The 72,089-nt window shown below is 40.6% G+C and overlaps 2 protein-coding genes across 3 annotated transcripts in view; both read left to right on the top strand.

Annotated features, from left to right (window-relative positions):
• LOC117516597 (coiled-coil domain-containing protein 61-like) overlaps nt 1–11,214 on the top strand; it is a 20,480-nt gene extending 9,266 nt beyond the window's left edge. The window contains exons 2-4 of the mRNA XM_034177455.1: nt 9,347–9,504; nt 9,590–9,672; nt 10,970–11,214. Coding sequence (XP_034033346.1) covers nt 9,357–9,504; nt 9,590–9,672; nt 10,970–11,170 — 432 coding nt within the window. The 5' untranslated portion in view covers nt 9,347–9,356 and the 3' untranslated portion in view covers nt 11,171–11,214. The remainder of the gene's footprint in view (nt 1–9,346; nt 9,505–9,589; nt 9,673–10,969) is intronic.
• Nucleotides 11,215–19,687: 8,473 nt separating this feature from the next.
• Nucleotides 19,688–70,510, top strand: LOC117517624 (coiled-coil domain-containing protein 61-like). 2 transcript variants are annotated; one of them, XM_034178718.1, is made up of 13 exons: nt 19,688–19,875; nt 38,357–38,514; nt 38,600–38,682; nt 39,968–40,128; nt 44,551–44,703; nt 44,783–44,990; nt 45,104–45,204; nt 45,311–45,531; nt 46,293–46,371; nt 46,455–46,649; nt 46,754–46,784; nt 69,174–69,237; nt 69,357–70,510. In XM_034178718.1, the coding sequence occupies exons 2-13, from the start codon at nt 38,367–38,369 to the stop codon at nt 69,449–69,451; spliced, it is 1,539 nt and encodes a 512-aa protein (XP_034034609.1). In that variant the 5' UTR covers nt 19,688–19,875; nt 38,357–38,366; the 3' UTR covers nt 69,452–70,510. The 2 variants fall into 2 exon arrangements, with proteins under 2 accessions (XP_034034609.1, XP_034034608.1); XM_034178717.1 differs by having other exon boundaries at nt 69,174–69,240; nt 69,357–70,508.
• The last annotated feature ends 1,579 nt before the right edge of the window (nt 70,511–72,089 follow it).

The raw sequence follows: 72,089 nt of genomic DNA, 5'->3' as shown, positions 1-72,089 counted from the left end.
GTCTCGACCTGACTCCAGTTCGTCGTCGTAACCGATTGAGTGGGCAAATGCTCACATTCGCTGCTGTTTGGCACTTTGGAGAGGTGTTCTCTTCACAGATGATGCGAAGGAGATGTGTTTGCACTGCATGAGGCAAATGGTGGTCACACCAGATACTGACTGGTATCCCCCCCCCAATAAAACAAAACTGCACCTTTCAGAGTGGCCTTTTATTGTGGGCAGTCTAAGGCACACCTGTGCACTAATCATGGTGTCTAATCAGCATCTTGATATGGCACACCTGTGAGGTGGGATGGATTATCTCAGCAAAGGAGAAGTGCTCACTATCACAGATTTAGACTGGTTTGTGCACAGTATTTGAGGAATGGTGATATTGTGTATGTGGAAAAAGTTTTAGATCGTTGAGTTAATCTCATACAAAATGGGAGCAAAACCAAAAGTGTTGCGTTTATATTTTTGTTGAGTGTATATATAAATCAGCGTGGCTCCAAAATTCCAGCTTCAAAACCCAAACAAGTCCTGTAGAATAAATCTTGTAACTGGTTTACCTGGAATTATATACACACACACAATAATAATACTTTCATGAAAATTCAGTAAGGTATGCATGGTATGCATAAGGTATCATGCATGAAGTGAAAAGAGTCACATGTGATTTTCTTTTCTCCTTTTTTTTTTTGTTACAACAATACAATGAAATTTTCTTTTAAACGTGGTTACATTTTTAAGTCTGCAGGAGTCGGTCACCTACTCTTCCCCAAATCGTCCAACAGGGGTCACTCTTGTTCCATAGCTGGATTTTGTATTTATCTGGCAGAAATGTGAAAAGCGTAATACTGAGTCGATTTCAACCAGAAAAACGTTGCAATGATCAGTGGGCTGATGGTAATCCTTCAGTGAGTTGTTTTCTTTTGAGTCTAGTGTGAAAAACCTCTTTTTAGGACTTTTGGTGAAGAAAGTGTCTTTCTGTGGACGTTTTTATGTTAGAGGTCGAGTTGAGTTGCATCTGGTTTGGGGTACTGATAAGAATTCACAGCTCTGTGAGGAATGCACTTTGGGGAGTCTTAAATCCTGATTAGTGGTGGTGGTTTGACAGAGCGCCAAGCTGTGCCTGGCTTGGAGCGTCTCCTCTTTGACACCTGGAGATATACCAGGCCTTGCTGTATGGAGTTTAAACTTCATGGCCTCTTCTAATGCAAGCTTAAGATGTTGGTTGTTTGATCACAGCTTTCTGCTACACTATCTTCCCAGCTTATTTTATCCGTGGGTTTCTTTTCCGTTAATATTTGGTACAGAAGTCTTGTTTGCTATTACAGAGGTCAGACGTTTGGTGTAGGTCTTGACCAGTTTGCACACTGCAGCAGAGATTTTGGTCCAGTCCTCCACACAGATCTTCTCCAGATCTTTCAGGTTTTGAGTTTCAACTCCCTCCAAAGATTTTCTATTGAGTTCAGGTCTGGAGACTGGCCAGGCCACTCCATGACCTTGAAATGCTTCTTACTGAGTCACTCCATTGTTGCCCTGGTTGGTTTGGGGTCATTGTCATGCTGGAAGACCCAGTCATGACCCATCTTCAATGCTTTTACTGAGAGAAGGAGATTGTTTGCCAAAATCTCACAATATATGACCCCATCCATCCTCTCTTCAATACAGTGCAGTTGTCCTATCTCCTTTGCAGAAAAGCACCCCCAAAAATGATGTTTCCACCCCCATGCTTCGCAGTTGGGACGGTGTTCTTGGGGTTGTTCTCATCCTCCAAACACGGCAAGTGGAGTTGATACCAAAAAGATCTATTTTGGTCTCATCTGACCACATGACCTTCTCCCATGCCTTCTCTGGATCATCCAGATGGTCACTGGTGAACTTCAAATGGGCCTTGACATGTGCTGGCTTGAGCAGGGGGACCTTGCGTGCCCTGCAGAATTTTGAACTATGAAGGCGTAGTGTTACCAATGTAATCTTTGTGACTGTGGTCCCAGCTGTCTTCAGATCATTGACCAGGTCTTCCTGTGTACTTCTAGGCTTTCTCAAAATCATCCTTACCTTAATAATCATCCACGAGGTGAGCTCTTGCTTGGAGCCCCAGACTGAGGAAGACAGACAGACTGACAGTCATCTTGTGTTTATTCCATTTTCTAATAATTGCGTCAACAGTTGCTGCCTTCTCACCAAGCTGCTTGCCTCTTGTCCTGTAGCCCATCCCAGCCTTGTGTAGGTCTACAATTTTGTTCCGTGTCCTTAGACAACTCAGAGGTTTAATGGCGAACGGCAGTAATTCACAGAACCCTTCCAGACGACCAGTGAATCTGAATGTTTCAACCTCTTAACAGTAAATGAAAATTTTTCATGCTAGAAATAAGGTCTACACAACGTGGGTTTAATAAAAAGTGTGACCGACGCAATGAAGCACATTTGACACATTACTACATAAACTGAATCAAACTGAGTTGAAGTGAAACGGGAGAAATGTGGGGTGAATGTAGGGCTGCTCGATTATGGAAAAAATCTGTATCACGATTATTTAGGTAAATACTGAAATCATGATTATTCAAACGATTTTTTTTTTAGTTATACAATGCATTTATTCAGCATTTATCTCACTCTAAAAAAAAAAAAAAATGTTAGACGTGTCACAGGACTGCTCATTTATGGAGCAGTTTTCTGAAGAAAAATCCTTGGAAATGTTTTTTGCTGTTGTTTGTTTACCTCAGAATTTCTGATTACTGTTTAAAAAGTTTAGAACACTTGTAATTAAAATAGCTAAATAAATCAATAAATGGTTCTTTAGAAACCTTTCATCTGTAAATTAAAACCACCTGTTATTTCAGATTAGATCATTTCTTGTTTAACATAAGGAACCTCGGACATTTATTTTTAGACAAAATAACATGGAAATTTGTACATTTTTTTTAAGTCTGGTAGATTATTTATATCTCATTTCAACCAGAAAGCAGACACTGTACATAAATACAAATGTTTATTATAAATGCAACAGGAAATGATTTAACAATGACGGCAGTGTGATTGTAAAGTAGGATTTCTGTGACATAAACCTCATGAATCATGATGAATTTTTTTAATGGTCATTTCAACTTGTAATTTCGCCAAAATATGTAATTGCCTTTAATGTTGTTATCAGGACAGAGTCATTTCTAAAATATGAATTTGAGCACAATAAGTGGAGAGCTTCTACTTGTGCAAATGTCTTTGGACTTTGATTTGTGGACATTTTTAATGATCCGTTCATTTATTGTTAAAATATAAATGAAACAGCTTTTTTTAAAAATAATAAATAGTTGCTGTTGAAAGAGCCTTTTATTTAGAAGCAGGTGATGTTCTGCTGGATTCTCGGGACCAGATGAAGGTCTCTTCTGCAGCTTTGAACTCTGGTGGTTTTGCTGAAAGACACTTTTGTCCTATTTTGAAAAGCAGAGATGTTTTCTTTTGACTGGACTTCGCGGTGTTCAGCTCATCAGTGGAAGTTTGGTTGTCTGCACAGCAAATGTTCCTGATTAGGACAAATAAAAATATTTCTTTAAATATAAAGAAACACTAAACAGTTTAAAAAGGAAAAAAACAGGGTAAAACGCCTGAAAAAATAAGTTATTTAAAGTTAAGCTTTTGTGGTGTCTGAAAAAAGCTGTAGCTTTATTTGGTAAAATTAAAGACTGAACCATTTACAAATTAAAGCGTTCACTCAGATCAACTGTGCTAAAAGGCTACACTAACGTTAGCCGATCATTAAACCTTCAGAGCAGTTCAGTAAACATCACGTTTTATTTTTACATTATTCTCACCTCGATAAAGCTGCAGAACTAAACTCCGTTGGGCAAACTGGGACTTTGCATATATATCCAAAAAGTGGGAGATTTCGGACTGAGTGGGTTTGCTTCATCACCCTGGCTGCCTGCCTCGCTCTGCCCAGGAATGATGCCTGAAGGCCGGCTTCTCCGTGCAGGTTGGCCCGCTGTCGCGGTTCGATCGATATCCCACCAAGTCATCAGTCCTCCCTCGGTCGGCGTCACTCAGAAAAGTAGCTGGAAAAAAAGCTTCTCCCAGCAGGGTGATGGGAGAATCGTTCTACTGCTTTTTTTTAAAGCTTTTTTTGTGGTGACGCAAATTCAAGAAGGCGATCGCTGAACTTTTTTCAGGTTGTGAAACAGCCGTAGTGTGACATAGCCGCAATCTCTGCCCCCTTGCCGCTTCCGAAGGGGAGAGCCCTGGACTATTGATATTGTTTAAAAACGCAAAAGTACTTTTTATCCGATTACTCGATTAATCGCCAGAATAATCGATAGAATACTCGATTACAAAAATAATTGATAGCTGCAGTCCTAGAATACATTTTACCACATTGCAGTTGTTTTTTAATGAAAACTCAACCTATCATTCTTTTTGAGTTCTACACGTGGTGATACCTTATTTACACCAGGATGTTAATAAAATCAGTGCTGGCTATTCTCAGAATAAAGTACTTATACCCACAGTTTCAAATTGCACAAGTCAAATGGTGTCCACTTTATGGTCTTCCCAAAACATTAAAATTATTGTTCTGGATGCTCAGAATGCATCTGAGCTTATCTAGAAACTGATGGCTTCTGGGGGCCGCTTTAGACCCCCAGAAGACCCGGCCTATGGGCTTCGGCCCGGCGGGCCTCGCACTTTGCCCCCCCCCCAATTTCTAGTTCTAAATTGCGCCCTTGAATGATACCTCTGACCAGATCCATTTCTAATGGGAAATGTATTACACTGTCTAATGGCTTGTTGACTAATAGCCAACATTTATGTGTCAAGACAATACTGAGTGCACGTTTTACAAATTGTGGCCAAGTTTAAGTAGATTGTGCCATTGTTTCACTCAAATGATGCTTTAAACATCAAATCAAATCAATTTTATTTTTATAGCGCCAAATCACAACAAACAGTTGCCCCAAGGCGCTTTATATTGTAAGGCAAAGCCATACAATAATTACGGAAAAACCCCAACGGTCAAAACGACCCCCTGTGAGCAAGCACTTGGCGACAGTGGGAAGGAAAAACTCCCTTTTAACAGGAAGAAACCTCCAGCAGAACCAGGCTCAGGGAGGGGCAGTCTTCTGCTGGGACTGGTTGGGGCTGAGGGAGAGAACCAGGAAAAAGACATGCTGTGGAGGGGAGCAGAGATCAGTCGCTAACGATTAAATGCAGAGTGGTGCATACAGAGCAAACACAGAAAGAAACACTCAGTGCGTCATGGGAACCCCCAGCAGTCTAAGTCTATGGCAGCAAACTAAGGGATGCTTCAGTCACCTGATCCAGCCCTAACTATAAGCTTTAGCAAAAAGGAAAGTTTTAAGCCTAATCTTAAAAGTAGAGAGGGTGTCTGTCTCCCTGATCCGAATTGGGAGCTGGTTTCAGAGGAGAGGAGCCTGAAAGCTGAAGGCTCTGCCTCCCATTCTACTCTTACAAACCTGCAGTCTGAGAGCGAAGCGCTCTATTGGGGTGATATGGTACTATGAGGTCCCTAAGATAAGATGGGACCTGATTATTCAAAACCTTATAAGTAAGAAGAAGAATTTTAAATTCTATTCTAGAATTAACAGGAAGCCAATGAAGAGAGGCCAATATGGGTGAGCTATGCTCTCTCCTTCTAGTCCCTGTCAGTACTCTAGCTGCAGCATTTTGAATTAAGTGAAGGCTTTTCAGGGAACTTTTAGGACAACCTGATAATAATGATTACAATAGTCCAGCCTAGAGGAAATAAATGCATGAATTAGTTTTTCAGCATCACTCTGAGACAAGACCTTTCTAATTTTAGAGATATTGCGCAAATGCAAAAAAGCAGTCCTACATATTGTTTAATATGCGCATTGAATGACATATCTGATCAAAAATGACTCCAGATTTCTCACAGTATTACTAGAGGTCAGGGTAATGCCATCCAGAGTAAGGATCTGGTTAGACACCATGTTTCTAAGATTTGTGGGGCCAAGTACCCCCTAGCAGTCGGGGTTCCAGACTGGGGGGTTCCCATGATGCACTGAGTGTTTCTTTCTCTTTTGTTCTGTATGCACCACTCTGCATTTAATCATTAGTGATTGATCTCTGCTCCCCTCCACAGCATGTCTTTTTCCTGGTTCTCTCCCTCAGCCCCAACCAGTCCCAGCAGAAGACTGCCCCTCCCTGAGCCTGGTTCTGCTGGAGGTTTCTTCCTGTTAAAAGGGAGTTTTTCCTTCCCACTGTCGCCATGCTTGCTCACAGGGGGACGTTTTGACCGTTGGGGTTTTTCCGTAATTATTGTATGGCTTTGCCTTACAATATAAAGCGCCTTGGGGCAACTGTTTGTTGTGATTTGGCGCTATATAAATAAACTTGATTTGATTTGAAGTACAATAACTTCAGTTTTATCTGAGTTTAAAAGCAGGAAGTTAGAGGTCATCCATGTCTTTATGTCTGTAAGACAATCCTACAGTTTAGCTAATTGGTGTGTGTACTCTGGCTTCATGGATAGATAAAGCTGGGTATCATCTGCGTAACAATGAAAATTTAAGCAATGCTGTCTAATAATACTGCCTAAGGGAAGCATGTATAAAGTGAATAAAATTGGTCCTAGCACAGAACCTTGTGGAACTCCATAATTAACCTTAGTTGTGAAGAAGATTCCCCATTTACATGAACAAATTGTAATCTATTAGATAAATATGATTCAAACCACCGCAGCGCAGTGCCTTTAATACCTATGGCATGCTCTAATCTCTGTAATAAAATTTTATGGTCAACAGTATCAAAAGCAGCACTGAGGTCTAACAGAACAAGCACAGAGATGAGTCCACTGTCTGAGGCCATAAGAAGATCATTTGTAACCTTCACTAATGCTGTTTCTGTACTATGATGAATTCTAAAACCTGACTGAAACTCTTCAAATAGACCATTCCTCTGCAGATGATCAGTTAGCTGTTTTACAACTACCCTTTCAAGAATTTTTGAGAGAATAGGAAGGTTGGAGATTGGTCTATAATTACAATTATAATAAACATGCGCACAATAATAAAATGAGCGCACATTCTCTCCACATGCAAAAGATTTTGCGATGACACTTCCATGACACTTTACGTTGACTCCATGGGTGCTGCTACATTCAGTGGTACCAGAGCAACAGTTCTGGATGCCTTTGGTCCAAGTTTCCCAGTCAAAATACTTTTTCAATTAGGGGGTCAGCAGTGGCTGTTTTTGATATGGGCCATGCGGGCTGTCGCCTTGAGTGGCATTTACGGAGGGGCGGCACTGTGGGGTCGAGCACTTAAAAAAAAAAAAAATCATCTCCACCGCAAAATGGTTTTCTTGTCACTGTGTGCAGAATTGGCAAAGTGAAAGAAAGGGGAGGAGCGCGCAGCGCGCAGAGGACATTTCACCTCCGGGTCTCTCTAATGGGAGGGACAAGTGGCGGGGGGGGGGTTCGTGGGCTAAAGTCAGTTACACCTCGACTTTCTTCCAAATAACGCACATCTCATTCATAAAATTATAAATACAGGTCTATAATTCCTGCACGTTTTTCTGAATTGTGTGACGCGTCCTACTGCACACAGAGAGGATTCAGCTTTATCCCGAGCTGGGCGCAGCCGAATTCTCTCCATGTGTGGCAGGAAACCACAGACAGGCGCTCTCCTCCTGTGCGGTCTGCTCCACTTTGGCTCCGTCCACTTAGGACACAGCACGGAACTCTGTGCCACATTTCTCTGGGGATCACACATGGCAGCCAGTTTATGAAATAGAAGGCATTTCAAAGCAGACGGTGTAAGAACGGGTTGAATTTGCCCACTTGTGGGAAAAAAAAAAGTTTGTAAAAAGGAGAACCTGCCTATTTGTAAAGATGGCTTGCTGTGTTCACATTACAAGCTGAAGTGACTGAGTCTGACCCTTTATTCTGTGCCTGCAAGAGTGTGTTTTTACTGTAATTTTCCAGCAGCTGGCGACTCTTTTGTTGTCATGTACACTGATAAAATAATAATAATAATAACAATGATAATGAAATTTAAAATTAGGCTCATCATCATAATTAACTGGTTTATTTAATGGAGAAAATTTCATAGGTATGGGAACACTAGTAACATTTTAGTTTAGATTTTTGTTTGATCCACAGATGAAGACCGAAAAGTGGGAGGAAAAAAAGGCAAACACGACATGATCAAATTTCTGTCAAACCTAAAACTTTTGCAGATTACTTAATGCTAAGTATTTGCACTTTTAGCCTAATATGTACAAACATCAAGCTAAATATTTAGCTAAATGTTGAGACAAATGCACCTTATAAACGAGAGAGTTGTTCCACCCTGAAAGTCAGATTAATAAAGTGTCTAATGTTAAGGCATGTTTATTCAAACTTGCAGTTCATGGATGTTTTGTTTTGGAGTAATTGTAGCCTGCGGGCTTTTGATGTCAATTTCAATTTCAGGGGCACTTCTAAAATTATAATATAATAATAAAAAATGGCTGTTTGTGCAAAGGTTTGTTTGTTTTTTTTTGGGTGCTTGGACAGAGTGTCGCCGGCGGCTAATTCAGTGTAGATCCACCACTGGGGGTGAGAAAAATTGGATTTTCAAGACATCTGTATCATGATTCATTACAAGCATTGCAATGCCATTTTGTTTTTGACATCAATGTGTTTTTATGTATGTTAGTGATCTGTGTGAAAAGCTTCCAGAATATAAGTTGCATGACCTTCCAAACCACGAAAAAAAAGCTGTGACTTACACCGGTACTCTGGAAATAACGGAAGGTGGATAAAAGTGGTCTTTCTATGCTCATCTGTTGATGAGCATAGAAAGATGTCTAATTATTCCCAGAGAGGACATGATTCTGTACTACTTAGTTTAGTCTTGAGTAGTGTAGCTTTTATTTTATTTCTGCTTTACTCAAGAATCACTTCTTTTATTAATAATAACATTGTGATAATTGACATAACTTCCTCAGCATTCCTGAGGAATGTGCTGTTGCTAGTGTGCTTGCTGTTGACCATCTGCGCACCTGTTCCACGTGACCTGGGTGCAGCAGATAGGCAGTTACGTTCAAAAGGTGGGCAAGTGCCTGTTGTCTGCTTGGGTGGTTGCCATCCAGCACCCAAGAGGGTTTTGGAGTGCAGTGTATGCGGCAAAGCATGGCACGAGCGCACGCTGCCAGACCTGATGATTATGCTAAAAAGTGATGGCCATACCACCACCCCAAAATATAAATCCAATAACAATTCTGGTGACTTTTTATTTTATTTTGTAAGACAGTTAACATCAGTTTGTAGGACCAGATGACCTGGATTTAAATTGTGTTTCTGATGCAGATTTCTGCATGACATAATTCTATTTCTCCTGCACAGACCTGTCAGGATGGCAGCAGATTCTGAGGTGACAGAGGACATTGTGTTCAGAGGTGTGGAGTTTGCTGTGAAAATCGAAGTGGAGAAAAGTTTGCTGATAGTCGAAATATCCGACTCTGTAACAGCAGATCAGTGGAGGGGAGAGTTTGATCCACCGTGTAAGTCACAGATTTCATACCCACATAATATACCCTCTGTCTAAGGCACAAAAAATCCCACTCACAGTATGTAATTTTCTTGCAGACATTGAAGACCTCACTCGTAAAACTGGAAACTTCAAGCAGTTTCCCATTTTTTGTAGCATGTTGGAATCAGCTGTTAGAAAGGTATGTCAACATGTAACACTTTTTTTTTTTTTTTAATTGTTTAAGTAAATTTCGAGTGGAGGCTTAAAATATATGAAATTTGCTGTTCTGATGTGACACATTTCCAACAACTGAAACAAGTTTTTGCACGGTCCGTTGTGGTGGCACTGAGTGTGATAGTGGGCGGGACGTAGAGACTACAAATGGAAGTTTTGAGCTGAATAATAATAATATAATAATATAATAATAAAATAATAATACTCTGTTTTGGACTGTAGTAGGGTTGCAACTAATGATTGTGAGCTGTTAATCAACTTTGATACCATCGTCAATGCTGATCTGTCACATTCTTTTTCGATTCCCTTAATTCCTGATCAGTGTGGATAAATAAAGGTTTATTGAGGTTTTCTAAACCCATAGTTGTTCTCCTTGTTGCTCGGCACGAAGTTGAAAGAATGTTACGTATAGCTAAAATTATGATACATGATCTTGCAATGTGGAACTGTCAGAAAAACAGGCTGGCATTGATGCAAGGAATTGATGACGTCTGATGCGTATGATTCCAATGGAATTAAATTTCTGTAACTGATTCTGAAGTGGAACCAGTTCTTGATTCCTAGTCCTAGTAGTTGTTTGGTCCATAAAATGGTGAACAGTGTCAATGAGTCTTTTCTCGAGCCCTAGATGACGTCAAATTTCCTGTTTTATCCACAACTCAGAGATATTCAGTTTCATGTCAGAGATGAGAAAAGACACTAGTAAAGATACCACGAAATATTCACATTTAAGAAGCTGAAATCAGAAAATGTGAACATTAAAAAATGACTCTAAACAATATTGTTAATCGATTATCAAAATGGTTGATTAATGGGCAGCGTGGTGACGGAGTGCTCTTGCTTCCAAAACAGATGGTTCCCAGTTCAAGACCATCTGTGCCTGTGTTGTGTCAGGAAGGGTCATCCAGCATAAAGCCTGTCCCAAATCAAAAACAGATGATTAATAATCATTAATCCTTCCATCTCTAAACTGTAGCGGGTGACCAGCGGAGGCGTTCTGTCTTTGTACGGAGTTTGTTCTCATGGCAGTGTGGCTTTCCTCCCACCATCAAAATGGGTTTGTTAACATGCATGCACCTCAGAACCACGTGAGGCTGGAGACTGGCGTGGAGCTGAGGTGTCGTCCTCGTCTAGATGTAGGAACACGTGCACATTCTTCAGTCTGATCTAAATTGAAAAACCATTTCGGTGTGCACGTTGATCTCTGTGACATCTGTTTTATTTCTGATGTGTTGCTGTCACCGTGTGCTTTTTCGTTGCAGACAAGTGATTCTGTTACACTTGACCTGTTGACCTATGCTGACCTGGAGTTGCTACGCAACAGAAAAGTAGGTGTGGTTAGTCGTCCTCGCAGCCATCAGCAGCCATCTGCTCTCACTGCCAAGAGATATCTTATCCTCATATACTGTGGAGTTCGACAGGTTGGTTTTATCTTCTTAAACAGCACGTTATTGTTTCTCTGATTTAGTTCTGTGATTAGAGATGGAAATGGATAAGGTTGTATTGATAGCAACATGTTATTGATTTTTCCCTATCTGTCCTGTTCTGTTTTTTAAATTCCCTTTTTGATTTGTGCTCAGTTTTCTGTGTAAAAATGAATGCCTCCAGCTGTTTTCCTGGTTGTAAGCTGCAATGTTTTACATCATGACATTGCATTTGAAATTATGGCAGATGCGTTTGCAGCGAGACGCTGTCAGGGAAAAAAAAACATGGCTGCATTGATAAAAGAAATTAATGACATCTGACACATGCCATTCTGAGGGATTGAGAATGTGGAACTGATTCACATCCCCATCTGTGATGGGATCTAATGTTTCTTTCATTTCATTGTTTATGAATCTTTAATCAGTTACTTGGCTTAAAAATGTCAGATGTGGTTAAAAAGTGTCTCCCACAGTTTTCCTGAGTCCAAAAACAACTTTCACATGTGTACAAAAGTCAGATACAGCAATGATTTTCCACACTGCAAAAACTGATTTCTTAGAAAATTAAAAAATACTTGTTTAAAGAAATTGTGACTTAATTTTTGTCTAAATAGAAAAAATAATCTTGTCAAGCATTTTTACATAAGAAAAAAAAAAGTCTTATTTTGGGAAAATGTATCTCATTTTTTTCTTAATACGTTTTTCCAGCTAATATCAAACTGTATTTAACCAGTAACAAGGAAAGCCAATGGATTTCAAATCATCCAAGCAAAGGAACAAGATTTTTTCCTTATTTTAAGACAGAGGCTAATAAGAATTCTGTCTAGTTTTAAGACACATTTTGATTATTTAGTGCCTAGACATTTTGCTAGTTTTGAGAATTTTAACCAAGTAATTTTTTCTTAACCCATTGGCAGATTTTTTTTTATTAAAATTTTTTATTTTTATTTTATTTATTTATTTTTGCTTAATACAAGACAGTTTGGCTAGATTTTGAATTATTTTGAGAGGGACAGTTTTTGCAATGCATTCATTTAGAACAGTTTGAAACCAGGTCATTTCTATATAATCACAGTATATCCAGTTTGAACCATTTTAGCATTAATTTGCAACTGTTTAACCCATATAGGGTCTTTGTTTTTTTTGTTTTTTTTGTTGTTACATAGGGAGGGAGTCCTGTTGGGTCTCGTGGATCCATTGCATTTTGGGGCTCTTAATTCAACATAATCACAGTTTTTTTTTTTTTTTGTTAAAATACTCATCAGATGTTTTCATCCCAATTACAAGTAATATCAACAACACATGTTAAGTTTGTTCCTTTTATCTTTGTTAAATCACATCTATGAATAGAGATGCAACTGGTTTTTGTTTATTTTTAATTAAAATTTAAGAAAATAAGGAAATGCATCATTAAACAGGCATAACTGGAAAATGATTAACAAATGTATAAATGAAGCAAGTTTTTCCAGAACTATAGTGTATTATTTATTTGAATTTCATTAGAAATTTAACCTGCTCAGGCCAGTTTACACACAACACCTGTCTGAACAACACATTAGCTCCATTGAACTCAGCCTTTTCATAGCAGACTAGACCACACATGAGGGGCAGAGTTTCAATGGCTCTTTCACGCTTCAGAGCCGGCTGATGCTCATTCTCCTCTACAAACTCAGTGTAAGACTCTGAATTTTTAGAAATGTGATCATCACATTCTGAAGCTTCTTCCTCTGCATCACCATCAAAACCCCCTGTCTCTTCCAATATCAGCTGTAAGGCAGCCTGAAGAGAGAATCACTTTGCCATCTTGATCAGTTGTGGTATGGAACCATACTGACAGAACTATTTATAGTGTCAGGTCCCCAAGCTTGGGGACAGAGGGTAAAGTGTGTGGGAATGTGGGTGCAGTCACTGCACAATGTTGCAGCCTTGTGCAGGAACAGTGGGGGCTCACACCAAGGGCCCATTCACCTGCTTCACTCTGCTCTGCTTCACTCATTCACAGGCCCCTCACAGGGTTCAATCAATCATCAATCAACTTTTTTTTATATAGCGCCAAATCACAACAAACAGTTGCCCCAAGGCGCTTTATATTGTAAGGCAAGGCCATACAATAATTATGAAAAACCCCAACGGTCAAACCGACCCCTGTGAGCAAGCACTTGGCAACAGTGGGAAGGAAAAACTCCCTCTTAACAGAAGAAACCTCCAGCAGAACCAGGCTCAGGGAGGGGCAGTCTTCTGCTGAGACTGGTTGGGGCTGAGGGAAAGAACCAGGAAAAAGACATGCTGTGGAGGGGGCAGAGATCACTAATGATTAAATGCGGAGTGATGCATACAGAGCAAAAAGAGAAAGAAACAGTGCATCATGGGAACCCCCCCACAGTCTACGTCTAAAGCAGCATAACCAAGGGATAGTCCAGGGTCACCCGATCCCCCTAACTATAAGCCTTAGCGAAAAGGAAAGTTTTAAGCCTAATCTTAAAAGTAGAGAGGGTATCTGTCTCCCTGATCTGAATTGGGAGCTGGTTCCACAGGAGAGGAGCCTGAAAGCTGAAGGCTCTGCCTCCCATTCTACTCTTACAAACCTAGGAACTACAAATAAGCCTGCAGTCTGAGAGCGAAGCGCTCTATTAGGGTGATATGGTACTACGAGGTCCCTAAGATAAGATGGGACCTGATTATTCAAAACCTTATAAGTAAGAAGAAGAATTTTAAATTCTATTCTAGAATTAACAGGAAGCCAATGAAGAGAGGCCAACACGGGTGAGATATGCTCTCTCCTGCTAGTCCCCGTCAGTACTCTAGCTGCAGCATTTTGAATTAACTGAAGGCTTTTTAGGGAACTTTTAGGACAACCTGATAATAAATAATTACAATAGTCCAGCCTAGAGGAAATAAATGCATGAATTAGTTTTTCAGCATCACTCTGAGACAAGACCTTTCTGATTTTAGAGATATTGCGTAAATGCAAAAAGGCAGTCCTACATATTTGTTTAATATGCGCTTTGAATGACATATCCTGATCAAAAATGACTCCAAGATTTCTCACAGTTACTAGAGGTCAGGGAAATGCCATCCAGAGTAAAGATCTGGTTAGACACCATGCTTCTAAGATTTGTGGGGCCAAGTACAATAACTTCAGTTTTATCTGAGTTTAAAAGCAGGAAATTAGAGGTCATCCATGTCTTTATGTCTGTAAGACAATCCTGCAGTTTAGCTAATTGGTGTGTCCTCTGGCTTCATGGATAGATAAAGCTGGGTATCATCTGCGTAACAATGAAAATTTAAGCAATACCGTCTAATAATACTGCCTAAGGGAAGCATGTATAAAGTGAATAAAATTGGTCCCAGCACAGAACCTTGTGGAACTCCATAATTAACTTTAGTCTGCGAAGAAGATTCCCCATTTACATGAACAAACTGTAATCTATTAGACAAATATGATTCAAACCACCGCAGCGCAGTGCCTTTAATACCTATGACATGCTAATCTCTGTAATAAAATTTTATGGTCAACAGTATCAAAAGCAGCACTGAGGTCCAACAGAACAAGCACAGAGATAAGTCCACTGTCCGAAGCCATAAGAAGATCATTTGTAACCTTCACTAATGCTGTTTCTGTACTATGATGAATTCTAAAACCTGACTGAACCTCTTCAAATAGACCATTCCTCTGCAGGTGATCAGTTAGCTGTTTTACAACTACCCTCTCAAGAATCTTTGAGAGAAAAGGAAGGTTGGAGATTGGCCTATAATTAGCTAAAATAGCTGGGTCAAGTGATGGCTTTTTAAGTAATGGTTTAATTACTGCCACCTTAAAAGCCTGTGGTACATAGCCAACTAACAAAGATAAGTTGATCATATTTAAGATTGAAGCATTAAATAATGGTAGGACTTCCTTGAGCAGCCTGGCAGGAATGGGGTCTAATAAACAATGATGGTTTGGATGAAGTAACTAATGAAAATAACTCAGACAGAACAATCGGAGAGAAAGAGTCTAACCAAATACCGGCATCACTGAAAGCAGCCAAAGATAACGATACATCTTTGGGATGGTTATGAGTAATTTTTTCTCTAATAGTCAAAATTATGTTATCTCATATGGTTACGAAGAAAGATGAAAAAGAATCTTGAACAGATGTGGTTTGAAACAGATGTGCTTACACTTTAACTAAATTTAAAAATGCAACTGTTTTGTTTTTTGTTTTTTATTTTCTAAAAAACAAAAATCAAACCCTCAGACCACATTTCAGAAGGTGGATCAAGTCAAAATTATAGTTTCTTGACACGATTTAAAATATTTGATGATTATATAGGTGATGTTAAGTTTGTTTTGTAGTCTATAGTTTCTGGCTGTATGTTTGTTCATTTGTTTGTTTATTTACAGGATACACTACCCTTTGCCTCTGCTCTTTGGGTAAACCGGATCCTGCTGCTCTACAGAAGGAGATCCGAGCGCTGAGGAACGAGCTCGCTGCTCTCAGCTCTCTGGAGTGAACAAATCTGCAGAACTAGAAATACAAAGGCTGCGCGCAGAGTACGTTGATCTTATTGTTCTCTTCCGGATCATTACGAGCGGGTACAGTCCTTTTGTGACGTCTCCTTCTGTGTTGAAGGCTCGCTCATGTAAAAGAGGAGAAGGAGGCCATAGCCAAGATTCTGGAGCGACTGCAGCTTGGTGCAGCGGGTCCACGCCTGGACGGGAGGATGGAGGATCAGAGATGTGGTCAGAATGTTGGAGGAGCAGCTTGTGAAGGAGGCAGGAGGGGACTCAGCACACAGCCCTGGGGGACCCCAGTGTTCACTGTTCTTGTGCTGGATGTACGACTGCCGAGTCTGACTGACTGGGGTCTATTCGTAAGGAAGTTCAACACCCAGTTGCAAATGGCAGGTGTCAGTCCAAGGATGAGGAGCTTCTCTATACATTTGTATGGTATGACAGTGTTGAATGCTGAGCTATAGTCAATAAACAGCATTCTGACACACGTATCCTTTCCCTCCAGGTGAGTGAGGGCTGTGTGAAGGGCAGTATTGACTGCGTCATCTGTGGAGCAGTTCCGACGGTACACAAACTGAAGAGGATCTATGGTATTAGGAATCGCCTCCTGGATATGAGTCATGACTGTCCTCTCAAAGCACTTCATCACAACTGGAGTGAGTGCCACAGGGCGATAGTCATTTAGGCAGGTCACAGCACTTTTCTTTGGAATGGGCACGGTGGTGGTACTCTTGAAACATGATGGCACAAAAGCTTGTGCAAGTGACAGGTTGAATATATCCACGAACACATCAGTCAGTTCTGATGAGCAGACACTGAGTGCACGCCCTGGGATGTTATCTGGGCCAGCTGCTCTCCGTGGGTTTATTCTCCTCAAGTTCCTGTGCACATCTGCTAGTGTGACAATGAGCGGTGCGTTCTGTGTACGCTCCTTGGCCACCACCTCTTCCAGTCGATCATGGTTGAGGGCTTCAAAGTGAGCATAGAACTCATTCAGCTCATCAGGTAGTGAAGAGTGGCTGGTTGTGACTGACCTGCTCATCTGTTGATAGTTGGTGATGTGTTGTGGTCCTTGCCACATGCGCCGGGAGTCTGTACTGGTGTAGTAGCCCTTGAAGCCCTTGCTGTGTCTATTTGTGCATCCAAATGCACAACAACCCGGCATTTTCAGTGAATAAATAAATAAAATAGCTGGACTTACATGCACATAGAATAACAGCGAACGCTATTTTGAACCCAAGATGGCACCAGGAGTCATGTGACCAATTTTTTTTTCGGCTCGTCATGTCACCACTCTATCAAGGCACATTACTTGTGAAGCTTCCTGAAGTTCTTGAATTGGCTTTGTCTTACAATCTTCTCAAGGCTGCGGTCGTCCCCGTTGCTTGTGCATATTTTCCGACCACACTTTTCCCTTCCAGTCACCTGAATATTCTTTGATCCAGAACTCTGAAAAGCCAGAGCTTTAATCAATGACCTTCTGCGGCTTAACCTCCTTGGGGACGGTGTCTATGAGTGTCTTCTGGACAACTGTCACTTCAGCAGTCTTCCCTGTGATTGCGGTTGTGTTTACTGAACCAGAGTTGAGAGATTCATGGTATTCATACTGTATAATAGTGACTGAAATAAAATATTCTAATATTTTGGGATATGCCTTTTCTATTATTTATTTATTTGGAGCTGTGGGCTGTAATTATCATTAAAATTAAAAAAATGAAACATTTTATTTTCTATGTGCTGAAACTAGTAAGTAAGTCCCTCAGCTGCTCCCTTGTTTTCACTCGGGGGTCCACAGCAGATCCAAGGTGGAGCTGCATGTTGAGCTGGCACAAGTTTTACACCCTTCCTGACGCAACTCCACATTACATAGAGAAATGTGGCAGATGTGGGGTTTGAACCTTGAACGTTTTGCACCAAAACCAAGCACACTAACCACTTGGCCACTTTGAAATATCTGACAAAAATATTGAACTTTTTCATGACATTCTAATTTTTTGAGATGTACCTGTATATAGTAACTCTTGGTGCTTATCCGCAGATTCTGTAGCGGGATGTGAATGAGAGTCTACGACAAGCCCTGGATGGGAAACCAGACAGACACAGGTTATATCACCAGCTTAGACTGGTACCTATTGGTACCAGCTGGGTGGACACAGATGATAGTCATGCATATAAACAGTCTCCCTGTTATGTGTCGGACGCAGCCCGGAGAACCGACCAGCGTTTGAAGGCCCCAGTATAAAATAAGCAGAGCACGGTACAAAGGATAACAGAGTTTAATGAACATAACAGTGCTGTGAAAAAATATAAAAGTGCGCGGTCTGGCGTGGTGGTTTTGCGGTGCGCTCCCAGCAGCGCTAACGGTCCGGAGCCAGAACCAATTCGGACCCAAGGACCCCGCCGACACCCCCCAGGTGGCCGCGACAAACCGAGTCTGTGAAAGAAGGAATCATTATGTGAGTCCACACTCAACACACAGAGAGAACGCTCAAAGGTGCACAAACAGCAAACACTTCCTGGCTTAATTACTAATCAGCTTCCCACCCTGCAGGCATGGAACACCCAGTTCACAAAACTCCACTGCAGTGGAAGCTGATTACACGACCAACATACAGCTCAATATAATAAGGTGTGAGGGACACCACATTTACTGACTGTATAAATGTTAGTCACAAAATCTAACGTACCTCAGGAAGTGTGCTGACGAGCGTGAGACCTCACCCCCTCCTCTTTCACAGACCATGCATCAAACCTGGACGTTCTCTGCATCCACTGATGATGAGATGGCTCCCGAGACGACGATCTCACCCGTCTGGTCACAAGGTCGAGTCTCTGGCAAATACACACTGTGTACTCCAGACTTAAATGCTACCATGTTCCAATCCATGTAGATGCACCACAGCTGTGAGTCCTGACGAGCTGCACGTGATCAGCCTCAGGTGATCAGGGTGAGGTCCTGATAAACTCAGCTACACAGCCACTCAGTCCCAAATGCGCACCACCTGGGAGGAAAACCAAAAGACAGAAACAAAAGACACACAAAAGCCAGCCAGGCACACCAGCCACAACACTCCCAAGCAGAGGGTCACCCCTTTGAGTCTGGTCTGCTTGAGGTTTCTTCCTCAGAGGGAGTTTTTCCTTACCACTGTTGCTCTGGGGGTTAGTAAGGTTAGATGTAACTTGTCTGAAGCACCTTGAGGCAACTCTGTTGTGATTTGGCACTATATAAATGAAAATAAATTGAAATTGAATTGAAATTCTCCATGTATTCATAAAATTTTGGTGTATAACTCCATAAATTCTGCATATTCAACTGTGAAATTTTGCATTATGATAGTGAAAGATGAGAACCAGTGAACCTTCTATTTTGGGCCATATCTGGCATCTTCTAACATGCACAGTGATCATAACAAAAATTCAGCACCAATTTTTCCCACGCAGCACCTTGAAGCTCATTCAGACTCCTGGTTGCCTCCTGGATCGGTGGAGGCTCTGTGGGATTATTCTGGGTCCTGGTTCATGGAGGACTACAGCAGAATGAAGAAACAGATCAGGAAGGATAAACAGCTGTCAACAAGTGGGAATTAGATCTGGAAGTCCTGTATGGAAAAGCTGAGTATGAAGACCTTTAACCAACAAGAAATTGTAACATAGGCAGGATTTATTTGACTGTACAGCCAGCACCGAAGCACACGTCAAACATCAGAATACGCAAGACAAGTGGCAATAACTCGGCTAAGACTGGCTTACATTTCACTGAATCATGGGTTGGTAGGCAATTCCTCAGTGGAGAAGGAATAGTGACTCACACTTCGGAGGAACAACTGCCACGTCCTGTTAGTGGAGCTGTCAGACACTGGAGTTACAAATCTTACTGAAATCAATACTCGTCGAGGAACAATGAGAAACAGCTGCACTTCACCTTCTCCGCAGGACTCTGCTGGAGGATTTAACTCGTTTACTGGAATATTACAAATGACCTGCAGTAGGCAGCAAAGCTCTATTGCTGCGTCTGTTGTAATCCACATGAGTAGAAGAAGAATCGGCAGCTAATTCTTTCGTAGAAGAAGAATTGAACAGTTCCCGGTTGTTGAGCCGCTCTGTGACAGTGTTGGTGGATTACAAAATCACAATTTATTCAACCCATTACCACTTTCATTTGCTTTTAGAATTTTTTTTTTTTTTTTTTTAGCGTGGATGTAACTATTGATGACGCTGCTGTTCATTAGGAATCATCGCTGCAAAGGTAACACTGAAGTTATTTTATGGATGATGTGCTTTCCTGCTAGCTGAGGTAACTGAATTTACCTCTAGCAATTGACCATATTCAAATAACATGTTATGAAGAATAACTCTTTCGGATCTGGTGAACTTTGATGCACCAGGCCAATTGAAAAAGCAACTTTGTTTTTCCCATGTAATATCCCATAGACGTGTCTGCCACCTGCTGGATGGGATGATGATTAGACAGAAATGTACTGCTATTATTTCTTAAGTGGTCATATTCTAAAACTCAACACTGTCACGCCTTCAAACAAAGCATGTGGAAAGGATTTTAGCACGGTTTAGCATAAACAATACAAATGAAACGATTGAGCGATGAACAGAGTTAATGAAGTAAACTGCTGCATTTCAACAGCACCTGATGCCTTACCTTCACCCGTCACAGTAGGCCCTAATCAATATGGATTTTTTTATTGGGTGGACTGGGATACCGATATTAGGAGTAAAAAAAATTACAATATCATTATATCTACAAATATATATAATATATTATATATATAATATTATATACACAACACACACACACACACACACACACATATTAAAAATGGCAATGATTCCTACTAGTTTATCAAACCATTATGATAAAGAAATATAATTTACACTTGATGTTTTTACAGTTTAAACATGAATTTTATTCTAAATAGCGGTAAATATAACCAACAGCCAACCAACATCCATCACCTTCACTTTGATTGGCAGTCACCATGTCAGACAGCTTAGTATTTGTATAAAATAGCCATCTGGTCTGTTTTGGCCCCTGCTAGCTGGCAGCATACACCGACCACTTGTCTCTTCTTGCTATAAAACTGCACTCTGTTTGAAAATGAATGGCAGCAGGTTGCTTGGCCCCTGTCTCTTGTAGCCAATGTGACCAAGATGCGATAGGCGTACCAGCTTGATAGCACTGTAAACAGTGCCATAAGAGCACCGTCTGCTCGACAAAGTCAGTAATGATGCCACTTCTAACAGCCAGTGTATTTTATTGCATTGTTTATTCAGTAAAATAAAAGCAGTGGCTCTACTCCGAGCTCCCCACGATGACCGAGCTTCTCACCTTATTAAGGGAGACACTAGCAACCCTCCTAAGGAAGCCCATTTCTGCTGCTTGTACCTGCGATCTAGTTCTTTCAGTCATGACCAAACCCTCATGACCATAGGTGAGAGTAGGAACGAAGATTGTACGGTAGAGTGAATACAACACCGCCCCTGATGCGCCGATTCTCTGGCCAATGTCACGCTCCATTGTCCCCTCACTCGTGAACAAGACCTTGAGGTACTTGAACTCCTTCAATTGGGGCAAGACCGCATTCCCTACCCGGAGTAGGCAATCCATCAGTTTCCTGCTGAGAACCATGGCCTCAGATTTAGAGGTGCTGATCCTCATCCCAGTTGCTTCACACTCGGCTGCGAACTGATCCAGTGAGTGTTGGAGGTCACAGGCCGATGAAGCCAGGAGTATCCTGCAGCACCTCCCACAGCTGCTCCCAGGGTACCCAATCATAACGCTTCTCTAAGTCCACAAAAACATGTACACTGGATGGGCATACTCCCAGGCCCCTCCAGGATCCTTGTGAGAGAGAAGAGCTGGTCAGTTGTTCCACAGCCAGAACGGAACCCACATTGTTCCTGTTCATATGACGTTCAACTATCATCTGAACCCTCCTTTCCAGCACCCTGGAGTAGACCTTTACCAGGGAGGCTGAGTAGTGTGATGCCCCATACTCTCACGAGCACCACTAGCTTAGCTTATGGCAAGCTAAAAGTGGAAGCTCTCGTTTTGGCCAAATAACTACCCAGTTTCTGGGTATTCTGCGTTACTACGTGGTGCACCACGCGGCTGAAGTGCTTGTTGATTCCTTCGCAAAAAGTAGTTCCCAGATAACTGTGATGTATTCCTTTGAACTTGTGTATCTCATGTGTTTTTACGCCTAAATGATCATAAGGGAATACTCATTATCCAGCAGCATCTTCTCATGTCGGCAAATTCGGCGCCATTTTGCAATCAGCCGGAAACTGGGTCAGGTGAAACTAGTCCGGCGAGCTAAATCTGTGGGCGCGAGCTATCCTACGATTCCAAAATAGCAGAGATGTCGCTTCAACAAGAGCGGTATGCTGAGCAGGGTGGTGATGCACCTGTAAATGGCACACACTCTCTGGTCTGAGAGTGTGTGAGTGTTAAGTTTCTATACAATATAATAGCCTACATTTAAAGAGTAGATGACATGATGTAATTTTTTTTTTTTTTTTTTTTTTTTTTTTTTTTTTAGTATTTAAGACTAAAATTAAATAACAGTTTGAGATTTATCCTTTCCTGATGCACAGTTACTGAAGAGATAAATATTCGGATTTTGCGCCACAAAAAAAAACAACAACTAGGACTTCCTGGCGAGTCCCGACATGGGAGAAGGAGGAGGAAGTAATACCAGCGCCGTATCTTAATAGCGCCATATAATATCTTAATAGTCCCATTAATTTATGGATTTTTACAGGCTACTGATGCACATTTTTTTATAAGTGTCAGAATGGTTAGCAACAATATGGTCGTGGCTGAGGGCTGAAGTAGAGGGCAGGCTTTAGACAGCTGTTGTTTATTCTACACTTGTGCATCACTGACTTTATTGTTCAGGATTTTTTTTAAATATCAACATTTCATCATTTTTAGTGATTATTTGTGCACATTTTTTGGTGTCACCTACACTGTTAGTGTATCTATGTAATGCACACCAATGTTTGTTTTTGTCAGTTTCTTTCACTTCCAAAGCCTAAGTTTGCTAACCACCAAGTCCACAGCTGTTCTTCTTTGTTGAATGCAGCAACTCTAATATTACACATAATACAAATGAAGTAAATTATATTTAAAAAAAAAAAAAAACAGTTTTTCTGATATTTGATCCTCGGGTACTCTTGCCAGAGCAGTGGTGGGCACAGCAAACCAAAAGTTAGCTTCGATAACAGCTACTCAGCTAACTGAAAAGTTATCTTTTAAGAAGCTAAACCGATAAACCACCCAAAAAATTATCGGAAGCTACAGCTAAACGATAACTGCCAGTATTGTCTCTGGTACACTTGCAACTACTAACAAGCTGATTTTGAGTTTTAACACCATGATCGCTTCTGGTAGCATCAAAGGCGACCATAAACTCAAACAATAGTCAACACTTCCGTCTTTGTGCACCCTGCCCCCTGCTGGAAGCTTCTGTTTACTGCATATCTTACAGCAGTGAAGCAGTTGAGAGGAGCAGCTAAGCTCAACTCTACACACACAAAATTATTCCTTAACAGCATATAGCAGTGTTGCGTGAGGCAAAATAAAGCAGTTTGACTTATGGTTCTGATTTATAAAACAAATTAATCTGGATAGAATACTCCATTAATGTCAATTCTGTCATTTGTACAAAGTTAAAATATATGGCATATCTTTAATTTATAATCTGCTAACACTGATTGGTTGACTCATTCATTCTATGTCAAAACCAACACGTTAATGTGAGTGTGTGTTGGTGTTTACAGATATAGGGTGTCCCCCAAAAATATACAACATTTAAAACACTCGGTTTGACCCTTAAATGCTACAAACTTAATCACTTATTTTTCTTTTTTTACTTGGAGAGACCCTAAAGTTTATGTTGATGCCAAGCAAGACTCAGGAAAATGCCAAGATTAACCATACTACAGCGAACAAAAATTGAGTTTTGCACCCAGACCAAAGTGTCAAACAGGTGCAGCGACTTTATGCTTGACTGACAAAATGCAGGGCCAATTTGACATTGGTATGAAAAACTTCAATCTTTCAGCTGTCTATCCAGCCATAATTTATTTCCTAGACATATGCTTTCATTTTCTTTGCTGAGAAAATGTTGCATATTTTTTTGGGACACCCGATAATGTGCTTTTGTAAAATATGCCATTTTTTATTTGTAAAAAAAAAAAAAAACATTTGCAAAAGCAATTGAAATAATGTAAAAGCAACCTGAGCTTCTTCTGGCATTTTACATAAAACAAAACACAGGAACAACATCTATAAACCCAGTAGGAATATTCACGAGAGTTTTAGGAACAATATACAAAGAGCTTAATACTGTTGTCCGTGTGGAGCCTGATCAGAGCATCTCAAATGCATTTCTCCTGTTGTGAATGTACTGAGATTACCCCATAATGCACTTTGTGGAGACAGCATGTCTGCACTAAAACCTTCAAATTAGTGCATTACTTTAAAACTAAACAATGTATCTGATATTTTCACTTCATAAACTTCAGAAGTGACGTTAATTTAAATAACTTGTCCGAAATTAGTTTGGTTTAAATTTTTATCATAGTTAAAACTGTATGCTTCTGGATGACTTGGGTCATATTGCCAGCAAGTCAGTATGGGGAAAAAAGATCGTTTTTTTTTTTTTTTTTGTTTCTGTGACCAGTTCTCCTTTGTCTGCAGAGGATAGAGTGGTTTCTCTGGAGCTTAGCTCTCCTCTGTTTGACAGAGGATAGAACTGTACATCTGCTACAAAACAGTTAAACATTTAATTTGATGTCAGACTTCATAATGTTTATAAACTGTTACTACTTTTGTTGCACCACACTTACAAACTATATGTTAGCGGTCTAAATTATTGGCCCAAAATTTATTGGAAGATAAGTAGTCCGCTGATGCTTCTCAAATTATCTGAAAGCTAATCTGATAGTGAAGACAGTAGCTTCGATAATTAGCGGTTAGTGGTTAGCGGAATTATGCCCACCACTGTGCCAGCTTATTTCATAGAAATACTGAGATTTGTAAATAGCTTCATGAGTATTCACGTGGTCTCTCAGCTGCAGCAGGCTGGACCTGTTTGGGTGATCTGGAGACATTTCACCACTGATTCCAAATGTAGGTATTCTTCATTTCACATAACACAATTGTCTGTAGACAAACAACAGTTCCAGTTGCTGTAGAGTAAGCTGAAGAATGGAAGAATGTGGTTTTCATACAGAGAACCTCCAGAATAATGACATGGATGAATGTCAAACAGATTTTAAATGGTTACACATGCAGATTTGAGATGTTATGTTGAATAAACTGAGCTCTTTAAGGGGAAGATCTGCCTGGAATCAGCAGTTTATGTTTTCCATGCCTTTGCAGATGGAGATCTTGTCCACTGTTGAGCAAGTAAAAGGTCAAATTCTGATTCTGTCGGTTCTTAGTTTTCCTAAAATGTTTCTCTTTTTTTTCAGATTTATACTATATTTAAGACGGGATGGTGGCTTAGTGGTTAGCACTGCTGCCTCACAGCAAGAACCCTCATGGGATCAAATATCCTACCTGGGCCTTTCTTTGTGGAGTTTACATGTTCTCCCCGTGTTTGTGTGGGGGTGCTCCGGCTTCTAAGACATACAGGTTACGTGAATTGGAAACGTTTAAATTGACCGTAGGGTGTGTGTGCAGGTGTGTATGTTTGTTTGTTTGTTTGTCTATATGGAGCCCTGTGACAGACTGGCGTCCGTACCAGGGCGTACCCTGCATTACGCCTATGACTGCTGGGATAGACTCCAGCCCCATGGTGACCCTTCATTGGAGTAAGCAGGTATAGAAAATGATGGATAATATATTTAACAGAAATGAAAGATTAAATAAATTTTTCTTACTCAGTTTTGGCCTTTCTGTATCACAATTGCTTTGTCCATTGTCCATCACAGTGTCTCAGCACAACCCATTCTAGTCAGCTGTACTGCTGTGTCATATCCTATCGTGTCAGACTTGACTGGACTGGACTCTGGAAATGTTCAGTCATGGAAATTTTCCTTCTTCCATCTCCTGATGGAGGATTTTCAGCAAACCCAGCTCGAGATCTCAATTATAGCCTTTTAAATATGGAATCAAAATGATTTTCACCAAAGCTCTCAGTGAAAACAGTAACTGAGTTTATTTTTAACAAGTGTGTGGGGGGGTGGGGGGGGGGGGGTGGCGGCAAGAAAATAAAAGCATGGTTAAAAGACAAAATCAACAGTGACCAGTCAGAAAGATGGCAATATTTATCTTTAATTTATCCTACATCCAAGAGGGAGGTGGAAATTCATGGTTGAAAAATCCCACTTCCAAGCATTTGGCTCCCTGATATCAAATGAGTCAAGTCGGGGAGCACATGCTAGTGCCATGCCATCGCTGCATCCACACAACATGAAACTGCCCCTAATCCTGGATAGCAACCACCCAGCCAGAGAACAGATTCATTCCCACATCTCAAAAGTAACAATCTACAGTGGGCAAATAAGCATTTGATCCACTGTCAGTTTTGCAAGTTTTCCCACCTACAAGAATGGAGAGGTCTGTAATTTTTATTGTAGGTACACTTCAAACCGTGAGAGACAGAATCTAAAAAACAAAAAAATCAGAAAATCACATTGTATGATTTTTAAATAATTAATTTGCATTTATTGCATTAAATAAGTTTTTGATGAACAGAACTTAAAGGAAAAGAAAAGCCCACTGATAATTTACGAATGGGTTGATAGATTATGATATTGAGAGCCCATATGAAAAGTTGTAAGTATGTGTGATCATTTATGTAAAGTTAAGAGCGTTTTTGTATGGCTGATCTAAAGCCACCAAAGGCTGCCATGCCAGCTGCCATAACAGCAATGTGTGTCATCACATGGGCACAGAGCTTCACAACTCCACCAGTGTCGCTCTTCAATATAGAAGGGGCAAAGCACATAACTGGCAATCAACATCCTGGGTCAGGATCTGAATTTCACGATCCCAACCGGCAGGATTTTCCGATACTGGCGAGAAACCACGTCTGTGAAACCTCTCTCGTGCTGCCTGCTGTCTGCTCTGTTTACTGCTGAACAGCAGGAGAAGAGGGGGCAGTGGGAGGTTTCTGCGCTGAAGCGAACTGCTTCTTCCGCACACTGCACCAGAGATGACTTTTAATCCACCGGTAACAGCAAATTTTCACCTAGCTCTCGGGTTCAAAATGGTCTGTACCGCAGAGCATGGATGTTCTGAAAATGAACTGCTGTTACTGAAATCATCCGCTTCAACGTCCCGAGGCTGGTGATGTGAAACGCGTTCACAGCAGATATGAGAGCAGCTGAGGACAGCCGAACAGAGATTCATTTTCTCTCCGCTGAATGGAAAACTACCAAAATCCTTCAGTGTTTATCCAGGAGTTACTCCCATGAGTGCTGCTGATGATACATTTAGAAATTTAGTTTACTAAAGGTGGTGGGGGCACCACCTATCGCTGCCTGGATGATCTATAACAAGGTTATAATATCATTGATTTTAGGGTCGTCAATAGGAAATATTAAAATCAATCTCAAACTTTCAGGCGTAAGCTAACGCGGGACAGATCCGACACCCTCTGTCAAAACATACAAAAATCACAGACAACTTCACACGTTTTAAGATATTTATTTAACTCTGGCTGGAGTTAAATAACGGGCATATTACAGTGAGCAATTTAATGATGACGGCATTCAATGAGCAATGATTATATGACGTTCAGATAATTTGGTTTCGTAGCGGAGTTTTAGGAGTTAAAAATGTCCTAATTAACAGGAATTTACTTTGGTATTTATTAACTGAGAGAAGATTAATGATGTTGAATAGAGTTAAATAAAGCCACTCTGTTTATCTGACATCACAGCCCCGGTCTTACTTTGCACAGTGCAGCGGGTCTCCGTGACGTCCGATGCTGGATGCCGTCTGGTTCAGTTGACGCTCCGTCCGCCACACAGCTTCTTCAGGGACCTTGACAAAGAGGCTCTGCCGGTCTGACCCCCCTGGTTTTGTCGGTGGTGGGGCCGATCGCTGTTATTGTGCTGTGATTTCACGGCTGCGGTTCAAGTGGCTGTTGAACGTCTCAGCTGACCTGGATGTTTTTCTCTGCAGCGCTTCTGGAGTCTGGCTCATCAGAATAAAGGTTTGAGTGTCTTTATTCTCTATCAAAAATCAAAAATTCGTCTTTCGTCGTCGTCTTTTGGAAGCTGGGTCAAATCAAAACTCAATGCAAAAATAGCTAACTTTAGAAGAAAAATGTTCATGAAAGGAATTTTGAGCTGAGAAAGCCAAAATGTTTAATTTGAAAATTGAAAAAGGAAGTTAAATGCGCCTGCGCGTTTAAACTTGACAAAAGATGCAAAAGTTATCTGTCGGAAAAAGTAATTGCAAAACAAGAAGGAGTTTTAAGTAGCACGTGGCTTTTAACAAAGAGTCATAAATTTTCTGTTGACGGCTAGGCCACGTTTTTAGACTCAAGAAGTGCACAGCACACGATAAAGAAAAGTGAAGAGAGGAAAAGAGCGGAGAGAAAGAGAGAAGAGAACGAATTCCTGGGGTGCGAGCTCTTTAAAGGTTTAAGAAGCTGCACCCCCAAGAATTCTGGGGTAATGTAGTTTCTGGAGTTTCCTTTGTCTAGTTTTATATATACTCAACAAAATATAAACGCAACACTTTTTGGTTTTGCTCCCATTTTGTATGAGATGAACTCAAAGATCTAAAACTTTTTCCACATATACAATATCACCATTTCTCTCAAATACTGTGCACAAACCAGTCTAAATCTGTGATAGTGAGCACTTCTCCTTTGCTGAGATAATCCATCCCCACCTCACAGGTGTGCCATATCAAGATGCTGATTAGACACCATGATTAGTGCACAGGTGGCCTTAGACTGCCCCACAATAAAGGCCACTCTGAAAAGGTGCAGTTTTATCACACAGCACAATGCCACAGATGTCGCAAGATTGAGGGAGCGTGCAATTGGCATGCTGACAGCAGGAATGTCAACCAGAACTGTTGCTCGTGTATTGAATGTTCATTTCTCTACCATAAGCCGTCTCCAAAGGCGTTTCAGAGAATTGGGCAGTACATCCAACCAGCCTCACAACCGCAGACCACGTGTAACCACACCAGCCCAGGACCTCCACATCCAGGCATGTTCACCTCCAAGATCGTCTGAGACCAGCCACTCGGACAGCTGCTGGAACAATCGGTTTGCATAACCAAAGAATTTCTGCACAAACTGTCAGAAACTGTCTCAGGGAAGCTCATCTGCATGCTCGTCGTCCTCATTGGGGTCTCGACCTGACTCCAGTTCGTCGTCGTAACCGATTTGAGTGGGCAAATGCTCACATTCGCTGCTGTTTGGCACTTTGGAGAGGTGTTCTCTTCACAGATGATGCGAAGGAGATGTGTTGCACTGCATGAGGCAAATGGTGGTCAACACCAGATACTGACTGGTATCCCCCCCCAATAAAACAAAACTGCACCTTTCAGAGTGGCCTTTTATTGTGGGCAGTCTAAGGCACACCTGTGCACTAATCATGGTGTCTAATCAGCATCTTGATATGGCACACCTGTGAGGTGGGATGGATTATCTCAGCAAAGGAGAAGTGCTCACTATCACAGATTTAGACTGGTTTGTGCACAGTATTTGAGGGAAATGGTGATATTGTGATATGTGGAAAAAGTTTTAGATCGTGAGTTAATCTCATACAAATGGGAGCAAACCAAAAGTGTTGCGTTTATATTTTTGTTGAGTGTATATATAATCAGCGTGGCTCCAAAATTCCAGCTTCAAAACCCAAACAAGTCCTGTAGAATAAATCTTGTAACTGGTTTACCTGGAATTATATACACACACACAATAATAATACTTTCATGAAAATTCAGTAAGGTATGCATGGTATGCATAAGGTATCATGCATGAAGTGAAAAGAGTCACATGTGATTTTCTTTCTCCTTTTTTTTTTTGTTACAACAATACAATGAAATTTTCTTTTAAACGTGGGTTACATTTTAAGTCTGCAGGAGTCGGTCACCTACTCTTCCCCAAATCGTCCAACAGGGGTCACTCTTGTTCCATAGCTGATTTTGTATTTATCTGGCAGAAATGTGAAAAGCGTAATACTGAGTCGATTTCAACCAGAAAAACGTTGCAATGATCAGTGGGCTGATGGTAATCCTTCAGTGAGTTGTTTTCTTTTGAGTCTAGTGTGAAAAACCTCTTTTTAGGACTTTTGGTGAAGAAAGTGTCTTTCTGTGGACGTTTTTTATGTTAGAGGTCGAGTTGAGTTGCATCTGGTTTGGGGTACTGATAAGAATTCACAGCTCTGTGAGGAATGCACTTTGGGGAGTCTTAAATCCTGATTAGTGGTGGTGGTTTGACAGAGCGCCAAGCTGTGCCTGGCTTGGAGCGTCTCCTCTTTGACACCTGGAGATATACCAGGCCTTGCTGTATGGAGTTTAAACTTCATGGCCTCTTCTTAATGCAAGCTTAAGATGTTGGTTGTTTGATCACAGCTTTCTGCTACACTATCTTCCCAGCTTTATTTTATCCGTGGGTTTTCTTTTCCGTTAATATTTGGTACAGAAGTCTTTGTTTGCTATTACAGAGGTCAGACGTTTGGTGTAGGTCTTGACCAAGTTTGCACACTGCAGCAGAGATTTTGGTCCAGTCCTCCACACAGATCTTCTCCAGATCTTTCAGGTTTTGAGTTTCAACTCCCTCCAAAGATTTTCTATTGAGTTCAGGTCTGGAGACTGGCCAGGCCACTCCATGACCTTGAAATGCTTCTTACTGAGTCACTCCATTGTTGCCCTGGTTGTGTTTGGGGTCATTGTCATGCTGGAAGACCCAGTCATGACCCATCTTCAATGCTTTTACTGAGAGAAGGAGATTGTTTGCCAAAATCTCACAATATATGACCCCATCCATCCTCTCTTCAATACAGTGCAGTTGTCCTATCTCCTTTGCAGAAAAGCACCCCCAAAAATGATGTTTCCACCCCCATGCTTCGCAGTTGGGACGGTGTTCTTGGGGTTGTTCTCATCCTCCAAACACGGCAAGTGGAGTTGATACCAAAAAGATCTATTTTGGTCTCATCTGACCACATGACCTTCTCCCATGCCTTCTCTGGATCATCCAGATGGTCACTGGTGAACTTCAAATGGGCCTTGACATGTGCTGGCTTGAGCAGGGGGACCTTGCGTGCCCTGCAGAATTTTGAACTATGAAGGCGTAGTGTGTTACCAATGTAATCTTTGTGACTGTGGTCCCAGCTGTCTTCAGATCATTGACCAGGTCTTCCTGTGTACTTCTAGGCTTTCTCAAAATCATCCTTACCTTAATAATCATCCACGAGGTGAGCTCTTGCTTGGAGCCCCAGACTGAGGAAGACAGACAGACTGACAGTCATCTTGTGTTTATTCCATTTTCTAATAATTGCGTCAACAGTTGCTGCCTTCTCACCAAGCTGCTTGCCTCTTGTCCTGTAGCCCATCCCAGCCTTGTGTAGGTCTACAATTTTGTTCCGTGTCCTTAGACAACTCAGAGGTTTAATGGCGAACGGCAGTAATTCACAGAACCCTTCCAGACGACCAGTGAATCTGAATGTTTCAACCTCTTAACAGTAAATGAAATTTTTCATGCTAGAAATAAGGTCTACACAACGTGGGTTTAATAAAAAGTGTGACCGACGCAATGAAGCACATTTGACACATTACTACATAAACTGAATCAAACTGAGTTGAAGTGAAACGGGAGAAATGTGGGGTGAATGTAGGGCTGCTCGATTATGGAAAAAATCTGTATCACGATTATTTAGGTAAATACTGAAATCATGATTATTCAAACGATTTTTTTTTTAGTTATACAATGCATTTATTCAGCATTTATCTCACTCTAAAAAAAAAAAAAAATGTTAGACGTGTCACAGGACTGCTCATTTATGGAGCAGTTTTCTGAAGAAAAATCCTTGGAAATGTTTTTGCTGTTGTTTGTTTACCTCAGAATTTCTGATTACTGTTTAAAAGTTTAGAACACTTGTAATTAAAAATAGCTAAATAATCAATAAATGGTTCTTTAGAAACCTTTCATCTGTAAATTAAAACCACCTGTTATTTCAGATTAGATCATTTCTTGTTTAACATAAGGAACCTCGGACATTTATTTTAGACAAATAACATGGAAATTTGTACATTTTTTTTAAGTCTGGTAGATTATTTATAATCTCATTTCAACCAGAAAGCAGACACTGTACATAAATACAAATGTTTATTATAAATGCAACAGGAAATGATTTAACAATGACGGCAGTGTGATTGTAAAGTAGGATTTCTGTGACATAAACCTCATGAATCATGATGAATTTTTTTAATGGTCATTTCAACTTGTAATTTCGCCAAAATATGTAATTGCCTTTAATGTTGTTATCAGGACAGAGTCATTTCTAAAATATGAATTTGAGCACAATAAGTGGAGAGCTTCTACTTGTGCAAATGTCTTTGGACTTTGATTTGTGGACATTTTTAATGATCCGTTCATTTATTGTTAAAATATAAAATGAAACAGCTTTTTTTAAAAATAATAAAATAGTTGCTGTTGAAAGAGCCTTTTATTTAGAAGCAGGTGATGTTCTGCTGGATTCTCGGGACCAGATGAAGGTCTCTTCTGCAGCTTTGAACTCTGGTGGTTTTGCTGAAAGACACTTTTGTCCTATTTTGAAAAGCAGAGATGTTTTCTTTTGACTGGACTTCGCGGTGTTCAGCTCATCAGTGGAAGTTTGGTTGTCTGCACAGCAAATGTTCCTGATTAGGACAAATAAAAATATTTCTTTAAATATAAAGAAACACTAAACAGTTTAAAAAGGAAAAAAACAGGGTAAAAACGCCTGAAAAAATAAGTTATTTAAAGTTAAGCTTTGTGGTGTCTGAAAAAAGCTGTAGCTTTATTTGGTAAAATTAAAGACTGAACCATTTACAAATTAAAGCGTTCACTCAGATCAACTGTGCTAAAAGGCTACACTAACGTTAGCCGATCATTAAACCTTCAGAGCAGTTCAGTAAACATTACGTTTTATTTTTACATTATTCTCACCTCGATAAAGCTGCAGAACTAAACTCCGTTGGGCAAACTGGGACTTTGCATATATATCCAAAAAGTGGGAGATTTCGGACTGAGTGGGTTTGCTTCATCACCCTGGCTGCCTGCCTCGCTCTGCCCAGGAATGATGCCTGAGGCCGGCTTCTCCGTGCAGGTTGGCCCGCTGTCGCGGTTCGATCGATATCCCACCAAGTCATCAGTCCTCCCTCGGTCGGCGTCACTCAGAAAAGTAGCTGGAAAAAAAGCTTCTCCCAGCAGGGTGATGGGAGAATCGTTCTACTGCTGTTTTTTTAAAGCTTTTTTTGTGGTGACGCAAATTCAAGAAGGCGATCGCTGAACTTTTTTCAGGTTGTGAAACAGCCGTAGTGTGACATAGCCGCAATCTCTGCCCCCTTGCCGCTTCCGAAGGGGAGAGCCCTGGACTATTGATATTGTTTAAAAACGCAAAAGTACTTTTTATCCGATTACTCGATTAATCGCCAGAATAATCGATAGAATACTCGATTACAAAAATAATTGATAGCTGCAGTCCTAGAATACATTTTACCACATTGCAGTTGTTTTTTTAATGAAAACTCAACCTATCATTCTTTTTGAGTTCTACACGTGGTGATACCTTATTTACACCAGGATGTTAATAAAATCAGTGCTGGCTATTCTCAGAATAAAGTACTTATACCCACAGTTTCAAATTGCACAAGTCAAATGGTGTCCACTTTATGGTCTTCCCAAAACATTAAAATTATTGTTCTGGATGCTCAGAATGCATCTGAGCTTATCTAGAAACTGATGGCTTCTGGGGGCCGCTTTAGACCCCCAGAAGACCCGGCCCTATGGGCTTCGGCCCGGCGGGCCTCGCACTTTGCCCCCCCCCCAATTTCTAGTTCTAAATTGCGCCCTTGAATGATACACTCTGACCAGATCCATTTCTAATGGGGAAATGTATTACACTGTCTAATGGCTTGTTGACTAATAGCCAACATTTATGTGTCAAGACAATACTGAGTGCACGTTTTACAAATTGTGGCCAAGTTTAAGTAGATTGTGCCATTGTTTCACTCAAATGATGCTTTAAACATCAAATCAAATCAATTTTATTTTTATAGCGCCAAATCACAACAAACAGTTGCCCCAAGGTGCTTTATATTGTAAGGCAAAGCCATACAATAATTACGGAAAAACCCCAACGGTCAAAACGACCCCCTGTGAGCAAGCACTTGGCGACAGTGGGAAGGAAAAACTCCCTTTTAACAGGAAGAAACCTCCAGCAGAACCAGGCTCAGGGAGGGGCAGTCTTCTGCTGGGACTGGTTGGGGCTGAGGGAGAGAACCAGGAAAAAGACATGCTGTGGAGGGGAGCAGAGATCAGTCGCTAACGATTAAATGCAGAGTGGTGCATACAGAGCAAACACAGAAAGAAACACTCAGTGCGTCATGGGAACCCCCAGCAGTCTAAGTCTATGGCAGCAAAACTAAGGGATGCTTCAGAGTCACCTGATCCAGCCCTAACTATAAGCTTTAGCAAAAAGGAAAGTTTTAAGCCTAATCTTAAAAGTAGAGAGGGTGTCTGTCTCCCTGATCCGAATTGGGAGCTGGTTTCAGAGGAGAGGAGCCTGAAAGCTGAAGGCTCTGCCTCCCATTCTACTCTTACAAACCTGCAGTCTGAGAGCGAAGCGCTCTATTGGGGTGATATGGTACTATGAGGTCCCTAAGATAAGATGGGACCTGATTATTCAAAACCTTATAAGTAAGAAGAAGAATTTTAAATTCTATTCTAGAATTAACAGGAAGCCAATGAAGAGAGGCCAATATGGGTGAGCTATGCTCTCTCCTTCTAGTCCCTGTCAGTACTCTAGCTGCAGCATTTTGAATTAAGTGAAGGCTTTTCAGGGAACTTTTAGGACAACCTGATAATAATGAATTACAATAGTCCAGCCTAGAGGAAATAAATGCATGAATTAGTTTTTCAGCATCACTCTGAGACAAGACCTTTCTAATTTTAGAGATATTGCGCAAATGCAAAAAAGCAGTCCTACATATTTGTTTAATATGCGCATTGAATGACATATCTTGATCAAAAATGACTCCAGGATTTCTCACAGTATTACTAGAGGTCAGGGTAATGCCATCCAGAGTAAGGATCTGGTTAGACACCATGTTTCTAAGATTTGTGGGGCCAAGTACCCCCTAGCAGTCTGGGGGGTTCCAGACTGCTGGGGGGTTCCCATGATGCACTGAGTGTTTCTTTCTCTTTTTGTTCTGTATGCACCACTCTGCATTTAATCATTAGTGATTGATCTCTGCTCCCCTCCACAGCATGTCTTTTTCCTGGTTCTCTCCCTCAGCCCCAACCAGTCCCAGCAGAAGACTGCCCCTCCCTGAGCCTGGTTCTGCTGGAGGTTTCTTCCTGTTAAAAGGGAGTTTTTCCTTCCCACTGTCGCCATGCTTGCTCACAGGGGGACGTTTTGACCGTTGGGGTTTTTCCGTAATTATTGTATGGCTTTGCCTTACAATATAAAGCGCCTTGGGGCAACTGTTTGTTGTGATTTGGCGCTATATAAATAAACTTGATTTGATTTGAAGTACAATAACTTCAGTTTTATCTGAGTTTAAAAGCAGGAAGTTAGAGGTCATCCATGTCTTTATGTCTGTAAGACAATCCTACAGTTTAGCTAATTGGTGTGTGTACTCTGGCTTCATGGATAGATAAAGCTGGGTATCATCTGCGTAACAATGAAAATTTAAGCAATGCTGTCTAATAATACTGCCTAAGGGAAGCATGTATAAAGTGAATAAAATTGGTCCTAGCACAGAACCTTGTGGAACTCCATAATTAACCTTAGTTTGTGAAGAAGATTCCCCATTTACATGAACAAATTGTAATCTATTAGATAAATATGATTCAAACCACCGCAGCGCAGTGCCTTTAATACCTATGGCATGCTCTAATCTCTGTAATAAAATTTTATGGTCAACAGTATCAAAAGCAGCACTGAGGTCTAACAGAACAAGCACAGAGATGAGTCCACTGTCTGAGGCCATAAGAAGATCATTTGTAACCTTCACTAATGCTGTTTCTGTACTATGATGAATTCTAAAACCTGACTGAAACTCTTCAAATAGACCATTCCTCTGCAGATGATCAGTTAGCTGTTTTACAACTACCCTTTCAAGAATTTTTGAGAGAATAGGAAGGTTGGAGATTGGTCTATAATTACAATTATAATAAACATGCGCACAATATAATAAAATGAGCGCACATTCTCTCCACATGCAAAAGATTTTGCGATGACACTTCCATGACACTTTACGTTGACTCCATGGGTGCTGCTACATTCAGTGGTACCAGAGCAACAGTTCTGGATGCCTTTGGTCCAAGTTTCCCAGTCAAAATACTTTTCAATTAGGGGGTCAGCAGTGGCTGTTTTTGATATGGGCCATGCGGGCTGTCGCCTTGAGTGGCATTTACGGAGGGGCGGCACTGTGGGGTCGAGCACTTAAAAAAAAAAAAAATCATCTCCACCGCAAAATGGTTTTCTTGTCACTGTGTGCAGAATTGGCAAAGTGAAAGAAAGGGGAGGAGCGCGCAGCGCGCAGAGGACATTTCACCTCCGGGTCTCTCTAATGGGAGGGACAAGTGGCGGGGGGGGGGGTTCGTGGGCTAAAGTCAGTTACACCTCGACTTTCTTCCAAATAACGCACATCTCATTCATAAAATTATAAATACAGGTCTATAATTCCTGCACGTTTTTCTGAATTGTGTGACGCGTCCTACTGCACACAGAGAGGATTCAGCTTTATCCCGAGCTGGGCGCAGCCGAATTCTCTCCATGTGTGGCAGGAAACCACAGACAGGCGCTCTCCTCCTGTGCGGTCTGCTCCACTTTGGCTCCGTCCACTTAGGACACAGCACGGAACTCTGTGCCACATTTCTCTGGGGATCACACATGGCAGCCAGTTTATGAAATAGAAGGCATTTCAAAGCAGACGGTGTAAGAACGGGTTTGAATTTGCCCACTTGTGGGAAAAAAAAAAGTTTGTAAAAAGGAGAACCTGCCTATTTGTAAAGATGGCTTGCTGTGTTCACATTACAAGCTGAAGTGACTGAGTCTGACCCTTTATTCTGTGCCTGCAAGAGTGTGTTTTTACTGTAATTTTCCAGCAGCTGGCGACTCTTTTTGTTGTCATGTACACTGATAAAATAATAATAATAATAACAATGATAATGAAATTTAAAATTAGGCTCATCATCATAATTAACTGGTTTATTTAATGGAGAAAATTTCATAGGTATGGGAACACTAGTAACATTTTAGTTTAGATTTTTGTTTGATCCACAGATGAAGACCGAAAAGTGGGAGGAAAAAAAGGCAAACACGACATGATCAAATTTCTGTCAAACCTAAAACTTTTGCAGATTACTTAATGCTAAGTATTTGCACTTTTAGCCTAATATGTACAAACATCAAGCTAAATATTTAGCTAAATGTTGAGACAAATATGCACCTTAATAAACGAGAGAGTTGTTCCACCCTGAAAGTCAGATTAATAAAGTGTCTAATGTTAAGGCATGTTTATTCAAACTTGCAGTTCATGGATGTTTTGTTTTGGAGTAATTGTAGCCTGCGGGCTTTTGATGTCAATTTCAATTTCAGGGGCACTTCTAAAATATTAATAATATAATAATAAAAAATGGCTGTTTGTGCAAAGGTTTGTTTGTTTTTTTTTTGGGTGCTTGGACAGAGTGTCGCCGGCGGCTAATTCAGTGTAGATCCACCACTGGGGGTGAGAAAAATTGGATTTTCAAGACATCTGTATCATGATTCATTACAAGCATTGCAATGCCATTTTGTTTTTGACATCAATGTGTTTTTATGTATGTTAGTGATCTGTGTGAAAAGCTTCCAGAATATAAGTTGCATGACCTTCCAAACCACGAAAAAAAAGCTGTGACTTACACCGGTACTCTGGGAAATAACGGAAGGTGGATAAAAGTGGTCTTTCTATGCTCATCTGTTGATGAGCATAGAAAGATGTCTATTATTATTCCCAGAGAGGACATGATTCTGTACTACTTAGTTTAGTCTTGAGTAGTGTAGCTTTTATTTTATTTCTGCTTTACTCAAGAATCACTTCTTTTATTAATAATAACATTGTGATAATTGACATAACTTCCTCAGCATTCCTGAGGAATGTGCTGTTGCTAGTGTGCTTGCTGTTGACCATCTGCGCACCTGTTCCACGTGACCTGGGTGCAGCAGATAGGCAGTTACGTTCAAAAGGTGGGCAAGTGCCTGTTGTCTGCTTGGGTGGTTGCCATCCAGCACCCAAGAGGGTTTTGGAGTGCAGTGTATGCGGCAAAGCATGGCACGAGCGCACGCTGCCAGACCTGATGATTATGCTAAAAAGTGATGGCCATACCACCACCCCCAAAATATAAATCCAATAACAATTCTGGTGACTTTTTATTTTATTTTGTAAGACAGTTAACATCAGTTTGTAGGACCAGATGACCTGGATTTAAATTGTGTTTCTGATGCAGATTTCTGCATGACATAATTCTATTTCTCCTGCACAGACCTGTCAGGATGGCAGCAGATTCTGAGGTGACAGAGGACATTGTGTTCAGAGGTGTGGAGTTTGCTGTGAAAATCGAAGTGGAGAAAAGTTTGCTTATAGTCGAAATATCCGACTCTGTAACAGCAGATCAGTGGAGGGGAGAGTTTGATCCACCGTGTAAGTCACAGATTTCATACCCACATAATATACCCTCTGTCTAAGGCACAAAAAATCCCACTCACAGTATGTAATTTTCTTGCAGACATTGAAGACCTCACTCGTAAAACTGGAAACTTCAAGCAGTTTCCCATTTTTTGTAGCATGTTGGAATCAGCTGTTAGAAAGGTATGTCAACATGTAACACTTTTTTTTTTTTTTAATTGTTTAAGTAAATTTCGAGTGGAGGCTTAAAATATATGAAATTTGCTGTTCTGATGTGACACATTTCCAACAACTGAAACAAGTTTTTGCACGGTCCATTGTGGTGGCACTGAGTGTGATAGTGGGCGGGACGTAGAGACTACAAATGGAAGTTTTGAGCTGAATAATAATAATAATAATAATACTCTGTTTTGGACTGTAGTAGGGTTGCAACTAATGATTGTGAGCTGTTAATCAACTTTGATACCATCGTCAATGCTGATCTGTCACATTCTTTTTCGATTCCCTTAATTCCTGATCAGTGTGGATAAATAAAGGTTTATTGAGGTTTTCTAAACCCATAGTTGTTCTCCTTGTTGCTCGGCACGAAGTTGAAAGAATGTTACGTATAGCTAAAATTATGATACATGATCTTGCAATGTGGAACTGTCAGAAAAACAGGCTGGCATTGATGCAAGGAATTGATGACGTCTGATGCGTATGATTCCAATGGAATTAAATTTCTGTAACTGATTCTGAAGTGGAACCAGTTCTTGATTCCTAGTCCTAGTAGTTGTTTGGTCCATAAAATGGTGAACAGTGTCAATGAGTCTTTTCTCGAGCCCTAGATGACGTCAAATTTCCTGTTTTATCCACAACTCAGAGATATTCAGTTTCATGTCAGAGATGAGAAAAGACACTAGTAAAGATACCACGAAATATTCACATTTAAGAAGCTGAAATCAGAAAATGTGAACATTAAAAAATGACTCTAAACAATTATTGTTAATCGATTATCAAAATGGTTGATTAATGGGCAGCGTGGTGACGGAGTGCTCTTGCTTCCAAAACAGATGGTTCCCAGTTCAAGACCATCTGTGCCTGTGTTGTGTCAGGAAGGGTCATCCAGCATAAAGCCTGTCCCAAATCAAAAACAGATGATTAATAATCAATTAATCCTTCCATCTCTAAACTGTAGCGGGTGACCAGCGAGGAGGCGTTCTGTCTTTGTACGGAGTTTGTTCTCCGCATGGCAGTGTGGCTTTCCTCCCACCATCAAAATGGGTTTGTTAACATGCATGCACCTCAGAACCACGTGAGGCTGGAGACTGGCGTGGAGCTGAGGTGTCGTCCTCGTCTAGATGTAGGAACACGTGCACATTCTTCAGTCTGATCTAAATTGAAAAACCATTTCGGTGTGCACGTTGATCTCTGTGACATCTGTTTTATTTCTGATGTGTTGCTGTCACCGTGTGCTTTTTCGTTGCAGACAAGTGATTCTGTTACACTTGACCTGTTGACCTATGCTGACCTGGAGTTGCTACGCAACAGAAAAGTAGGTGTGGTTAGTCGTCCTCGCAGCCATCAGCAGCCATCTGCTCTCACTGCCAAGAGATATCTTATCCTCATATATACTGTGGAGTTCGACAGGTTGGTTTTATCTTCTTAAACAGCACGTTATTGTTTCTCTGATTTAGTTCTGTGATTAGAGATGGAAATGGATAAGGTTGTATTGATAGCAACATGTTATTGATTTTTCCCTATCTGTCCTGTTCTGTTTTTTAAATTCCCTTTTTGATTTGTGCTCAGTTTTCTGTGTAAAAATGAATGCCTCCAGCTGTTTTCCTGGTTGTAAGCTGCAATGTTTTACATCATGACATTGCATTTGAAATTATGGCAGATGCGTTTGCAGCGAGACGCTGTCAGGGAAAAAAAAACATGGCTGCATTGATAAAAGAAATTAATGACATCTGACACATGCCATTCTGAGGGATTGAGAATGTGGAACTGATTCACATCCCCATCTGTGATGGGATCTAATGTTTCTTTCATTTCATTGTTTATGAATCTTTAATCAGTTACTTGGCTTAAAAATGTCAGATGTGGTTAAAAAGTGTCTCCCACAGTTTTCCTGAGTCCAAAAACAACTTTCACATGTGTACAAAAGTCAGATACAGCAATGATTTTCCACACTGCAAAAACTGATTTCTTAGAAAATTAAAAAAATACTTGTTTAAAGAAATTGTGACTTAATTTTTGTCTAAATAGAAAAAAATAATCTTGTCAAGCATTTTTTACATAAGAAAAAAAAAAGTCTTATTTTGGGAAAATGTATCTCATTTTTTTCTTAATACGTTTTTCCAGCTAATATCAAACTGTATTTAACCAGTAACAAGGAAAGCCAATGGATTTCAAATCATCCAAGCAAAGGAACAAGATTTTTTCCTTATTTTAAGACAGAGGCTAATAAGAATTCTGTCTAGTTTTAAGACACATTTTGATTATTTAGTGCCTAGACATTTTGCTAGTTTTGAGAATTTTAACCAAGTAATTTTTTCTTAACCCATTGGCAGATTTTTTTTTATTAATAATATTTTTATTATTTTTATTTTATTTATTTATTTTTGCTTAATACAAGACAGTTTGGCTAGATTTTGAATTATTTTGAGAGGGACAGTTTTTGCAATGCATTCATTTAGAACAGTTTGAAACCAGGTCATTTCTATATAATCACAGTATATCCAGTTTGAACCATTTTAGCATTAATTTGCAACTGTTTAACCCATATAGGGTCTTTGTTTTTTTTGTTTTTTTTGTTGTTACATAGGGAGGGAGTCCTGTTGGGTCTCGTGGATCCATTGCATTTTGGGGCTCTTAATTCAACATAATCACAGTTTTTTTTTTTTTTTGTTAAAATACTCATCAGATGTTTTCATCCCAATTACAAGTAATATCAACAACACATATGTTAAGTTTGTTCCTTTTATCTTTGTTAAATCACATCTATGAATAGAGATGCAACTGGTTTTTGTTTATTTTTAATTAAAATTTAAGAAAATAAGGAAATGCATCATTAAACAGGCATAACTGGAAAATGATTAACAAATGTATAAATGAAGCAAGTTTTTCCAGAACTATAGTGTATTATTTATTTGAATTTCATTAGAAATTTAACCTGCTCAGGCCAGTTTACACATAACACCTGTCTGAACAACACATTAGCTCCATTGAACTCAGCCTTTTCATAGCAGACTAGACCACACATGAGGGGCAGAGTTTCAATGGCTCTTTCACGCTTCAGAGCCGGCTGATGCTCATTCTCCTCTACAAACTCAGTGTAAGACTCTGAATTTTTAGAAATGTGATCATCACATTCTGAAGCTTCTTCCTCTGCATCACCATCAAAAACCCCTGTCTCTTCCAATATCAGCTGTAAGGCAGCCTGAAGAGAGAATCACTTTGCCATCTTGATCAGTTGTGGTATGGAACCATACTGACAGAACTATTTATAGTGTCAGGTCCCCAAGCTTGGGGACAGAGGGTAAAGTGTGTGGGAATGTGGGTGCAGTCACTGCACAATGTTGCAGCCTTGTGCAGGAACAGTGGGGGCTCACACCAAGGGCCCATTCACCTGCTTCACTCTGCTCTGCTTCACTCATTCACAGGCCCCTCACAGGGTTCAATCAATCATCAATCAACTTTTTTTTTATATAGCGCCAAATCACAACAAACAGTTGCCCCAAGGCGCTTTATATTGTAAGGCAAGGCCATACAATAATTATGAAAAACCCCAACGGTCAAACCGACCCCCTGTGAGCAAGCACTTGGCAACAGTGGGAAGGAAAAACTCCCTCTTAACAGGAAGAAACCTCCAGCAGAACCAGGCTCAGGGAGGGGCAGTCTTCTGCTGAGACTGGTTGGGGCTGAGGGAAAGAACCAGGAAAAAGACATGCTGTGGAGGGGGGCAGAGATCGATCACTAATGATTAAATGCGGAGTGATGCATACAGAGCAAAAAGAGAAAGAAACAGTGCATCATGGGAACCCCCCCACAGTCTACGTCTAAAGCAGCATAACCAAGGGATAGTCCAGGGTCACCCGATCCAGCCCTAACTATAAGCCTTAGCGAAAAGGAAAGTTTTAAGCCTAATCTTAAAAGTAGAGAGGGTATCTGTCTCCCTGATCTGAATTGGGAGCTGGTTCCACAGGAGAGGAGCCTGAAAGCTGAAGGCTCTGCCTCCCATTCTACTCTTACAAACCCTAGGAACTACAAATAAGCCTGCAGTCTGAGAGCGAAGCGCTCTATTAGGGTGATATGGTACTACGAGGTCCCTAAGATAAGATGGGACCTGATTATTCAAAACCTTATAAGTAAGAAGAAGAATTTTAAATTCTATTCTAGAATTAACAGGAAGCCAATGAAGAGAGGCCAACACGGGTGAGATATGCTCTCTCCTGCTAGTCCCCGTCAGTACTCTAGCTGCAGCATTTTGAATTAACTGAAGGCTTTTTAGGGAACTTTTAGGACAACCTGATAATAAAGAATTACAATAGTCCAGCCTAGAGGAAATAAATGCATGAATTAGTTTTTCAGCATCACTCTGAGACAAGACCTTTCTGATTTTAGAGATATTGCGTAAATGCAAAAAGGCAGTCCTACATATTTGTTTAATATGCGCTTTGAATGACATATCCTGATCAAAAATGACTCCAAGATTTCTCACAGTATTACTAGAGGTCAGGGAAATGCCATCCAGAGTAAAGATCTGGTTAGACACCATGCTTCTAAGATTTGTGGGGCCAAGTACAATAACTTCAGTTTTATCTGAGTTTAAAAGCAGGAAATTAGAGGTCATCCATGTCTTTATGTCTGTAAGACAATCCTGCAGTTTAGCTAATTGGTGTGTGTCCTCTGGCTTCATGGATAGATAAAGCTGGGTATCATCTGCGTAACAATGAAAATTTAAGCAATACCGTCTAATAATACTGCCTAAGGGAAGCATGTATAAAGTGAATAAAATTGGTCCCAGCACAGAACCTTGTGGAACTCCATAATTAACTTTAGTCTGCGAAGAAGATTCCCCATTTACATGAACAAACTGTAATCTATTAGACAAATATGATTCAAACCACCGCAGCGCAGTGCCTTTAATACCTATGACATGCTCTAATCTCTGTAATAAAATTTTATGGTCAACAGTATCAAAAGCAGCACTGAGGTCCAACAGAACAAGCACAGAGATAAGTCCACTGTCCGAAGCCATAAGAAGATCATTTGTAACCTTCACTAATGCTGTTTCTGTACTATGATGAATTCTAAAACCTGACTGAACCTCTTCAAATAGACCATTCCTCTGCAGGTGATCAGTTAGCTGTTTTACAACTACCCTCTCAAGAATCTTTGAGAGAAAAGGAAGGTTGGAGATTGGCCTATAATTAGCTAAAATAGCTGGGTCAAGTGATGGCTTTTTAAGTAATGGTTTAATTACTGCCACCTTAAAAGCCTGTGGTACATAGCCAACTAACAAAGATAAGTTGATCATATTTAAGATTGAAGCATTAAATAATGGTAGGACTTCCTTGAGCAGCCTGGCAGGAATGGGGTCTAATAAACATGTTGATGGTTTGGATGAAGTAACTAATGAAAATAACTCAGACAGAACAATCGGAGAGAAAGAGTCTAACCAAATACCGGCATCACTGAAAGCAGCCAAAGATAACGATACATCTTTGGGATGGTTATGAGTAATTTTTTCTCTAATAGTCAAAATTATGTTATCTCATATGGTTACGAAGAAAGATGAAAAAGAATCTTGAACAGATGTGGTTTGAAACAGATGTGCTTACACTTTAACTAAATTTAAAAATGCAACTGTTTTGTTTTTTGTTTTTTATTTTCTAAAAAAACAAAAATCAAACCCTCAGACCACATTTCAGAAGGTGGATCAAGTCAAAATTATAGTTTCTTGACACGATTTAAAATATTTGATGATTATAATAGGTGATGTTTAAGTTTGTTTTGTAGTCTATAGTTTCTGGCTGTATGTTTGTTCATTTGTTTGTTTATTTACAGGATACACTACCCTTTGCCTCTGCTCTTTGTGGGTAAACCGGATCCTGCTGCTCTACAGAAGGAGATCCGAGCGCTGAGGAACGAGCTCGCTGCTCTCAGCTCTCCTGGAGTGAACAAATCTGCAGAACTAGAAATACAAAGGCTGCGCGCAGAGTACGTTGATCTTATTGTTCTCTTCCGGATCATTACGAGCGGGTACAGTCCTTTTGTGACGTCTCCTTCTGTGTTGAAGGCTCGCTCATGTAAAAGAGGAGAAGGAGGCCATAGCCAAGATTCTGGAGCGACTGCAGCTTGGTGGCAGCGGGTCCACGCCTGGACGGGAGGACTGGAGGATCAGAGATGTGGTCAGAATGTTGGAGGAGCAGCTTGTGAAGGAGCGGGCAAAAAGTCAACGCTCTGCGAGCAAAAGGAACCAGGAGCAGCGACTCTTAAAAGAGCAGGTGGACTCCTGAGCACCTCTGGAAAACTACCTAGTTTAAATGGATGAATAATGGTGAAGTTTTACTTTGTCACGCGACTATTTGAACTCATATATGTCAATTGTTTTGGCTAGTTGGAGGAGCTGAGGGCATCTGAGCGTGCACTGTGTATTCGGGTCAAGGGCCTCAACAATGAACTGGCGTTGCTGCGGAGAGGGTTGGGCAATCGGAGCGTGTACTGTCTCTCTGCTTTCTTTCTCTTTCATTCAGTAAATTAGAATATGAAACATTTCCTGAATTCTCATGCGTTAGTTCTTTACTTAACCTCTGTGTGTCTGCAGCAAAGCAAGTCCTGTATCCAGTCACATGGACTTTCATGCTGATGGAGGAATCTATCGCTCCATCTCCCGTGAGAGGAGGTCTGCACACAGGGCAGTCAGGGCCCGTTCTGGGTCTGGAGAGAGAATAGAGGGCAGAGGGCAAAGGTCAGATGAACGGGGAAGAAGAGCAGACTCCTCAGGGCCACGCAGTTCCGTGTCACGGCCGTCACCCTCGCCCACTGGTACTGTCTGTTTGTGATGCTGCGACACATAATTACAGCCCAGACTGATCAATAAAAAGCATGTTCCTGCCATATCGTACTCTTACCCTATGGTCATATTAGCTACAAATGACGGCAACAAGCAGTTGGCATTTGTCGCTTGATGGGTCTTACTGGGGTATGGCCAGCTCATGGTTACCAGGGTTACTGGGTTCAATGTTTATTGATAGATTATAAAGTACGGGGAAATCCGACACTATCGCTGAGTTTTTTTTTCTTTTGTGCCTGACTGCTGAGCAGACCCAAAGCTCGCTTGACTTGTTTCAGTAAAACGTGTTTCACAGTGACGTTCCTTTATCTCTAGTTAGCTTGCTTGAATGTCTCGGTAAGACGTCATGTAGGTATTATCTGGTTACAAAAACAGGGTTTTTAGATTTAAAAGTCTTTATTTCTCACCAACTTTCACAAAATCTAAGAGAAAATTTCCAAATACATCAGATTTATGCAGACGTACAGCTGTATGTCCCAACTTCTTGGATTGCTTTGTTCAAGCAAGCAACCAACCAGCCCAGCGTAGGTCATCTATTTTGACCCTGCCTAGCTGATGGTATAGTGACTGCATGTCTCTTTGTCGCTGTAAAACACCCACTGTCTGAAAATGAATGGCTGCTAGTCACTTCGCCCCATGTCTCGTGTAGCTAATGTGACCAAGGGGGTTACTGTTAGGAAATAAAGTTCAGTGATGCGTTTCAGTCTGTATGTTGTCACCTACAATCTTGCAGGCTCACGAGGAACACGGTTTGACCCGACAGCTTACGTCCAGGACCGACAGCGCAGACTGAAAGAGGTTGAACTTGCGAAGTATGTAGGTTTGTGTTTGTCTGTGTAATCACACCTGTTGTGCTGCTCGCCGGCAATGGTTTAAATGCTGCTTCCTGTTTCAGACACAGGAAAGTGCGTAGGGACATGCTGGCATCGCCAAATGTCCCTGACAGGGGGCGCTCACATTCAAGAGAGGTCTATCCTTCAGTGTCACGCTCTGGCAGCAGAGGCAGAAGTTCATCTGTGGAACGGAGGAGCAGGAACTCTTCTCAGAGCTCCTTAGTGGATATGGATGAAATGGTCAAAACTTTGTACAGGTGAAGTCCTGCAGGAGCATTTCTGTTATGTTACTGAATTACATAACATACGTTTGTAAAGCTCTTATTTTTGCATAATTCATGCTTCATTTCCTTGGTTACAGAGGAAGAAAAACTTACAATGGACCCAGTGTGGTGAGTGACATGTTGGTTATGTTGGTATTATGTGACATATCTCGCTGCACAATATTTTTTGAGTGCTGTCAATGCATTTGGCATGTTCATATTAGTCTAATTGAAGGATCAAGTAAGGAAAATTTAATCAAACAAATCACCAAGCACATCACCCTACAGCCTTTTTTGTTGCTTGGTTAAGAAGAAATCTTGTACACTTTTTATCTCCAATGTGAGTAAAACATATAAGAGCAGTCTGATATCATTTGTGGGTTCTTGGATGCACAATGTTTACTAGTGAGTGACATGCACGCTCTGTCGCAAACACCCGGTACTTCTCTGTTCCTGTCCGTAGTAAACTTTAAGGGCTCCTTCACACATAACACGATTGAAGCCAACTAGTGCATGAAGGAGGAATTGTGTTTCATTTGTGAGAAATTGGAGCTGCCTCCAACGCCTTTTACACCTGTCGCAACAGCTATTCGTGCACACCAGCGGCTGAAAGACATAGAATGCCCTGTGAGAGCCCATTCAATCCCTCTCGCGGCAGGTGTCGGCCAAATTTCAGGTGACATGCACGAACATCCAACACCACTCGCTGAGCACTTAGGAAATGTGTGGCCATTTGCGCTGTTAGCACAAAAATAGTGAGCAGACGATCACTTTCGAGCTGGATGTGAAATTTGTCTAAGTGCCCCCACGAGTGTGGCTTTGCAAAAAGCCACACGTGGCGTACGTGTTTTGTGCCCCCCCCCCCCCCCCCAAACACGCGGCCTGCTGGAGGGATGCACACTTGCATAAAATGCTGATATGTATGTACAGACATGATCACATGGGGGCCCGACAGCCACATCTGAGCACACACAGCATGGCGAGCTGTCTATCAGCTGATCACAGCACACTGACAGCTGGAAATGATGTGTCACATTAATAACACAGAGACCACTGCCAGGACAAGTATATAAATACAGTTGTATGAAAAAGTTTGGGCACCCCTGATAATTTTCATGATTTTCTTTTATAAACCATTAGCTGGGGTACCCGGCGCTGCCCGGGTTAACCTGTTTTAGACATAAGCCAAATGCCAATCATTTTAATCAAAACAATTGCCCAACATTTGTTTTTGTAATGTTGATGTCTTATAAATATAATAGTTAATGGGCTAAAGTTTGTCCAGCAGAACTATAAGAGGTGGACTCCCCAAACTAAGTGTAAATACTTGGTTAAAAGACAAACACATTTGAAGTCCTTCATGCAGACTTTGTATTGCCATCAAATTTATAACAAAATTAGAAGCACTCAGAGAGTGCAAACCTCCGCCAAGGCCAACATCTACACGCCCTGGAATCATTGAACCTAAAGTCTAACAATGATGTTTGCTCAGTAGTAAAAAAAAAAGTTTCATCTGCTGTGACTGGATAGCATGTATCCTTAGCGCTTGGCATCACAGTTTATTGCAACTTGCACCTTTCCCAGAAGCTACTGTCATCTGAGCACTGATATTGATATTGCATGTGTTTATAGACAAAAACAACTAAGAGAGAAAATTCAATTTATTATTCAACTAAACTGCAAATATATGAATTTTTTAACATTTATGAAACACTTCTCTAAACAAGGCCATAGGGTCACTGACCCTAAAGAGATTCCCTCCTTGGCACAGTGATCTATTTCTTTTTGTCTCTTTCTCTAAAATTGTATATAATAATCATTAGATTATTAATATATAAACAAAAATAAATTTAAGAAATATTACAATTTGAAAACAAATGCACCCGAACGTGATGACAGCTGCAACTGCTTAATGCTAACTTTTAACATTGAAAATGCCATAGACATGCTAACGCGTTAGCATCAGGATCCGGATTGTGATCCGGATCACCACTAAAATTTAATCACTTGTTCCTCTTGTCATTTCCAACCACTCCACAAAATTTCTATAAACAAAAATAAATTTAAGAAATATTACAATTTGAAAACAAATGCACCCGAACGTGATGACAGCTGCAACTGCTTAATGCTAACTTTTAACATTGAACATGCCATAGACATGCTAAAGCGTTAGCATCGGGATCCAGATCGTGATCCGGATCACCACTAAAATTTAATCACTTGTTCCGCTTGTCATTTCCAACCACTCCACAAAATTTCTATAAACAAAAATAAATTTAAGAAATATTACAATTTGAAAACAAATGCACCCGAACGTGATGACAGCTGCAACTGCTTAATGCTAACTTTTAACATTGAACATGCCATAGACATGCTAAAGCGTTAGCATCGGGATCCAGATCGTGATCCGGATCACCACTAAAATGTAATCACTTGTTCCTCTTGTCATTTCCAACCACTCCACAAAATTTCATCAAAATCCGTTCAAAACTTTTTGAGTTATCCTGCTGACAGACAGACAAACAAACAAACGCGACCGAAAACATAGCCTCCTTGGTGGAGGTAATTACACACAAAAGGTAGGTAACAGTATATGTAAATATCAATGAATCATAATTGAGGTAGTGGTGTATTTCACTGTTTTTACATTGCAATTTTACAAACATAAAATTAATGTATTCAGACAGGAAGGCAAACTGGGTTGTACAGGACAGTCCGGTGCTTAACAGTTGCGAACATAAAGTAGCTGAAGAAAGGGATTAAATAAAGAGAGATGGCCAACACATATACAGGGCTGGAAATTTGAATCTGCCTGGTCATACCCATAGCCTCAGCCTAAGCATGTTGTTGTTTGGCTGGAAATTTGAATCTGCCTGGTCATACCCACAGCCTCAGCCTAAGCATGTTGTTGTTTTGCTGAGTGTGCTGTGCTGAGTGTGCTGTAGAAAGGGATTAAATAAACAGACTCCCAACACATATACAGGGCTGGAAATTTGAATCTGCTTGGTCATACCCACAGCCGGCTATTTTGGGGGTAATTTTCAGTTCAACTTTTTAAAAAATGGTACCAGTTTGTTCCCCATGCCATGAGGATTCAAAATATATATAGTTTTTAGGGCTACATATTATAGATTGGGAGTTTATCCCGGACAGACAGACAGACGTAGCCCTTTATGTATATAGATTACAGAGGTGCATCCAATCATGAGAAAGGGTATTTAAAGTGGCCATTTGCAAATGTTTCCCTCTTTGCATCTCTTCTAATGAGTGGCAACATGGGAACCTCTAAACAACTCTCAAATGACCTGAAAACAAAGATTGCTCAACATCATGGTTTAGGGGAAGGATACAAAGAGCTATCTGAGATTTCCGCTGTCAGTTTCCACTGTGGGGAACATAGTGAGGAAATGGAAGAGCACAGGCACAGTGCTAGTTAAGGCCCGAAGTGGCAGGCCAAGAAAAATCTCAGATAAGCTGAAGCGAAGGATGGTGAGAAGAGTCATAGTCAACCCACAGACCTGCTCCAAAGACCTACAACATGATCTTGCTGCAGATACTGTCTCTGTGCATCATTCAACTATACAGTGCACTTTGCACAAAGAGATGCTGTAATGCAGAGTAAGCCTTTTCTGCGTACACGCCACAAATAGTCGCTTGAGGGATGCTAAAGCACATTTGGACAAGCCAGCTTCATTTTGGAATAAGGTGCTGTGGACTGATGAAACTAAAACTGAGTTATTTGGACATAACAAGGGGCGGTATTCATGGCAGAAAAAGAACACAGCATTCCAAGAAAAACACTTGCTACCTACAGTAAAATTTGGAGGTGGTTCCATCATGCTGTAGGGCTGTGTGGCCAGTACAGGTACTGGGAATCTTGTTAAAGTTGAGGGTCACATGGATTCCAGTCAATATCAGCAGATTCTTGAGAACAATGTTCATGAATCAGTGACAAAGTTGAAGTTGTACCGGGGCTGGACCTTTCAACAGGACAATGACCCTAACCACTGCTCAAAATCTACTAAGGCATTCATTCAGAGGAACAAGTACAACATTCTGGAATGGCCATCTCAGTCCCCAGACCTGACTATTATTGAAAATCCGTGGTGTGATTTTAAGCGGGCTGTCCATGTTCGGAAACCAACAAACCTGAGATGTTTTGTAAAGAAGAATGGTCCAAAATACCTTCAACCAGAATCCAGCTTCTTATTAGAAGCTATAGGATGCATTTAGAGGCAGTTAATTCTGCAAAAGGAGGATCTGCTAAATGTTGTATTTTTTTCTGTTCGGGTGCCCAAATTTATGCACCTGCCTAATTTTGTTTAATGAATTATTGCACACTTCCTGTAAATCCTATAAAATTAATTTCAGTTCTCAAATATCACTGTTTATCTGCTATATGATATACGAGGTCTGTGAGAAAAGTATCCGACCTTTTTATTTTATGCAAAAAATATATGGATTTGATTCATATGTTTTTACGTCAGCCAAGCTTGAACCTTCGTGCGCATGTGTGGGTTTTTTCACGCCTGTCGGTTGCGTCATTTGCCTGTCTGCCGGCTTTGAGTGAGCACTGGTCCACCCGTCTCGTCGTTTTTTCATTGCGAGGAAATGGCGGAATGATTTGGGCTTTGTTCCATCAGATTTTTTTCAGAAACTGTTAGAGACAGGCAGCTGGAAACCATTCGGAAAATTCACATGGCTTTCGGTGAAAATTTTATGGGCTTCACAGAGATTACGGAGTGTTACTACCATTTTAAGGACGGCCCACAATGGCGCACGGCGCGCCGCGCTCTGAGCCACGATCGACAGGCTGATCAATCAATCAATCAATCAATTTTTTTTTATATAGCGCCAAATCACAACAAACAGTTGCCCCAAGGCGCTTTATATTGTAAGGCAAGGCCATACAATAATTATGTAAAACCCCAACGGTCAAAACGACCCCCTGTGAGCAAGCACTTGGCTACAGTGGGATGGAAAAACTCCCTTTTAACAGGAAGAAACCTCCAGCAGAACCAGGCTCAGGGAGGGGCAGTCTTCTGCTGGGACTGGTTGGGGCTGAGGGAGAGAACCAGGAAAAAGACATGCTGTGGAGGGGAGCAGAGATCGATCACTAATGATTAAATGCAGAGTGGTGCATACAGAGCAAAAAGAGAAAGAAACAGTGCATCATGGGAACCCCCCAGCAGTCTACGTCTATAGCAGCATAACTAAGGGATGGTTCAGGGTCACCTGATCCAGCCCTAACTATAAGCTTTAGCAAAAAGGAAAGTTTTAAGCCTAATCTTAAAAGTAGAGAGGGTGTCTGTCTCCCTGATCTGAATTGGGAGCTGGTTCCACAGGAGAGGAGCCTGAAAGCTGAAGGCTCTGCCTCCCATTCTACTCTTACAAACCCTAGGAACTACAAGTAAGCCTGCAGTCTGAGAGCGAAGCGCTCTATTGGGGTGATATGGTACTACGAGGTCCCTAAGATAAGATGGGACCTGATTATTCAAAACCTTATAAGTAAGAAGAATAATTTTAAATTCTATTCTAGAATTAACAGGAAGCCAATGAAGAGAGGCCAATATGGGTGAGATATGCTCTCTCCCTCTAGTCCCCGTCAGTACTCTAGCTGCAGCATTTTGAATTAACTGAAGGCTTTTTAGGGAACTTTTAGGACAACCTGATAATAATGAATTACAATAGTCCAGCCTAGAGGAAATAAATGCATGAATTAGTTTTTCAGCATCACTCTGAGACAAGACCTTTCTGATTTTAGAGATATTGCGTAAATGCAAAAAAAGCAGTCCTACATATTTGTTTAATATGCGCTTTGAATGACATATCCTGATCAAAAATGACTCCAAGATTTCTCACAGTATTACTAGAGGTCAGGGTAATGCCATCCAGAGTAAGGATCTGGTTAGACACCATGTTTCTAAGATTTGTGGGGCCAAGTACAATAACTTCAGTTTTATCTGAGTTTAAAAGCAGGAAATTAGAGGTCATCCATGTCTTTATGTCTGTAAGACAATCCTGCAGTTTAGCTAATTGGTGTGTGTCCTCTGGCTTCATGGATAGATAAAGCTGGGTATCATCTGCGTAACAATGAAAATTTAAGCAATACCGTCTAATAATACTGCCTAAGGGAAGCATATATAAAGTGAATAAAATTGGTCCTAGCACAGAACCTTGTGGAACTCCATAATTAACTTTAGTCTGTGAAGAAGATTCCCCATTTACATGAACAAATTGTAATCTATTAGACAAATATGATTCAAACCACCGCAGCGCAGTGCCTTTAATACCTATGGCATGCTCTAATCTCTGTAATAAAATTTTATGGTCAACAGTATCAAAAGCAGCACTGAGGTCTAACAGAACAAGCACAGAGATGAGTCCACTGTCCGAGGCCATAAGAAGATCATTTGTAACCTTCACTAATGCTGTTTCTGTACTATGATGAATTCTAAAACCTGACTGAAACTCTTCAAATAGACCATTCCTCTGCAGATGATCAGTTAGCTGTTTTACAACTACCCTTTCAAGAATTTTTGAGAGAAAAGGAAGGTTGGAGATTGGCCTATAATTAGCTAAGATAGCTGGGTCAAGTGATGGCTTTTTAAGTAATGGTTTAATTACTGCCACCTTAAAAGCCTGTGGTACATAGCCAACTAACAAAGATAGATTGATCATATTTAAGATCGAAGCATTAAATAATGGTAGGGCTTCCTTGAGCAGCCTGGTAGGAATGGGGTCTAATAAACATGTTGATGGTTTGGATGAAGTAACTAATGAAAATAACTCAGACAGAACAATCGGAGAGAAAGAGTCTAACCAAATACCGGCATCACTGAAAGCAGCCAAAGATAACGATACGTCTTTGATATGGTTATGAGTAATTTTTTCTCTAATAGTTAAAATTTTGTTAGCAAAGAAAGTCATGAAGTCATTACTAGTTAAAGTTAATGGAATACTCAGCTCAATAGAGCTCTGACTCTTTGTCAGCCTGGCTACAGTGCTGAAAAGAAACCTGGGGTTGTTCTTATTTTCTTCAATTAGTGATGAGTAGAAAGATGTCCTAGCTTTACGGAGGGCTTTTTTATAGAGCAACAGGCTCTTTTTCCAGGCTAAGTGAAGATCTTCTAAATTAGTGAGACGCCATTTCCTCTCCAAGTTACGGGTTATCTGCTTTAAGCTACGAGTTTGTGAGTTATACCATGGAGTCAGACACTTCTGATTTAAAGCTCTCTTTTTCAGAGGAGCTACAGCATCCAAAGTTGTCTTCAATGAGGATGTAAAACTATTGACGAGATACTCTATCTCCCTTACAGAGTTTAGGTAGCTACTCTGCACTGTGTTGTTATATGGCATTAGAGAACATAAAGAAGGAATCATATCCTTAAACCTAGTTACAGCGCTTTCTGAAAGACTTCTAGTGTAATGAAACTTATTCCCTACTGCTGGGTAGTCCATCAGAGTAAATGTAAATGTTATTAAGAAATGATCAGACAGAAGGGAGTTTTCAGGGAATACTGTTAAGTCTTCTATTTCCATACCATAAGTCAGAACAAGATCTAAGATATGATTAAAGTGGTGGGTGGACTCATTTACTTTTTGAGCAAAGCCAATAGAGTCTAATAATAGATTAAATGCAGTGTTGAGGCTGTCATTCTCAGCATCTGTGTGGATGTTAAAATCGCCCACTATAATTATCTTATCTTATCTTATCTTATCTTATCTTATTATCTTAGACCATTTCATTTCTAAACGGATGGCTGTGTCGATCCGGGACCGTCGTGTGCAATTTCTCTGGTTATCAGCCATTTTCCGGCAGATTTCACTTTTAACAAGAGATTTTGTCATGGAAAGCCGCGCGGAAGCTTCGCGCGTCACAGCGGAGCCGCTGATGGAGCGAGACAAAGAACACCTCCGTTTTGGAATGTCAGAGGACAGGTTGGGACATGCCCAGCTCTCCACAATTTCTCTTATACTCACTCGACTGATAAGCCACTGAAAGCCGAGATAGGCATGTCGCGAAGCCTCCGCTCGGCTTTCCATGACAAAATCTCTTGTTAAAAGTGAAATCTGACGGAAAATTGCTGATTTCCAGCTCTTGCGATAACCAGAGAAATTGCACACGACGGTCCCGGCTCGACACAGCCATCCGTTTAGAAATGAAATGGTCGTTTCAGCCTGTCGATCGCGGCTCGGAGCGTGGGCTGTCCTTAAAGCGGTAGTAACACTCCGTAATCTCTGTGAAGCCCATAAAATTTTCACCGAAAGCCATGTGAATATTCCGAATGGTTTCCAGCTGCCTGTCTCTAACAGTTTCTGAAAAAATTCTGATGGAACAAAGCCCAAATCATTCCACCATTTCCTTGCAGTGAAAAACGACGAGAGGGGTGGACCAGTGCTCACTCAAAGCCTGCCCACAGGTGAATGACGCAACCGACAGGCGTGAAAAAACTCACGCATGCACACAAAGGTTCAAGCTTGGCTGACGTAAAAACATATGAATCAAATCCATATATTTTTTGCATAAAATAAAAAGGTCGGATACTTTTCTTACAGACCTGGTATTTAACTGAAATTGCTGATCCAAATAACCAATGAGTTATAAAGGAAAATCATGGAAAACATCGGGTGCACAAACTTTTACATTTAACCGTATGTAGTTCTGTGAATATTTGTAATGAACAGTAGCCAAGGTTTGTTAAAGTTGCGCTGGGGCTGGATCTTTCAACAAGACAATGACCCTAAACACTGCTCAAAATCTACTAAGGCATTCATGCAGAGGAAGAAGTATAACATTCTAGAATGGCCATCTCAGTCCCCAGACCTGAATATTATTGAAAATCTGTGGTGTGATTTTACGCAGTCTGTCCATACCCGGAAACCAACAAACCTGAGATGTTTTGTAAAGAAGAATGGTCCAAAATACCTTCAACCAGAATCCAGACTCTCACTGGAAGCTATAGGAAGCATTTACAGGCTGTTATTTCTGCAAAAGTAGGATCTACTAAATATTGATGTATTTTTTTTCTGTTGGGGTGCCCAAATTTATGCACCTGCCTAATTTTGTTTGAAGAATTATTGCACTTTCTGTAAATCCTATAAACTTCATTTCACTTCTCATATATCACTTTGTTTGTCTGCTATATGACATATTTAACTGAAATTGCTGATCCAAACAACCAGTGATTTATAAAGGCAAATCATGGAAATTATCAGGGGTGCCCAAACATATATACATTCAGGTCTTTTTCAACAGCAATAATGTTATACAAAATGTTTGTATAAGATTATTTTTTGATTTGCCTTAAAATAGCACTGGATAGCATTTCTAAGGTCATGGATAAAGAAACCAATATTAATCATGTTTTTGAGAAATGCGTTTGTGTTCATCATGTTTTAGTGGAAGAATTTGATTCACAATTTCTATCTGTGGCTAGAAACCTGCATGCATGGCATCTGTTTTTTTTTATATAGCTAAGTAAGTAAAAGTAAGTAAGTAAAATTTATTTCTAAAGCACATTTAAACACAGTTTACACTGACCAAAGTGCTGTACATAGTTAAAAGTAAATAAGTTAATAGGCAGGAAATATACAAAGAAACAAAACAACTGATTACAACATCAGCAGCAAGATACAAACACAACAATCATTAACATGACAAAAACCACACATAACCAGCTAGCGGTTAATTAATAGGGAATGCTAGTGTAAAAAGGTGTGTCTTGAGCTTGGATTTAAAAACAGTAATAGATGGGGCATCTCTGATATCAGGAGGCAGATGGTTCCACAGTCGGGGACCAGCGACTGCAAAAGCTCTGTCCCCTTTTAACTTGAGGCAAGTTCAGGGGACATGAAGGAGACCTTTACTGGAAGATCTCAGAGACCTGGGAGCAACAGCAGGATGAATGGCAGTAGCTATGTAGTTAGGGGCCAGGCCATGAAGAGCTTTAAAAACCATTAACAATAATTTAAATTGGATCCTGTACTGGACAGGAAGCCAGTGTAATGTGGCTAGGACAGGGGAGATATGTTCATGTTTTTTCCTGTTAGTGAGCAACCTAGCAGCAGCATTTTGGACCATTTGAAGCCGTGACACCAGTGTTTGAGGGAGACCAAAGTAAAGGGAGTTACAGTAGTCTTGATGTGAAGTTATAAAGGCATGGATAACTTTTTCCAGGTCACTGTAACACAGAACAGATTTGAGTTTTGCAATAATTCTTAATTGATAGAAACTAGTTTTAACAACAGAAGAGATTTGTCTGTCAAAGTTGAGTTGGGAGTCTAGAATTACACCCAGGTTTCTTGCATAGGTTTTGACAAATGGAGTGATGGAGCCAACATTCCTGGAGATGGAGTTAATGGATTTTAGGGGGCCAAAGATTATGACCTCAGTTTTATCCTCATTTAACTGGAGGAAGTTATTGGCCATCCAGATTTTAATTTCTTTCAGGCAGTCCAGGAGAGGCTGCAGAGAATTTCCAGATTTGAGAGGAAGATACAACTGAGAATCGTCGGCATAAAAGTGGAATGATATATTAAATTTTCTGATTATGTTCCCCAATGGAAGCATATATAAACAGAAAAGAACAGGACACAGGATGGACCCCTGAGGGACCCCATAAGACACAGGGGCAGGGGGTGAGGAATACTGGCCTATAGACACAGAAAAGGTTCTTTGCTAGAGGTATGAGTGGAACCATTTTAATGCAGAACCCTTAATCCCAACCCACTGTTCAAGCCGGGTCAGCAAAGTTGTGTGGTCTACAGTGTCAAATGCTGCACTCAAATCCAACAGGATAAGGATAGCATTGTCACCAGAGTCGAGAGTGAGCAGCAGGTCGTTTGTTACTTTTAACAGGGCTGTCTCAGTGCTATGGCGGGCCTTAAAGCCAGATTGAAATGGCTCCAGGATCTCTGCTGAATTGAGAAAGGAAAGCAGCTGTGTTAACACAACTTTTTGCATAATTTTGGAAATAAATGGTAAATAAATGGTAGTTTGGAAATGGACCTAAAATTTTTTAAACATTTTGGGTCAAGGTTATGTTTTTTAAGCAGAGGCTGAACTACCGCATGCTTAAAGCAGGTGGGAACAAAAGCATTAGCAAGGCAGGAATTTAAGATGATTTGAATGCCTGGACCAATGACATCAAATGCATCTTTGATAATTTGGGAAGGGATAGGGTCATGAGGAGCTGCTGAAGTTTTCATGTGTTTAACAATATCCCACAATTCATTATATGAAACTGCTTCAAAGTGGTCAAAGATAGCTGTGGCACTGAAGACGTGTGGGAGGGTTTCAGATACAGCAGGAGAAAACTGTGCCCTAATGCGGTTAATTTTCTCAATGAAAAACTTTAGAAATTTGTCGCAGAGGTCAGTAGATACCTCGACCTCTGGGGACCCCTGCGGGTTAACAATGGAATTAATGTAATTAAACAAAATTTTTGCCTGGTGGGAGTATTTTTGTATGAATAATGCTTAGCTCTAGCTTTCTTAGCAGCAGACTGAAAATCTAACAGAGAAGTTCTGAAAATTTCTAAGGACACCATGAGGTGGTCTTTCTTTCATTTCCGCTCAGCTCTACGGCAAACCTGCCTGAGGAGGCGGGTAGATTCGTCAAGCCACTGTTGGGATTTAAAATTGGCACGTCTGAATTTAAGAGGGACCACAGTGTCTAAGATGGCAACACAGGAATTATTGAAAAGAAGCATCAACTCCTCTGGACTAGAGAGGAGCTGGTGTGCAGTGGAAAGACTAGTGGTAATGTCATTTATTAAATAAGATTCAGAGAAATTCTTTACAGTGCAAGAGTTAATGTGACGGGAATAATGGCCCAAGGATCTGGTTGTAAACACGGGGTGACATAACTTTACATTGAACACAATAGGCGTATGATCTGAGATAGATATGTCCTCAAAGCACATGGAATCAATGGAAAACCCATAGGTTAAAATGAGATCTAGAGTGTGGCCATGAATATGGGTTGGCTGATTAATTTGTTGAGTAAGGCCAAAAGATTCCAATAAAGAATAGAACTCGCTAACCATGGGTAGTACAGAAACAGCATTAGTGAAGGTTACAAATGATCTTCTTATGGCCTCAGACAGTGGACTCATCTCTGTACTTGTCCTGTTAGACCTCAGTGCTGCTTTTGTACTGTTGACCATAAAATTTTATTACTGAGAATAGAGCATGCCATAGGTATTAAAGGCACTGCGCTGCGGTGGTTTGAATCATATTTATCTAATAGATTACAATTTGTTCATGTAAATGGGGAGTCTTTTTCACAAACTAATGTTAATTATAGAGTTCCACAAGGTTCTGTGCTAGGACCAATTTTATTCACTTTATACATGCTTCCCTTAGGCAGTATTATTAGAAAGCATTGCTTAAATTTTCATTGTTACGCAGATGATACCCAGCTTTATCTATCCATGAAGCCAGAGGACACACAACAATTAGTTAAACTGCAGGAATGTCTTTCAGACATAAAGACATGGATGACCTCTAATTTCCTGCTTTTAAATTCAGATAAAACTGAAGTTATTGTACTTGGCCAGATCCTTACTCTGGATGGCATTACCCTGACCTCTGGTAATACTGTGAGAAATCTTGGAGTCATTTTTGATCAGGCTATGTCCTTCAGTGCGCATATTAAACAAATATGTAGGACTGCTTTTTTACATTTGCGCAATATCTCTAAAATTAGAAAGGTCTTGTCTCAGAGTGATGCTGAAAAACTAATTCATGCATTTATTTCCTCGAGGCTGGACTATTGTAATTCATTATTATCAGGTTGTCCTAAAAGTTCCCTGAAAAGCCTTCAGTTAATTCAAAATGCTGCAGCTATATAAGGTTTTTGAATAATCAGGTCCCATCTTATCTTAGGGACCTCATAGTACCATATCACCCCAATAGAGCGCTTCGCTCTCAGACTGCAGGCTTACTTGTAGTTCCTAGGGTTTTCAGCTCTTCAGCTTTCAGGCTCCTCTCCTGTGGAACCAGCTCCCAATTCGGATCAGGGAGACAGACACCCTCTCTACTTTTAAGATTAGGCTTAAAACTTTCCTTTTTGCTAAAGCTTATAGTTAGGGGCTGGATCAGGTGACCCTGAACCATCCCTTAGTTATGCTGCTATAGACTTAGACTGCTGGGGGGTTCCCATGATGCACTGAGTGTTTCTTTCTCTTTTTGCTCTGTATGCACCACTCTGCATTTAATCATTAGTGATTGATCTCTGCTGTCTTCCACAGCATGTCTTTTTCCTGATTCTCTCCCCTCAGCCCCAACCAGTCCCAGCAGAAGACTGCCCCTCCCTGAGCCTGGTTCTGCTGGAGGTTTCTTCCTGTTAAAAGGGAGTTTTTCCTTCCCACAGTCGCCAAGTGCTTGCTCATGGGGGGTCGTTTTGACCGTTGGGGTTTTTCTGTGATTATTGTATGGCTTTTGCCTTGCAATATAAAGCGCCTTGGGGCAACTGTTGTTGTGATTTGGCGCTATATAAATAAAATTGATTGGATTTGATTTTCCAGGGCAGCAGACATGAATATTAAAATCACCTAAAACCAACAGTCGGTCATAGAATGTAACATAATGAGACAGGAGAGTTGAAAACTCATTTATGAAGTTTTTATCTGATTTTGGCGGTCGGTATACAAGTACACACACCAATGGGGTTGTCGCAGAGTCAACTTTTATGCACTGAACTTCAAATGATGAAATGCGCTGAACAGGAATTGATTGTACCTTGAATCGGTTTTTAAAAACCAAAGCTACTCCACCACCTCTACCCGAACCTCTCGGAGTGCTTATATATGAACAGTTTGCGGGGCAAAGCTCACCGAAGACTGATGTCTCACCAGCGCCGTCACCGATCCATGTCTCTGTTAAAAACAATAGGTCCAGATCATGCTGAGTGAAGAAGTCGTTTAGAAGAAAGCTCTTGTTTAACACGGACCTGGTGTTCAATAATGCGACTTTTGCCACAAGGTATTCCAAAGGCTGTGAGAATTGAGAGCGATGCAATGGGCGAATATTCAGGAAGTTCACGCCACCGCATCGGACGCGCGGCCTTGGGGGAGCTGCCGAGAACTCAGACATCACAGACCGAGCTGGAGAGATGGATAGATGGCAGGAGTATCTCATGTCCCACGATCGACGGGTCAGGTAGAAGCCTCTGTGTCCGCCCATGTAGTCGATGGAACGCCGGAGAAAGGTTTGAGCAGCAGAGACACTCGCAAAACTCCTCATACAAACTCGGATACCACTGCGTTTCCCTCTGGTCCTGCGCCGCTTCTTTTTGCGCTTGGAAATGCAACTGGAGAGCTGGCGCATTCCACGGGACAATTTATAAACATCGGGTGACATCTGTTGAGTACACCCAAACATCCAGTAGTCTGTTGCCTCACGGAGGTTTGGATATGGACCAGTATCGATCGATCATAGGTTCTTAGGGCATCGGAGCCATTCCAGAGCAACAGCAGTAAGAACACAGACAAACAGGTAAGCACAGGTAGGAACTGACGGCAAGCCGACAGACACACTGGCGCCATCTTGCAGCACACCTGCAAGAATGAATGTATTATATGTGTGTGCGTGTGTGTGTATATATATATATATATATATATATATATATATATATATATATATATATATATATATATTTCATAAGAAATTCTGTTTAATGCATTTGTTCCTCTTCAATAAAAGAAAGAAGACGGATATACTTGTAAATACGACAATACCTACATACGCAATTACATAATAAATAGCTAAAATGAATGACCACATAATACAGAAACAGAGTGACATGTTGGTCTGAGTGCTGAATGGACAGAGGGGGCATGTCTGCCAACAGCAGCTACTGTTGAGATCTCTCCTGGAAGTCCCGGCCGAGGAACATGTACCGGGTTTTGAAGGACATGAACTTCCAATTTTCCTCCGTGAGGCGCTTGCCTTTGCCTGCTGTCCTCATGTGGAAATATATAAAACATCTTTCTCCTTTGCACCAGGCTGCAGCGGCTGCACACAGCGCACCTCGGCAGGCTGTGGCCTGGCCTGATACATGTGTCCATATGTCAAGTAATTTCTCTTTTTTTGAAAACATACATTTATCTCCTTGTTGATTTGAAGCATTTCATGCTCCTGTTCTAAGACAGCGACTAGCGCAGTGATAAAGAGCTTTTGTAAATTGCAGGTTCGAATCCCTCTAGTGGCATTTAATTTTTTATGTAACCAGGGTTATTTAATTGCAGGGTTCTGTATTGGGTCTCCTTTTATTTACAGTGAGGAAAATAAGTATTTGAACACCTTGCGATTTTGCAAGTTCTCCCACTTAAAAATCATGGAGGGGTCTGAAATTTTCATCTTAGGTGTATGTCCACTGTGAGAGACATAATCTAAAAAAAAAATCCGGAAATCACAATGTATGATTTTTTTTAAATAATTTATTTGTATGTTACTGCTGCAAGTAAGTATTTGAACACCTGTGAAAATCAATTTTAATATTTGGTACAGTAGCCTTTGTTTGCAATTACAGAGGTCAAACATTTCCTGTAGTTCTTGACCAGGTTTGCACATACTGCAGCAGGGATTTTGGTCCACTCCTCCATACAGATCTTCTCCAAATCTTTCAGGTCAATTTCAGCTCCCTCCAAAGTTTTTCTATTGAGTTCAGGTCTGGAGACTGGCCAGGCCACTCCAGGACCTTGAAATGCTTCTTACGGAGCCCCTCCTTTGTTGCCCTGGCTGTGTGTTTGGGGTCATTGTCATGCTGGAAGACCCAGCCATGACCCATCTTCAATGCTCTTACTGAGGGAAGGAGGTTGTTTGCCAAAATCTCGCAATACATGACCCCATCCATCCTCCCTCCAGTACGGTGCAGTCGTCCTGTCCCCTTTGCAGAAGAGCACCCCAAAGTATGATGTTTCCACCCCCATGCATCACGGTTGGGATCTACCGTGTGCTGGGTAATTGGGAGAGTCTGGAGTTTTCCCAGTGGGCTGGTCCAACCTGGGGCTGTTGTGAGGGGGTGTTAATATATGCATACATATACGACCACCACTAACTGTTAGGCTACACAGCAAGACACTTGGGCTGCTGTATCTTAAAGAGAAGACATTAAGTGTTATAAATGTTTTACAATCACGAAACTTCACAAGAAAATAACTTAAAACTGCTTCTTTTGCAACGCTGTTATCTTTTCCAAAGCCTAAGGTAGGGACATACCATTACATGTTTAACACCCCTATGCATTCATTACAGTTAGTTCAGTCCAACCAAACCCTGTGCGCCCAGATGGGACTTGCGCTACTAGCAAGTATAGGAGGAGTGACCCGTGAATGAAAAGATGGACAGAAAAAGCCAGGTGGAGCTGAAAAAGCTACAAGTAGATTAAGAAAAAGAAAAGCTTTGGAGGAAGATGCTGCCAAGTGTGCAAAGCTCACAGATATTTTTTCAAGAAGAGCGAAGAGGGAAATGGTAAATAGGGCCGGGCATATCAAATCAAATCAATTTTATTTATATAGCGCCAAATCACAACAAACAGTTGCCCCAAGGCGCTTTATATTGTAAGGCAAAAGCCATACAATAATTACAGAAAAACCCCAACGGTCAAAACGACCCCCTGTGAGCAAGCACTTGGCGACAGTGGGAAGGACAAACTCCCTTTTAACAGGAAGAAACCTCCAGCAGAACCAGGCTCAGCAAGGGGCAGTCTTCTGCTGGGACTGGTTGGGGCTGAGGGAGAGAACCAGGAAAAAGACATGCTGTGGAGGGGAGCAGAGATCAGTCACTAATGATTAAATGCAGAGTGGTGCATACAGAGCAAAAAGAGAAAGAAACACTCAGTGCATCATGGGAACCCCCCAGCAGTCTAAGTCTATAGCAGCATAACTAAGAGATGGTTCAGGGTCACCTGATCCAGCCCTAACTATAAGCTTTAGCAAAAAGGAAAGTTTTAAGCCTAATCTTAAAAGTAGAGAGGGTGTCTGTCTCCCTGATCCGAATTGGGAGCTGGTTCCACAGGAGAAGAGCCTGAAAGCTGAAGGCTCTGCCTCCCATTCTACTCTTAAAATCCCTAGGAACTACAAGTACTCGTAAGCCTGCAGTCTGAGAGCGAAGCGCTCTATTGGGGTGATATGGTACTATGAGGTCCCTAAGATAAGATGGGACCTGATTATTCAAAACCATATAAGTAAGAAGAAGAATTTTAAATTCTATTCTAGAATTAACAGGAGGCCAATATGGGTGAAATATGCTCTCTCCTTCTAGTCCCCATCAGTACTCTAGCTGCAGCATTTTGAATTAACTGAAGGCTTTTCAGGGAACTTTTAGGACAACCTGATAATAATGAATTACAATAGTCCAGCCTCGAGGAAATAAATGCATGAATTAGTTTTTCAGCATCACTCTGAGACAAGACCTTTCTAATTTTAGAGATATTGCGCAAATGCAAAAAAAAAACAGTCCTACATATTTGCTTAATATGCGCATTGAAGGACATATCCTGATCAAAAATTACTCCAACATTTCTCACAGTATTACTAGAGGTCAGGGTAATGCCATCCAGAGTAAGGATCTGGTTAGACACCATGTTTCTAAGATTTGTGGGGCCAAGTACAATAACTTCAGTTTTATCTGAATTTAAAAGCAGGAAATTAGAGGTCATCCATGTCTTTATGTCTGTAAGACATTCTTGCAGTTTAACTAATTGGTGTGTGTCCTCTGGCTTCATGGATAGATAAAGCTGGGTATCATCTGCGTAACAATGAAAATTTAAGTAATGCTTTCTAATAATACTGCCTAAGGGAAGCATGTATAAAGTGAATAAAATTGGTCCTAGCACAGAACCTTGTGGAACTCCATAATTAACCTTAGTCTGTGAAGAAGACTCCCCATTTACATGAACAAATTGTAATCTATTAGATAAATATGATTCAAACCACCGCAGCGCAGTGCCCTTAATACCTATGACATGCTCTAATCTCTGTAATAAAATTTTATGGTCAACAGTATCAAAAGCAGCACTGAGGTCTAACAGGACAAGCACAGAGATGAGTCCACTGTCTGAGGCCATAAGAAGATCATTTGTAACCTTCACTAATGCTGTTTCTGTACTATGATGAATTCTAAAACCTGACTGAAACTCTTCAAATAGACCATTCCTCTGCAGATGATCAGTTAGCTGTTTTACAACTACCCTTTCAAGAATTTTTGAGAGACAAGGAAGGTTGGAGATTGGCCTATAATTAGCTAAGATAGCTGGGTCAAGTGATGGCTTTTTAAGTAATGGTTTAATTACTGCCACCTTAAAAGCTTGTGGTACATAGCCACCTAATAAAGATAGATTGATCATATTTAAGATCGAAGCATTAAATAATGGTAGGGCTTCCTTGAGCAGCCTGGTAGGAATGGGGTCTAATAAACATGTTGATGGTTTGGATGAAGTAACTAATGAAAATAACTCAGATAGAACAATTGGAGAGAAAGAGTCTAACCAAATACCGGCATCACTGAAAGCAGCCAAAGATAACGATACGTCTTTGGGATGGTTATGAGTAATTTTTTCTCTAATAGTTAAAATTTTGTTAGCAAAGAAAGTCATGAAGTCATTACTAGTTAAAGTTAATGGAATACTCAGCTCAATAGAGCTCTGACTCTTTGTCAGCCTGGCTACAGTGCTGAAAAGAAACCTGGGGTTGTTCTTATTTTCTTCAATTAGTGATGAGTAGAAAGATGTCCTAGCTTTACGGAGGGCTTTTTTATAGAGCAACAGACTCTTTTTCCAGGCTAAGTGAAGATCTTCTAAATTAGTGAGACGCCATTTCCTCTCCAACTTACGGGTTATCTGCTTTAAGCTGCGAGTTTGTGAGTTATACCACGGAGTCAGGCACTTCTGATTTAAAGCTCTCTTTTTCAGAGGAGCTACAGCATCCAAAGTTGTCTTCAATGAGGATGTAAAACTATTGACGAGATACTCTATCTCCCTTACAGAGTTTAGGTAGCTACTCTGCACTGTGTTGGTATATGGCATTAGAGAACATAAAGAAGGAATCATATCCTTAAACCTAGTTACAGCGCTTTCTGAAAGACTTCTAGTGTAATGAAACTTATTCCCTACTGCTGGGTAGTCCATCAGAGTAAATGTAAATGTTATTAAGAAATGATCAGACAGAAGGGAGTTTTCAGGGAATACTGTTAAGTCTTCTATTTCCATACCATAAGTCAGAACAAGATCTAAGATATGATTAAAGTGGTGGGTGGACTCATTTACTTTTTGAGCAAAGCCAATAGAGTCTAATAATAGATTAAATGCAGTGTTGAGGCTGTCATTCTCAGCATCTGTGTGGATGTTAAAATCGCCCACTATAATTATCTGAGCTAAGCACTAAGTCAGACAAAAGGTCTGAAAATTCACAGAGAAACTCACAGTAACGACCAGGTGGACGATAGATAATAACAAATAAAACTGGTTTTTGGGACTTCCAATTTGGATGGACAAGACTAAGAGACAAGCTTTCAAATGAATTAAAGCTCTGTCTGGGTTTTTGATTAATTAATAAGCTGGAATGGAAGATTGCTGCTAATCCTCCTCCTCGGCCCGTGCTACGAGCATTCTGACAGTTAGTGTGACTCGGGGGTGTTGACTCATTTAAACTAACATATTCATCCTGCTGTAACCAGGTTTCTGTTAGGCAGAATAAATCAATATGTTGATCAATTATTATATCATTTACCAACAGGGACTTAGAAGAGAGAGACCTAATGTTTAATAGACCACATTTAACTGTTTTAGTCTGTGGTGCAGTTGAAGGTGCTATATTATTTTTTCTTTTTGAATTTTTATGCTTAAATAGATTTTTGCTGGTTGTTGGTGGTCTGGGAGCAGGCACCGTCTCTACGGGGATGGGGTAATGAGGGGATGGCAGGGGGAGAGAAGCTGCAGAGAGGTGTGTAAGACTACAACTCTGCTTCCTGGTCCCAACCCTGGATAGTCACGGTTTGGAGGATTTAAGAAAATTGGCCAGATTTCTAGAAATGAGAGCTGCTCCATCCAAAGTGGGATGGATGCCGTCTCTCCTAACAAGACCAGGTTTTCCCCAGAAGCTTTGCCAATTATCTATGAAGCCCACCTCATTTTTTGGACACCACTCAGACAGCCAGCAATTCAAGGAGAACAGGCGGCTAAACATGTCACTCCCGGTCCGATTGGGGAGGGGCCCAGAGAAAACTACAGAGTCCGACATTGTTTTTGCAAAGTTACACACCGATTTAATGTTCATTTTAGTGACCTCCGATTGGCGTAACCGGGTGTCATTACTGCCGACGTGAATTACAATCTTACCAAATTTACGCTTAGCCTTAGCCAGCAGTTTCAAATTTCCTTCAATGTCGCCTGCTCTGGCCCCCGGAAGACAATTGACTATGGTTGCTGGTGTCGCTAACTTCACATTTCTCAAAATAGAGTCGCCAATAACCAGAGTTTGATCCTCGGCGGGTGTGTCGTCGAGTGGGGAAAAACGGTTAGAAATGTGAACGGGTTGGCGGTGTACACGGGGCTTCTGTTTAGAACTACGCTTCCTCCTCACAGTCACCCAGTCAGCCTGCTTGGGATCTGCCAGGGGGGAACTAACGGCGGCTAAGCTACCTTGGTCCGCACCGACTACAGGGGCCTGGCTAGCTGTAGAATTTTCCACGGTGCGGAGCCGAGTCTCCAATTCGCCCAGCCTGGCCTCCAAAGCTACGAATAAGCTACACTTATTACAAGTACCATTACTGCTAAAGGAGGCCGAGGAATAACTAAACATTTCACACCCAGAGCAGAAAAGTGTGGGAGAGACAGGAGAAGCCGCCATGCTAAATCGGCTAAGAGCTAGTAGCTACGCTAACCTAGCGGATTCCTAAAAACACGCAAAGTGAATAATTTAGAGGTGATTCAGCAGAAGGAGTGCTTTAGTTAAGGCACGTAAAGATTACACTGGGAAACAAATCGTAATCTAGATAACTAGATCAATCTAACTGCGCAGATTAAACAGCTAACAGATACAGAAAAACACTGCTGTGCTCCGGAACAGGAAGTGATACAATACCAATACAATACAATAATGATCATAACAATTGTTCTTCTACAATTGTTTAGCTTCTACCAAGCTGCTTGCATGTTGTCCTGTAGTCCATCCCAGCCTTGTGCAGGTCTACAGTTTTGTCCCTGGTGTCGTTAGACAGCTCTTTGGTCTTGGCTATGGTGGACAGGTTGGAGTGTGATTGATTGTGTGAACAGGTGTCTTTTATACAGGTAACAAGTTCAAACAGGTGCAATTAATACAGGTAAAGAGTGCAGAAGAAGAGGGCTTCTTAAAGAAAAATTAACAGGTCTGTGTGAGCCCGAATTCTTGCTGGTTGGTAGGTGTTCAAATACTTATTTGTAGCAGTACCATACAAATAAATGATTAAAAAATCATACATTGTGATTTCTGGATTTTTTTTTTTTTTGATTATGTCTCTCACAGTGGACATGCACCTAAGATGAAAATTTCAGACCCCTCCATGATTTCTAAGTGGGAGAACTTGCAAAACAGCAGGGTGTTCAAATACTTATTTTCCTCACTGTATTTTTTATATCAACCCAGTTATTTTCACTAATTATACACAAATATCGCATCTATCAGTGTCCAGTGATTATATTAATTTATATACCCTGCTGGATATAATAAAACATAATGCGAGCGCACTGCTTCATTCATGTCATCTCATGACTGTACGTCTGTGACCATGGGTCATCTATTGAGGAACAGACGGTTTGTACTTGTATTGTCCGCTCGATGAGAGGGATTCAATAAAATGCTGTTTTTTTTATGGTGTGCGGTTTTTATTTTTTTTCCTCCACAGCAGAGGTGCGATGTGGTGCAACACGTTCCAGCTTCTCGCACTGTGTTTTTGTGCGCAAGCGTGCACTGCCGCTGGTGTGTCGTGCACGCCTGTGCAACCGTGCGTCCCTCACGACAGCAGGTGGAATGTTTTGTGGTTCCCCATTTTGTGTTTGTTTCGGATTTTCTTCTGGTTTCTGTGTCTTTCGTGTTATGTGTGAAGGGGGCCTAAAGAAGGTTCCAGGAAACTCAGCCTTGAGTACCAACCACTCCTCAAAACAGACATCTATTTTATTGCCTTTTAGTAAAATGCTGTGAGTGATGTGGGATGTGCACCACTGTTCAGCAGCAGTGCATGTTTAGGATTTTTATTGTGAAAGGTCAGAACGGAAAGAGTGCATCTTTTCACGACTATGAAAGAAACTCTTCAGTTGCACTCAAAAACTCATAGCATCATGTTTGCATGAAGATGGTGTGGTCTTAATTTTAGAAAAGTGGGCTGGTAATCAGAGGGTTATTAGCTTGATCACCCAAGAAAATTCACATTCTCGGTCAGGAAAGTGATAGAAAATTACAGGCTCAGCTTATTCTTGGGTTTTAAAGGACTTTATTTACTGTGTGTTTTTTTAAATTGCCATGTATCTGTTTCTAGTCCAGAGGAGGGCTTTTGACCAGGAAGCCATTATCCAGTACTCCAACACAAAGAATCAAAGACGGTGGTAACACGCCAATGTTCTTGAACATTTTCGCTTGAATAACATTTTAATAACTGGAATAACAAACGCTCACAGCCACCACACCAAATGGACTTATTGTTGCTTGTGTCTGCTCCCAGAGTGCTCCATAGATACGGGGGCAGAGCTGTCTGAGATTGATGCCAGGCTGCAGGCACTTCAGGAATACATGAGAGACCTGGATACTGGACAGTGACTACAGCTGTACAACCTCCTGGCCAAACATCAAACTTGTTCTCTGATTACCCTGCAGCAGGTTTTCCTACTGTGGACAAGTTCAGTATTTTCCAGAGTATAAATTGCACCAAAGTGTCACATTAGTCCAAGACTGTGTCATGAAGAAGAAAAGTGTCATACTGGTCTATAAATTATTTTTGAAATGTGGTGCTATCACTTCATACAACAAGAAGCAAAATTAATTTAATCTGCATATCGTTTATAATGCAAACTCCATGTTAGCGAGCAGAAGCTAACAATCTAATGTTATCATAGGCACAAAAGGCGAGTAAAATGATTCTTGTCCCCACTGAACAGATGATCATAGGTAAGGTAAACATACAATGTAATTAACATTTGAAAATGCATTAGTGATCACAACCAAAGTAATTTTATTGTATGAGGCATAACACTCAAACTGTTTTTGGCCATTGAACAGTCATAGAAGAAGTACATGTGCAATTTAATGAAATGTTTGAAAACAGTTGTTACATTACTGATTTATAATGCAAACACTGTTCTCGCGAGCAGAAACTAATGTTGTACAAGGCACAAAATGTGAATAAACTACTTGTCACCGCTAAACTGATGAGAATAGGTGAAGTAAATGTGATGTTTTAAAATTTGGTGTATTATAATGATTTGACATGGTGACCTGCCATTGCTGGTGTTATCTCGCACAGTGAAGCAAGTGTTGAGCTGAGTAGTATGAAGGTTATATTCCGTCTTTGTTCGGTCTTTCAGTTTGAGAGTATGCTTTCTTAAATTTTCTTTCAGACACAAACTCTTATTCGGATCATTTTCTTGTTTTACAGCAGTTGGCATCCAACTTAATGGTGCGTTACCGCCGCCTTCTGCTTCTGAGTGTGAATTACAGTACCTCATTAAGCATACAGGACCAGGTTGTCATATGTGTAGATGATGCCATCTTATGGCCATAGATGACAGTGCAGTTTTTTTTCCCCCACAAGTCACTTTGGACCTGCACAACCTTCAAAACTAGTAAAACAAACAAACAGCAACAACAACAACAAAAAACTCGACTTATAGTCCGGAAAATACACTAACTGATTTTGATGTGATAATGACCAATCAAACATGAGATTTTTTTTTTTTTTTTTTTTTTTTTTTTTTTAAGTATTTGAGATTGACTATGTGTTTGTGTCCCTCAGATACATTTCTAACAAGGGTTATTTTGTGTAGAATTAGTTTTTATCTGCCTCTTTAGGTATTTGTTGCATGTGATACATCCCCAAATATAGAATCTACCCATATATGCAATGTCCAGGCATGAGACAACTTGTTTGAGAGCAACAAAATCTTACATCTCTTTCCATTTAATTTTCCCCCTTTTAACCAGAATTTCCAAGACCAACTTTTTGGCATCAGAAACATCTATGGACATATCTATGGGCACATCGACACTGAGTCTGATCTACAACAGAACCCAGATGTATAAACAGTGTGTTGTAGTACTACAACACTGTGCTGTGATTATCTGTATCATTTTTTTTATTTTTTTGCTGTGACTGGAAATCTGACTTATTTCCACCAAAATTGAAAATGTTGTCTATGATAATTACATTCTGGACTCGCAGCATTACAGCAGGGGGCCTTAAATAAATACATACGCTCAACAAAAATATAAACGCAACACTTTTGGTTTTGCTCCCATTTTGTATGAGATGAACTCAAAGATCTAAAACTTTTTCCACATACACAATATCACCATTTCCCTCAAATATTGTTCACAAACCAGTCTAAATCTGTGATAGTGAGCACTTATCCTTTGCTGAGATAATCCATCCCACCTCACAGGTGTGTCATATCAAGTGTTAGGAAAGATGACTTTAAGCTTGCTTTCAGCTTGTTTTCATCTTGGAATATAATACGTGCCATGGGATTAATACACATGCTGTTGGATTAAACTGCACAGTGTTTGGTACTTTCCCGGAGTAAGTGAGGTCATACCGGACTTTTCCATTGCAAATGGGGAGGCCCACGGAATGAACTCACTGGTGAAGACGATGGAATATGTCTAAGAATGATTCTAACATGACAAGTATGATCAAATGAAGTATTAATGTGTTAAAATTAAGAGTTGATTAGAAAAAGTATTAGAAAAAGTATGTTACAAATAAGTGAAATGAATGATTATATGAGTTGTTTTTCATAAAGTGTGCAGAGTCAGAGGAAAAGGGGAAGTGAAGAAGATGTCGCAAGCAGGGCAAGAAAAGCTGATGTTAAACAACTGATCAAATGATTAAGATGTTGGTAAAATATGAAACGAATAATAAGAAATTAAAATGGTTGTATATGATCATATGAATTGTTTTTATGTGAAAGAGAGTTGTAATGAAATGATTGAATATGATTTATGTGATTCTAAAGGAATGATTTAAAATAATGAATTCTCAGAAAAGCTGAAGTGTTAACAGAAAAGAGGAACTTGAGAAATAAGTTACTGGCAAGGGGCCGCAAATGACTTCCAGTAAGCGAAGGAGAAGGGAGGAGGTTTTGAGTCACCAGCGTCCCCATGGTAACCAAGATCATCTGAAGACAACAAGAGTCAAGCACATATATAAACTGTGAAACACCAGGAAACGGGGTTATTCTTC

This window comes from Thalassophryne amazonica, chromosome 9 (genome assembly GCF_902500255.1).
Source record: "Thalassophryne amazonica chromosome 9, fThaAma1.1, whole genome shotgun sequence".
In the NCBI taxonomy this organism is placed as follows: domain Eukaryota; kingdom Metazoa; phylum Chordata; class Actinopteri; order Batrachoidiformes; family Batrachoididae; genus Thalassophryne; species Thalassophryne amazonica.
The sequence above is the reverse complement of the archived record's forward strand: the minus strand, read 5'-3'. Positions and strand labels throughout refer to the sequence as shown.

Coding starts and splice junctions, on each gene's coding strand:
- LOC117517624 (XM_034178717.1), top strand. CDS start 38,367: ATGGCAGCAGATTCTGAGGTGACAGAGGACATTGTGTTCAGAGGTGTG. Junction 38,683..39,967: donor TGGAATCAGCTGTTAGAAAG/GTATGTCAACAT, acceptor TTTTCGTTGCAG/ACAAGTGATTCTGTTACACT. Junction 69,241..69,356: donor ACAAAGAATCAAAGACGGTG/GTAACACGCCAA, acceptor GTCTGCTCCCAG/AGTGCTCCATAGATACGGGG.